Here is a 60948-nt window from a genome sequence, read left to right as displayed (position 1 = left end):
AGTGTTGTAGTTCAGCCTATAGTCAGAGAAAGAGACCAAAAATATTACACGATTTGGGGGACTACACGGAATTGCAAGAGAGCGTTCACCCTTGAGGAATCTCTGGTCGTCCTTGTAAGCTACCCATCGCACAACGTCCCTCCCTGCTTTCTATTACATTCCCCATTCAACTACAACGCCCGCCCCTCTCCCCTCTCCCCACCAGCGTCCTCCCATCCGCCTGCAGATACACTGCTGACCGTATTGGAGAGATGGAGCGCGTGCGGCTACTCGCTGCAGTGCATGTGTAATCTATGCCGTTTGACTGATCCATGTGGGCTGCTCCACTCAGGAGCGGAGCTGATAGCGTGCTGAGAGGGAGACGCTTAAAGGTTGAAGAATTAACTGATTTGAAATAAAATCAAACAAGGTGATTAATCTATCTTTATTATCGTTTGCAGGATTATTTTCTAATTCCGCGCTGTAATTTATATAACACCACAAGGTGCGAAATTATTCCGGTCACGTTGTGCGCTGACAGCCGGCTGTCCTGTAGCCCGTTGGAGTGAATCTGTGCTGCGTGCACGCGGGAGATAGCGCAGCGCGCGGACACCTGCAATAGAATGTAGCGGGAATTCCCCTCGTAAACCGGTGGGAGGAGGTAAGTTAAAACCATGTCACCCAATTCATAATTTTTCATCTTGACTGCTAATTTAACTCCGGAATATTAATTCGTTTTTTTGCATGGATTTTACAGAGTGAAGTAAGAATAAATTAAATGTATTTAAAACATGTTGAATTATGCAACATTGCCACACATGTTGCAGTAAAAGCCATATGGCATGAACACAGCATGTTATCCGAGTCAATAGCCTAGAAGTGTGCGCTTGGACGGTCATCGTGATATGATGCTGGGATGTCTCTGTGATGGGATGCTACCAAAACCTGTCCTGCTGAGGAATCTGTCTGTCGACTGTTAGATTTTTTTTATTTTAACAAGGCTATGGAACGAAAGAAACTGTAAACAGATACATATTCTAACTGGGCCAAGTGCATTGTTTTTACTATGGGCGTTACGCGGTTAGGCAAACCTTGTCTTGGAGAGCCATATACAAAAGAATTTAACAGGCCTGGAAACCCAGGTGTGTAAAATGTAGGTTATAATTTTAATTAACGTGGGGGTGTGGGGGGTGGTTGCCTTGTTGGGACAATATTTTGCACCCCCTGCTGCTCACTAGGAACAGGGTTGCCTACCCTTGCTCTAGCAGGACACGGTCTAATAGATTTGCACTGCATATGCTGTATGTGGGAGGGGGCCTAGGTGTTACTACTGTAAGTCCACTATCATTGCAAACCCCATTGAATGTGTCATTTGGCAGGGCTATATCTGTAGAATGTGGCATGAACATGATGATGTTGTCACTGGTGTAGTTAAAGGCTCTTCATTACGTGATGGCATTTTATTAATTTTAGTTTGTCCCAGAGATGCGTGAGACCGAATAGCCCTGTTACACCATACACACAATGGAATAGTTAATTCCAAGCTTATTTTCAGAACTAAGCAATGGATCACCAGGGGTGTCTTCACACACGATACAGAGTGTTATTAATGAGGGTGTGTAGTCATTTAGCAAGTTAGTCTGAAACATCTGTGTATTTTGTGGTCAGTTGTGTGTTAAGAGTTGCTTTTATTGCTGTGAAACCAAAAGAGATTGTTTCGGTAAAACCTGTGTGTGTGTGTGTGTGTTTGTGTGTGTGTGAAAGAGATAGATTGCGAAAGTGTGCTTGCCTATCTGCATGAGTGTGTGCTTATTAGTGTGTTTTCTGTGTGTTTTACTGTGCATGATGTGATGCATGGGAGTGTGTATTTATGGAGGCTTTGATGGTGGAGCTGGTCGGGGAATATAGTTCTATAAAGTGTGTCACTCTACAGCTATCTGGTGCTGCAGTAATCGAGGGAAGCTGTCATATTTTATTTCTCTATGAGGAGCAGTGGATTGGTCTGTCCTACAGTTGTTCTGTAACGCACTTAATGTTCTGATTAGGCTCGCGCTTTCCGAAAATTTCATCTGCTTGGAAGTCTATATAGCGGCTTCAGAAATAATAAAAGCTAAAACGTTCATCTAAGGGCCGCGTTCGTCCACTCGAGGGCCATTTGTTATTTTAAATATGTTTAGACAGTATGTCTTCAACTGAGTCGGAATATCTAATGAGCTTTTGTTTTGTAAATTGGAAGGCTTATACAGACTCACTGCACAGAAATATTCCTTCTGTCCTAAAACCACCAGCAGGCTATCACTCTGAATGACTGAACATTTAAATGCATGCATGAACCAGAGGGTTCCATGCACCTCCAAAGCCATCTCTAATGGGGTTTCTGTTGTACTCAGGGGGTCTCAACAGGGTTGGATGAATGAAGATGATTATGAAGTGGGTTCCGGTTGGGGTAGTTCCGCTGTGCAGCCTTTCCCTCTGAGTAACACAGTGAGGTGAGTGTGTACAATTAAAGGCACATTGCAATTCATTCACTGATCCAAGATAATAGATTAAGATAGTGAGCTAGATGTGGTTTGATCCAAAGCCCAGATAGGATAAAAAGAGAGGGGGTGGGAGGAGAAGCAGACAACATGGAGAGATGGAAAGATAAATCACCAGTTAGGTGGAGGAAGGCACTTGGGTAGATACAGAGTGCCATGTGTGCACGTGTTTGTGAACGTTGGTATGTGGGTGTGTGTCCATGTGTGCTTGTGTGCATCTGTGCGTGTGTTCATGCGTGTACACGCGGGATGTGTGTGTGTTGTGACCAAGGCCACATGGTTAGATTCTGGTTTCCCTTTACCTGTTTATTGAGGTCTGTCACTGCAGTGTGATAACCTAGCACGGCGCAGGAAGACCGGATGACTGTAGTGACCCTTCCCTCTTACTCAAATGGCGCCCTGCCTGAAGTAGATTAATACGATTAATTGAGCTCTGTTATCTGGAGAGGCATAACTTCTCTTTAACCCCGCTTAGGTGCCTGGTCTCTCTGCCTCTCTCTCTCGCTCGCCCTTTCCCTCACACTTGGCTTCTTCACTGAAGTGTCAGGCAGATGTTAAACTCTGATGTTACAATTGAACGGGCGTCTGGTGACATTCACTCACACAAACACTGGCTTGGTTGCATGACAGTTACAGTATCTCAAGGTGAGCAACGGTTGGAGACAGAAGGAGTAATGCTTGGCTAGAGGGGGAGAAACAAAAAGATAACTACACCTACCTCATAGGCAACACCAGCAGCCTTCTCATATGGGACGGTGCTTGCGAATTCATAGATTAAAAAAAAGGGGAAAATACACCTGTGTTTCAAATATTTGTGAATACTGGCTCAATAAATCAAAAGACAGTTGAAAAAAATACTGCCAACATACTCATTTAGCACTCAATGCAGACTGAAGCAGATGCCTGAATCCATTTTTAAGGTATGAATATACTTTATATATCTACTCATTCTTGACGTATATAAATGCCTCATGAGTTAAACGAACTGTTGTAACCTATCAGTGGTCAAAATATCGGCGTGTTTCAATCAAATATTTGGAAATAAGCCTGAAAGCATGTTTCAGGCTATATGTTTGATGTTATGGATGGTCTGGCTCCACAGCACTGGCTAGGGAATCTGTGTTACATCCAGCCCTTTCTCTCAGCTTCCTCACACATTATTCAACTGCTGATTCCTGCATTAAAGTATTGGAAAAATCGTTCAGTTAATTAAAACCATAGTCTGAAGAAAATACACAGGATTTGAATATTCATCTTAGACAGAAGTGCCATTTCTGTGAAGCTGTTTGACACAGGACACACCCACCTTTTTTAACTAAAATGGCCACTTGTGCCTCAGATGGCCCCCAGGGAATCCATTAACTCCTGATGACAGAAAGGTGGCCACAAACCAACACCACCGTTGCTTAGCACCGCTTCTAACATAAAACCCCTCATGTAGCCTAATTTGAGAGTAATTACTGAAATAATATGAACAATATTATAATCCACTGTTATTGTTCAACAGCCCTACATATCAAGTTGCGCTAGAATACACCACCGACCGTACCAGTATCATGCCTCTCCTCAGGGCCTACAATGCTTAAACCCTTTCCATCATTGCTTGATTATACAGTGACTCAGTGGTGCTTGATTTGGATTCGTTCTCTGTAAAGAGGCTTGATTGCACTGCAGTCTTGATTGGCTTTATTGAGGGGCCGCTACTTGTTATGGCTAAATGACAGGCTTGAGCTCTAAGGGCTGGGGAGAATAATGTGACGTGGGGTTTTATAACAGATGCGAGAGCAACTTGCACTGACAACAATCTGATAAACTGTCACATGATAATGATGACACTGCTCCAGTGGAGATCAAGGTCTTCACATCTACAGCTGTCCTCAGGGCATTCCTTGTGGCCTGTATGCTTCACTGCGGTGGTTCTCCAACCCGTTCGTTATGCCGTACGGGGACCCCTGTTTTCTGCCTACCTTTTGGAAACATGACATGGTTAAAAAATCTTCTGATGTCCTGTAATTATACACACTCCCTCATGAGGCAGAGAGAAAACGTAAGTAAATTACAATCAATGTATGTTACAGAAATAAAAATAATTGCCACGGACCCTGTACAATCCTGATCCCTATTTGAGAACCACTGCCTTACTGTACATTTTGGAAAGGATTCAGTTTCACCTCAGGCATGTGGATGTGTTGCTGTGTGGATGTGTTGCTGTGTGGATGTGTTGTTGTGTGGATGTGTTGCTGTGTAGATGGGTTGCTGTGTGGATGGGTTGCTGTGTGGATGTGTTGTGGGCTGTTTTGTGAAGGTGTTAGGCCATCTGTGTCCAATTAAATTTGTGTAAGACAGAGAGAAGAAGAGGGAGAGCAAGAACAAGTGCATTCACTTGTTGGTATTTATACGGAAAACACCTTGATGATAGAAAAAAAGCTTTAAAATGGAAGTATCACAATTTTCATGGGAGACCATATGGTGTCTGTTTAGTGCCAAAGAGTGGAGGCATAGAGTGGCTCACGCGACAAAGATTGCAGAAGTAAGCAGAAAACTCGACTTGCAAGCAGACATTTATTGACATAATCTACAGCACGCACAGCCAGTTGGGCACGGAAATAACACTCTGTTCTCACACATATTTACACTTAGAGATCAAGTAAAATTACAGGATACAAACAATTGCAATCCACAAATATATCAGTGGAACTGAGTCACCTGAAAGGATTTCCTGACAATTGCATTTTCAAATATAGCAATATAAATATCAGTTTACATTTAAGTACTGTGTATTGTTATTTACAGCAAATTATCTATATAGGTATGCTAGACCTATGTAATTCATGTTAGGGAAATATTTGGTTGTGTCCTGCTAATATGTCTAAATAGAACCAAATGAACACATTTAAACAATAATACTCAGCTCAGCATTAATTAACACTTAATGACATTCTAATCTTAATTCAAACAGTGTTACTAAATTGTTTTAGTAGTAAATGTCTCTCTTTTTTACCCCTAACTCTGCCATTGAAATCTCTAATGTAGAGGCACCTTTAAAAGGGGCTTTACTCTCATCTCAAGGAGGGGTTAACTCTCTGCTGAATTGTATTGCCTCAGGACATGCACATTTGGCTGTGGGAGTAGAAGAGGTATGGTGGCATGGAAGCAAAGTTAGTAGTTATATTCCCTTCGGCAACATGTGAAAACATTTCCGACACATTTTAGCATATACAACTATTCCAAAAAAGGTTGAGACGCTGTGTAAAATGTAAATATAAACAGAATGCGATGATGTGCAAATCATTAAACTCTATATTCTATAGAAAATAGTACAACATATCAAATGTTGAAACTGAGAAATGTTATTGTTACTTGTAAAATATATGCCCACTTTGAGTTTGATACCAGCAACACTTTTCAAAAAGTTGCGACAGAGGCAACAAAAGATTGGAAAAGTTGTGTAAAGCAAAAAAACTAAACCTGTTGGAATATCACACAACTAATTAGGTCAATTGGCAAAAAGTCAGTAACTTGATTGGGTATTAAAAGATCATTCCAGAGAGAATGGGTTTGTCAGAAGAGAGGATGGGGAGGGTTCACCACTCTGTGAAAGACAATTTATAAATCACGTTTCTTGACGTAAAATTGCAAGCGGTTTGGGGATCTCATCATCTACAGTATATAATATTATTAGAAGATTGAGAAAATCTGGAGTAATCTCTTTATGCAAGTGACAAAGGCAAAAACCAATATCGGATGGCTGTGATCTTCAGTGCCCCCAGGGGGCACTGCGTTAAAAACAGACACGATTCTGTAGTGGACATCACTGCATGGGCTTAGGAACACTTCAGAAAACCATTGTCAGTGAAGGCAGTATGTCGCTGCATCCACAAATACAAGTTAAAACTCTACCATGCAAAGAAAAAAACATATTAAACAAGATCCAGAACCACCGCTGTCTTCTCTGGGACTGAGCTCAGTTAAGATGAACTGATGCCTATTGGAAAACTGTCCTGTGGTCTGACTAATCAAAATGTTTAATTCTTTTTGGGAATCATGGAGGTTGTGAAGAGAGGGACTAAGGGGGATTAAGAAAAGAAAAATACGATTAACTCTTGAGCAGCTGAACGCTTAAGCAGCTGATATCATATATCAAGCAAGAACGGGAAAGCGTTTCAAAACTACAGCATTTGGTCTCCTCAGTTCTCAAATGCTTACAGAGTGTTGTTAAAAGAAGAGGTGATGCAACACAGTGGTAAACATGCACCTGTCCAAACATTTTTGAAATGTGCTGCTGGCATCAAATTCAAATTCACTATGTGCATGTGTTTTTCCAACAACAATAACATTTCTGTTTCAACATTTGATATGTTTTCTTTTTACTGTTTTCAGTTAAATATAGGGATAAATGTTTTGCACATCATTGCATTCTGTTTTCATTTGCATTTAACTCAGCATCCCAACTTTTTTGGAGACAGGTTGTACATTTGATCAAAACAGAGACAATTACCACGGCACACATATATCTGTGAAGCATTTACTTAGCTGCATTTTTTTTTTAAATGCAATGTGTTTATACAACATACTCTCTAATTTAAAAATTATTATTTTATACATTTTGATATGTATTTTGATACTTAAACTTGTCCCTGACTCACAATATTACCTGCCCCCAGACACAACTTTTTTTATGTGAAGGGTTGTGGCAATGCTGAATTTGGATTGAGAGTTGCCCTTTAAAGATGTGAATATTTATTTTATCAGTAGACCCTGAGAAAATATGGTGAAAGAATCTAGCAAGAGTTGGCGGAGGCATTATGTTTGAAAAAGACGACTGAAGACAGGGAGTGTTCAAATGAGAGACTGATGGTGTGAACTGGGCACAGACATTCCCCTTCAGCCATTATACAACTCAGTCTCCACCTGTCCCTCTATAGGTTTACCTGCATACCTCCTCCTCAGTTAGCACTTCCCTGTTCATCTCTCCCTTCGTCACTTTCTCTTTAATTTGCTCTCTTTCTCCCTCACATGTATGGGGTGATTGGGATCCAGCAGTCTCTTAAACATACAAGATGTCATCTTATCTCTGATAGTTACCTCAGATACTTAATAATCTCCATCTCTATCTGCCTAGGGCACCTGGTAGAGGAAGTGTGTGGGTTGGTGGTGTGCTGTGGGTTACATTATGTGTCCCTGTGTTGTGTGGGGGGCGGGACGAGGTAAGAAGTGTGTTTTTTTATGTGTGTATATGCATGCGTGCGTGTGCGTGTGTGGGTGTGTGTTTGTTATTATACACTATAGGGCATACAGTGTGTGAGTGAATGTGTGTTTAGTCTATACCTTTGTCCGAGTATGGCGAGGGTATACAATCATTTTAGCGGCAGGTCCACATTGGGATATCAACATTATTTTCTAAATGCATGGATGCAATGGACCCAGAAAAGGGGCAGTTTTTAGAAAATGTCCAGTTAAATTCATTGATACAGTACATTCTTTCTAGAATGACCTTTTTTTTTAATGTATCTATCTATAATGCCCCATGAATGCCTGGACCTAGGGTGTCCCTCCACTGGTTTGTCGTCTTCCCGCAGTGCCATCACTTCTCCAGGTAAACGGCTCATACGTACATGGCCGTCAGTGTAATGTAAATGGCACTAATCAGACCAGACGACCTTCTTCCACTGCTCCAAGGTCCATTGTAGGTGCTTTCAACAGTTACAGGAGTCATCCTGGCCACTCTGACAGGTCTGCAGCTACACATCCCCACATGCAGCAGGGTGCGATGCACCGTGTGTTGGGACACATTCCTCCCGTAACCATCATTACAATGTCCTGTGACTTGGGCCACAGTGGACCTTCTGTCTGTTCGGACCAGACAGGATAGCCTTCATTGCCCTCATGCATTGATGAGCCTTGGGCGCCCCACACCCTGTTGTTGGTTTTGTGGTTTTTCCCTCCTCGGACCAATGTCAGTTGATACTCACCACTGCTGACCCCACAAGCTTTGCCATTTCAGAGATACTCTTACCCAATCGTGGCCATAACAATATGGGCCTTATCAAGGTCGGTCAGTTCTTTATTCCTGCCCATTTCTCCTGCATCCAACATGTTGACTGTGAGAACTGATTTTTCACTTACCATCTAATCTACCCAGACCTTGACATGTGCCCTTGTTAGGAGATGATCAATGTTATTTGCATCACCTGTGAGTTACCATAATGTTTTGGCTCATCAGTGTATATGTTTATACACGCAGTATGTCGTTTTTGCAAAATAATCTTTCCGGTTGTGTTTTGCCCACATCGTGTACAGTATGGGTTGAGTGTTGGGGGATTGAGTTGTGTGATCTGGGATGAGAAGGTGGAGGGTATTCTGTTATTTCACTGACACATTTCAAAAACCATATTCCTGTCGTGCTTATCAAAATATCTGTAGTAAAGTATGTATTTCTGTTTTCTACTGATGACTATTCAAAGAAAATCTAGTGAAATGGGCTGCCACATTTTAGTTCTCATTTGGCTTCTTTGAAGCTGGCGGTAGCCATGTCATGCTCTGTTTGGGGCTTAGACAGGCTGTTTTTACTGCTAGATGCTGGTTGGCTGGAGATGCTAGATGCTGGTTGGCTGCCATGGAGGCTGCTGGCCCAGCAGGTGACTGCTAGCGGTTAGCGCTGCGGGATGAATTGAGTAGGAAAATTAAGCCTTTGATCGATTGCTACACTGCGGAGATTAGAAACACCTAGACAGCCATGAGTCTGCAGTATTTCCGCCCTCTTGCCATCTCTCTCATCGTCGTATTGTCTTTCTCTATTTCTCACACTCTCTCCTTATATTCCTGCCCCTTTGGCTCTCTCGGTCAGTGTACCAGTATTTTTACTCTAATTTACTGGTGACTTCTCTCCTTTCACAATCACACCATTTTGTGGACTTGTTGGGAACTCCAGGGTATACTGCTGTTTGTTTATATATACAACTCTGGAAAAAAATAAGAGATCACTGCACCTTTTTCTTTCCTTTCCAAAAAGGCGAAAAGAAAGGTTTTGAGTTAGGAAAAGAAGGGTTAAAATTAAGAGACCACTGCAAATTTAACGCTTTGGTTCCTCACTCAAAACTTTCATTTTACATTTTTTTGGATAGGAAAGAAAAAGGTGCAGTGGTCTCTTAATTTCCAGAGCTGTATGTGTGTGTGTGTGTGTACACAAAAAATAACCTGTAAAAGAGACAGTCAAGTATTTTTATAGATTTGCCATATGTGATAGTCTAACTATAGGAATCTGACTAGCTGTTACTCAACTATCACTTATGTAATGACAAAAAAGTCTACAACTGCAGAAGACAGTGAAGTGTTCCCTCTCCAGTCAGAGTGACAAGTCTTAAATTAGGACTGTTAATCTGAGAATCATCCTATACTAGACTACTCGCTGCAAGTCAGAGAAAATACATAATGCTGTGTGTGTTTAGATTGAAAAATCTGGTAGTGCATTAGCAGTTGTCCACTTATGTCAGTTACTGACATTCCCTCAGTTAACCCAACTGGGCTGTCCACACTGTAGTATTAGACTGTTCATGCTCTTTACTGCCACCAAGTGGCAGAATACATTTAATTATATCAACTAACTTCCAGTCAGAATGTGACCAAATCTCGTTTAAAGGCCTCAAAAAGCACTTCCTATAAATATGTTCAACTCAGTCAGCACTCAAGTAACATTCTGTTTTTACATTCTCATTTAAGTGTTAAAATGTTTAAACGGCAGGAGGTCCTTGATGTTACGAAAATAATAACCGTAACCAAAAAACATTGCTGTAACATTGTTGTAACAAAGTGCTTGTACAGTTACCTAGCCTAAAACCCCAAAGAGTAAGAAACAACAATAAATGGATGCATGGTGGCTAGGAAAATCTCCCCAGTAAAGTTGGAACCTAGAAAGTAGCCAGGTCAGGTAATCCTGAGGCGTGGTCCAAAGACTTTTAACAGGACAGCAGAGAAATTAGAGGGAGCGTCCTTTAGATCCAAAAGGACACCTTAGCATTACATTTAGACTGACCCAAGTCTCCTGACACATGTAGTGGCTCTCAAAACTATTCAATCACCTCAGACTTTTTCAGATTTGATTGGGAATTAAAATCAAAATGTATTTAATAGTTTATGCTACTAATCAACACAAATATTTAGATAACATCAAATTGATAAGTAATATCTACAAATTGTTCTAGGTTAATTACAAATACATGACAGAAAATAATTGATTGCTTAAGTATTCACCACTTTTTTTTGGTAGAGGCACCTTTGGTAGTAGTTACAGCCATTATTCTACTCGGAAAAGTCTCTACCAGCTTTGCACTGGATGCAGCAATTTTTGCCCATTCTTTGCAAAATTGCTCTAGCGCCATCAAGTTGGATGGGGACCTTTGGTGAAGAGCAATTTTCAATTCGTTCCACATATTCTCAATTGGATTGAGGTCCAGGCTTGGACTGGACCACTGCAGGACATTGACCTTTAGTTTTTAAGCCACTGCAGTGTGGCTTTAAGGGTATGTTTTGAGTTATTATCCTGCTGGAAGATTATCTTCTCAAGGACCTATTGTAGGTCTCTTACAGAATTACAGATGAGTCTTGGTGTGAGTTTTTTACCTTCTCAACTAATAAGAATGTGTTTTTGGCATATCTATCAGGTAAAATAGTGATGTAATAGGTGAGGGCATAACTGCATTCTTAAAACATAAAGACCTAAGCCTCAACTTAATGTACTGTCAAAGTATACACTCTAATGAAATTACTGAAATAATCATTATGGCATAGACCAATATGGTTTTCCAATTTCTCCAAAAGAAGGTTGTGATCAGAGGAAGACAGAAATAAAGTCAGGAAGAACTAAACACAGAGCCTTGGTCTGACACCATTAACTGGTATTTTACCACATTAACAGGTCCCGATCATCATCAAGAAATATATTTTTAAAAACCTAATGCAACAGTGCAGTAACATTAGTAGGAGGAGGGGAAAAAAAACTGTTAGCAGCTAATTAGCAGAAGCTGCAAATCATGAGAAGCAGTGCTCAAGTTGGCAACGGCAAAGGGGCCCAGTAGTTCCCCCTAATTAGATAAATCTCAACACCCCTGTAATAGCAATCCTAAATTAGCTTAGATGTAATCAATCACAATTCAGAATTATACACCAAGTTAATTGGCTTCAACCTGTGTTAACCTGTTACCGCAGTGAGCTGAATAACAGTGTTTTTCTCTACCCTGGGGTGACTATTCTGAAATGATCAGTGGGTCAATAGTCCCCTCTAGTGATTGTCCAACATCTTGTCAACATGGAACCAAAAAGATAGCGGATATCTTACACCAGTCTGTCCATAGAAATGAACCACCTTTATTAAACATGTCTAATAAACCATCAGTGTGTGCTGTTTTTCCATCATGTTTCTGTCTCTAAAGACTGATATGGATGGGACAACTCTGACCTGTATGATGGTGGGGAGAGACTGATGTGGATGAGACAACTCTGAACTCCATGGTGGTGGGGAAAGACTGGTGTGGATGAGACCACTCTGAACTCCATGGTGGTGGGGAGAGACTGGTGTGGATGAGACCACTCTGACCTCCATGGTGGTGGGGAGAGACTGATGTGGATGAGACCACTCTGACCTCCATGGTGGTGGGGAGAGACTGATGTGGATGAGACCACTCTGACCTCCATGGTGGTGGGGAGAGACAGATGTGGATGAGACCACTCTGACTTCCATGGTGGTGGGGAGAGATGGATGTGGATGAGACAACTCTGACCTCCATGGTGGTGGGGAGAGACTGATGTGGATGAGACAACTCTGACCTGTATGGTGGTGGGGAGAGACAGATGTGGATGAGACAACTCTGACCTCCATGGTGGTGGGGAGAGATGGATGTGGATGAGACAACTCTGACCTCCATGGTGGTGGGGAGAGATGGATGTGGATGAGACAACTCTGACCTCCATGGTGGTGGGGAGAGACTGATGTGGATGAGACAACTCTGACCTCCATGGTGGTGGGGAGAGACTGATGTGGATGAGACCATTCTGACCTGTATGATGGTGGGGAGAGACAGATGTGGATGAGACCACTCTGACCTCCATGGTGGTGGGGAGAGACTGATGTGGATGAGACAACTCTGACCTGTGTGATGGTGGGGAGAGACGGATGTGGATGAGACAACTCTGACCTGTGTGATGGTGGGGAGAGAAAGAAGACAGTATTCAATAAAGCCCAGCTTGAATCCGATTTTAAGTCTGGAAAAAAAAAACAGGATAATGAAGAATAAATCACTTTTACCTGTTTGCTTTCTTCCCTTCCCAGTCCCTTCACAGCATTAGAGTAGTAGCAGCACAGTTTAGACAATTTGCATTGTGATGTAATGTGGAATAGTATGACTTTTCTAATGGTTGAAATTTGTTTAGGCAGTTTAATTATTTGTTTAGTTTTTTCACACCCCTGAAACCAGCCCACTTGTACAAAACATAGTGTGTGTATGTGTGTGTGTATGTGCACACGCGTGTGTGGAACTGTACAAATACATACAGTATAAACACACTGTATTTTAGCTTCATGACAGTAAATCATTTGTACCTGTCACACATTGATCTGAACAGTCAAACTAATTAAGAAGACACAAAGGAACACAAAAGGCTCAGATGTCAACCTCCTGAGTCCAAGGAAGCATCTTGTTACAGTAGGTAATGAGGGGTTCTTACTGGTTCCTTACTTGTAAAACCATTGGATTGGTTGCTTGTATTTTTTGTTCCTGCTTGGGGAGATGTGCTGGATCTGTAATCAAGTTTTAATGACCTCGGGGACTTCCATTTTCCCCCAGTGTTTCCTCTATTTGGGCTGTTGTTAAATAGAACATGAGGCTGGTTGTGACTTCATCTCTCCCCTGTCCACTCCATCTGTGTCTGCCCTGTCAATCACATGTCTGTAGAGCGTCACCTTGCTTCCAGCTATATTGTTGGCTGCACACTGCCTGAGGGCTGGCTATGTCACACACACATACAGTCCTCTATGTATGCACATGCATGAATAGTTCTACACATGCATACACACACAAAACGTGCATACGCAGTGAATTGGGATACTGATAAAAAAATGTCACTGCATATTACTTAATTTGTACCAAAATATCAATTCAGTAATTTTATTCAATTTGATATTCAGGCTGCTGTACTTTACATCTATGATTAGGCGACTAGCATTGGGATGGAGGTCTCTAATTGTTTTTATGGCTTATTGTAGAGAACATTCAGGTTTTTCTTGAGTTGATTTAGCTTTTATAATCTTACATTTCTGTAAGTGTTGTGTGCGTTGGCATGCCAGATTTCAATGTAGCTAATAATGAGTTTGTCAAACAGCTCCAATCATTCTTGCTGTTGTACAAGTCTTGAACTGTGTATGGTGGTATATTGTGCCTTTCTTCAGAAGAAAATCGTCAGGTTTATAGAGGGATGAATGAGGCGAAAATCAATTTTCCTACTTCTAGTAAAGGTTTAATGATGTTTAGATCTGGTGATTGGGGAGTCCATGGAAGGTGTGTGATGTCATCCTAGTGTCCATAAAACCACTCTTGAATTCAATCAGCAGAGGGTTTGGGGGCATTATCATCCTGGAATACTGGAATATCAAGGAAACTGCGTTTGGTCAATCGAGTGCACTCCTTCCTGTGAAATGGCCTCATATTCCTTCGCCTTTATATGACCAATAAGAGCAATTATCGGACCCAATGACTCCCACAAGATGGCTGCCCATACCATTACAGATTCCCCACCATGTTTAACATTTGGCAGCAGACATTGTGGGCTGAAGGTATGCTCTGGCTTTCTCTAAACATAAACCTGTCTGGCTGTCGGAAATCTTTTTTTCAGTTGCTAAGGGGTCCAGGTTTCGTGCTTCGAATGGCAGCCCTACCATAAGTTCCCGCTTTGTGAAGCTCATAATATACAGTTTTTGTTGAAACTGGGTCACAGAGGTGCTGATGAAATTCTGTGATAATTTTTGAGGCTGTACTTTTGTGGCATTGAGCAACTATCCTGCTAAGCATCTACCCATGTCAGTAAGCTTCAATTTGCAACCACTGTTCGTCTTTGCTGTTGAAATCTGTCACTTTTTTGGACAACATTTGGCATTGTTTCCCCTGACATATTGGGTCATTTTGCAGTTTTTGTGACCAATCCTCCTACAATTTGGGCAACAACTATTTGGCCTCTTTGGAAATCTTTTAGTTGATGTTACTAATGTGACTTCTGCAGCTACATTTGTAATGTTGATTTAGTTTCTTCAAAATAACTCTCGGGCAGACCGAGATAAGCATTGTCTCAACCCAGTGAACATCCATGTTTCAGGACTGCGTAGCCTTGCAGTCTATGTCAGTGTAAAAACAGCATTATTACAACTGATGGGCAGACCGAGATAAGCATTGTCTCAACCCGGTGAACATTCATGTTACAGGACTGCGTAGCCATGCAGTCTATGTCAGTGTAAAAACAGCATTATTACAACTGATGGGCAGACCGAGATAAGCATTGTCTCAACCCGGTGAACATTCATGTTACAGGACTGCGTAGCCATGCAGTCTATGTCAGTGTAAAAACAGCATTATTACAACTGATGGGCAGACCGAGATAAGCATTGTCTCAAATGAGTGTTTTTCTCGCAATTCCGTGATTAAGGCCCTTCATCATTGTAGTGACCTCCTGTGGACTGGAGACAGGTTTCTAGGTTTCTTCTGAGTCAGCTTGCTTTCTGATCTAGAAAACAATATCCCAATTCTTTTGGCCTGTGGTTGACTGGAGAGTGAGCCAGATCTGCATGGAAACTATAGATGGTTAGATTAGATTTGGTTCAACTTTAAGTACAAATACAGTACAACGGAATGCAGTATGGTTCCTACTAAATGCAGATGGTTACTAAACTAGAATACGTAAACACAAATTGTTGATCATGACAACAGTTTTCTGTTGAACAGCCTGACACAGAACATACTGCTTGTGTGGTAGAGAACTTATGTCATTATTCTTTTAACTAATTTGACTTATTTCACATTAATACTCCACCTGATAGGAAATAGGAGGATAATCTCAAGTTAGCACACATGTAGCACACACATCCAGTCCATCCCCAGAGGACGGCAACTGGATCGACATGCTGAGCTAAGGCTTGATAAGCACATTGTGTGTACATGATTAGAGTCAGAGTGAGAGCTTGGAGAGCTTGGAGGTGGCAAAGAGACCATTCATTTTGAGTTTGAACCTTTCGTTTAGTCGTGCCTGTTTAGAGTTTCTGTGGGTAATGTGGTTACATAAATACCCTTGGTCACATAGTCAGATTTCTCATATACATTGCACATCGTTTTCGTTCAGGTTTTAGACCATATAGTCCTAAGCTTGCCAGATGTAAAGGGACAGATTATTTTGTAGTCTACTCTAAACTAAGAACTCATGCGCAATGAGATATTGCGTCTGCGATGTCGGGCCAAAGAGTTCAGCAAAGTACAGTATCTAGGCTAGTCAGAGGTGTTAACGTGTGTATCCTCTGGTGGGCCAGAGGGTGGTGGTCCAGGTGTTTTTTAACTGGAGGGGTTCAGTTGTGTGGTTCTTATTTATTTTGTTGATGAACATAAGTAGCAGATGTTTCTGTCTTCTGCATGCTTGTAGTGTTGGCTAAATTGCTAGTCCGTGTTTGAGTTGGCTAGTTACCTGGATATATTATGTTTCGGTCAGTATACATTTTGTGTGTGACTGCACCTGGAAGGATAGTAAATTGTTTACAGCTGTTAATTGTAAACTAATATGCAGCAGATTGGTGTTTTGCTTGTTTGAATAAATATTTTTTGGCTACCTATAGTTTTTGTTGGTTTTATAACTGTTGAGAACATATATTTACTTAAAATTACTTTCTAAATATTTATTTGGGTAATTTTGTATTTAGCCAACATTTGAGTTGGCAAAAAAAAATTTATGTACATTTCCTTCAACATACACCAATTTGCATCAATTTGATGAGTAAACTTTCAAAGCTGTATGGTTCATTTGCAATGAATGATTCAGACACACTCATGATTATTTAAGCATTATGCACATGCAATTCCTGACTGTCAACTGTTTGATTAATTGGCCCTTTTTCAACCAACATTGTAGAAGCTGAGTAATCAGCACTACAGTATATTTTTCTTTCTGATTCACATCTATATCAGTGGACTTGTGTTTTCAGGAAAAACATACAAGTCATATTTGTTTTGAGAAACGTTCAAAAAAAGCCTCCCTGTTTATTTATTCTGGTTATATCTGATCAGATATTTTGTGTGTTGTGTGTTGGCGTGTGACATTAATGGAAATGTCAGAAGTGGAACGGCAGAAAATGGGTTGGGTATCTTTATATTGACTTCTCTGAATACAATTCTATACACATTTAATTTCTAATATATAATTATTTAGTGCCCATAGACATAATGAATGCAGCCAACTCAATAACAACTGCCATACTTCAACACTATCTAAGTTACTCTGTTTGCCCTCTCGCCTCTTGTCAAAATGAATAACGTGAGTTTTCCTCTCCTTAGGTCGTAGTCACAGCTGCTCCTCTAAAAAGAGAAGGTTATTAGATTTTGGCCTCCCCTCAAACCACTCATTGTCCCCATACCACACACTGTGTGTGGCAGTTCAGGCTGAAAGCATTATTAGAAAATATGTCAGTGCTTTCCTTCTGATTTTGATGTTTACTGTCCGATCTTTCAGAGGTATCTCACTGCCATAGATCTATTATTAAGACCATGAAGTAACTATAGAAAGTGAGATGCTCAAAATGTCAAATCAATCCCCCTGAATGAAAGAAATGCAGAACTTAACAGATGGTGACTGAGGTGGTGGTGGGCTAACAAAGTGTGACCAGTGAAGCACGTAACTACGTACTACTAAAATAACATATTAGCAAGAAATCCCAGCGCGTAGAGTATGCAGGTCAACCTCAGGAGGATGGTCAGAATGTAGGATAAACTACTTGCCTTAAATGTCTGAAATAAGAAATTGTGCATCCTACCAAAGGCCCCTGCAGAGCTGTATAGAGCACTCCCATATGTAGCTGGCAAACCACTGGAGCTACATCAACGAAAAAGTCCAGTGAGTCCTCGATCCAATGGAGAGCGTCAGCAGGAAGGCTAAACAAACATTCCTCCACTTTGCGACCTCCAAATTCACAGCCTTAGATGACAGCCTCTGGTCGATTCCCTCCGAGTTCAGTGAACTATTTCTCCAGGTCACTGACTCAAGCTGAAGCTGTATTCTGTTGTCTTTTTGAGGTCAGCTACCTCGCTGGTTGTGTGAGGCAGACGTATTAGTGAGGGCCTCCATGTCAGAGTTTACCCCAGCGGTAACAATCCTGAATTCCGCTTCGAGTGCAGATTTCCAAGGGTAACAGGTAGATTGGCTGCTGTTAACATGCTCAACATGTGGCTCCACCAACATGGGGGTAACAAGATACGTTATGAATTCAGAATGAGAGTGAGAAAAAATAAGCTTAGAAAAGAATACAGAATTCATGCCTTATTGTAGTGGGGCTCCCTTTAGTGGATATGTATTCAGTGAATTATGCGGTGGTACGCGGTGTAAAAAGTTGGAGAACCACCGATCTAGTGGTTTTCAGTGTTTCCTCTGTAGTTCTGCAGGTGAAATTTTCTGCAGATGGTATAATTTTGTTAATGAACAAATTGATTCAGAAATGAATAATTAATAACAGTCATTATAAAGTGAAATCAACCATTTCACCGAAGGTCAACACGATAATTAACATTTATTTGGGAAAAGATATGCACAGAATAATCAATCTGGCATAGTGGCTATCTGGCAGGCCCAAATAATACACATGATAAATCAAGGGCAATATGTCCTATTCTTATATATTCTATTGTTGTCACAATTTATAGGTGAAAAACTTTTGTTCTTACTATGTTTTCTGAGTGGATACTTTTTTACTCTTTCTTATGAGAGCTAATGAGAGTACATTTCAGTCTTAGTACATTTATGTAAAGGGGCGGTTCAACTATTGCAATCCTCTTAAAGGTTTTAAATTGTTGTTCTTTGATAGGTACTAGCATTTCTCCCTAATTTTAAGTGGGATTAAAACATGTATCTTCCTATGTAGATCAGTTTACCTCACTAGTTAAAATGTTTTGCTAATGAAATTATCCAGCAAATGCAAAAAAATATATAATTGCATTATGCCACTAATTCAGTTGACATATATCTTACCGGTGGCTAAGCCTCTGGCAATGTTTCTTTATTCAGCTTTCCAGAAAACACAGACAGGTAAAAAGGTATTACGTTTGTAAAGTGCCATGTCAAGCATTAAAAACTTTACATCGAGGAGCACTGACGATTTCTCTCCAGACAGTTTTACCCATTTTAACTAGCTAGCCATTGGATTAGTCAGATTGACCCTTGTCTAACTATCTCTTCAACAGGATCCACAGGTCAGCATAGCTTGATTGCACATGTGAGTAGTTTGTGCTAATCTCAAAACTAGTGTAGGTTTATCCATATCTTTGTCTTTTTGCATTGCTGACAAATTGTAGTTTGTATTGGAGTCGCTAAGCGCCAGCTAGTTAAATTTACAGCTTTTTGTACAAGCATTAGCTACAAATGTACCTGCCTATGCAATCACACACTACATTGGCTGGATGAAGTCTGACAGTGGGAAAAGGTTACTTAACATTATGCTACGTTTTGCACTACACATGGATGCACTGTTTTGACACAGAGACAGATTCTGGTATTTTTGGCCACTGCTTGTGAAAGCTGTCCAATCAAAATGGGTCCCAGAAAATTGTGTAAAGTTACCCACGTCATAAACAAACACTCACATACTAACTTGGAATTTCATGGCTAGCTGAGCTATGATAATGATTATACATATAGATTATGCACATATAAGATATTATATCCAGCCCAAAACGTTCGGTGTCAATACAATTATTTTATTTGCAACTGTCCCGGAATACTGTACATAACATTACATTACTCTAAATTAAACCGAAGGCCCGATATTATGTATTGTTTTTTATATTGCAATAAAATGTCATTATCTTTACTATCCGTACACAACCTTTTTGTTCCATGTCCTTTCCAACAAAAGGTGTCTACATATTGAGGCAACTTTTATAGGTGGCAATAAATCTCCTCCCAGAGAGACACAGTGAGAGGATGTATCACCACAGAGCAGATTTATTCCAGGTTTGTCAATGTATGTGTTCTCTTTTGGCTTGGGCCGGTTAAATTGGCAGATCGATGATGCCTTACATTGGTGTTCCAGACCCACTTTAAAACACCATGGATTCCATTATTGGATTAAGAGAAACAAGGTTCCACAGAAAAGCTATTGTCCTCTGCTTGGCTGCAGCCTGGAGACTTGGAGGAGAGTAGAAACTAGTGGATAGAGGGAGAGATGAAGAGATTGAGGAGACATTATCTATAAGAGGCATGCAGGAGAGAGGTAAAAACAACACTACACTGAAGTGTCCAATAGGGAATTCTGTCTTATCTGACCAGAACGCTTTTAGCCACCGATTGTGTCTTCAGATATAGTTTGACCATTTCTCAGTCCAGCAGGGAATAGAAGGTCTGTGTCTAAAACATATGTCCCTGCCTGCTTAACGTTCTTCCTGTGGTGCTAAGGAAGCCTAGTGGTCAAGAGAGTTGAGCCATTAAATGAAAGGTTGCTAGTTCTAATCCCCAAACTGACAAGTTGATAAAACTATTGTTCCATTCTGAGCAACAATGAAAGCCTTTCCACCCTTCCTCCCTGCCAGTAGCCATTTGTACTGCTGTCCTCATTTATAATCAACTCTAGTCCAGCTTCAGTACCCTGACAAAGGGTTTCTTAAAGGCAAGGGCCAGCTGAGATCCCGCCACGTCTCAGAGGTTCTGAACTACTAAAAGGGGTAAAGAACTGTACGTTTTTCAGATCCCTACTGGAGTGTCAGCATAAGATCTAGCCTGACTTCCTCCACCCACTGCAAGGCAAGCAGTAAAGCCATAAGCTCTGCTGTAAACACTGCCAGAAAGTCTGAACCACCACTAGTCTATCTGGCTCTGCAAATGCTTACCCATTGTAGCAGTCACTAGATCCTCTGAACAGTACATATCGGTAGAAATGCACTATAAATTTAGGAAGAAACCTAGAGAGGAATCAGCCCCGGAGGGGTGACCAGTCCTCTTCTGGCTGTGCTGGGTAAAGATTTTAAGAGTACAAATTGTAGTAATTAATAAATGCATGTGGGCTGTGTCCAGAGCCTATAAAACCTAATCCAGGAGCATGACCAGGTGGACAAGGACAGAGACAAACCGGGAGGGGGGGGGTGGGGGGACGATGACGACAGCCAAGACCTCATGTCCTCCTAAGTAAAAACGGAGCAGGAGACAGGGAACATTTTGAAAATGCATTCCTTAGATTTACAAGGATTTACAATGTAGAAGGAGAACTGACCCTACTCCCCCCGGCACAATAATATAGCAGCGTTAAAACCTTGGGGCTGAGACGAGGGGGGTCCAGTGACACTGTGGCCCTATCCAAGGGAGGCCCTAGACAGGGCCCAACAGGCAGGAAGTCAATCCACCCACAGTTCAGCCATAATTACTACTACATAGGAAAGCTAATGTGGTTCTGAGCACTCACCACATGTTGCTTAGAATCGTAAGCCAATGAAATAATAAAACTTGAAAGGCAATATTGTATGTGACGACTCAAGCAACATAAGGGAGGTGGTGGAGGCAGTGCTTTGAAGTAACAGGTCGATGATGAAGAGACGGTGCTGGGGGGTGGGGGGTGCTGCAGGTCCATCCATCCCTGTTTGTTTATGTGCCACTGTCTGTGGATCATTGACCCATTCATCTTCATTACGCACCCCTCTGAAAACGATTAAGTGATGCCACACTCAGCTGGGCCCGGGCTCTGTTTCAGGCCCTGAACACACCCACACACCTCGATGAGGAACCCTAGAAACTGCTCTCCTCACATGAGCTGTTAGTGGTTTTACACAGGTTGTGAAATTAGTTGAAAGAAAACGTGGCATTAAATAAATGTTTACAGGGTGTTAAATGATTTAGTAAAAACGGTCCAGTTGTGTTTCTCCATCTCAGTCATCTGTGGACAGAGAAAGACTGGTTGGAGTCACGTAGACTGACCGTCACCGGTATCAATGGAAATGTCTCTGTATGCCGGAACAGCTCTAGCATGTGTCTAACATCTGAAGATTTTAAATAAAAACTGTATGTTCTATAATGTATGCATGTTATCTGACCTAGTTATTGTTATGTAAGGATGTACCGCCTCCCCCCGCCCACTGAGTGGTGCAGTGAGATGTGCAGCTCCTTCCTACTGATGCAGGTATAAAGGCAGGCAACACACATTTCAGGAGAAAGGGAGGCCAATATGTCCCTCATGACTCGTTAAAACATGTGGTCTGTGTGGCACATGCATCTACTTACCCCTCACTGTACAATACACATTCACTCACAGGTACCGGTTTTGGCTTGATTGTGAATGGAGGTACGTTGTTAAATCCACTTAACTGTTAACAGCCACATTTCACAGGAAGGAGAATTCAAATGTAATTTGAAATAAAGGCAGTATTATTTAATTGTTCTGTATTTACCAGAGCCATATTTATTTTGACCTTGTGTATGGTTACCAATATTAATCATTAAATTTTTTTATTTAAACTTTATTCAATCAAAACAAATGTGCATTGATCTAATTTCCTTAATCATAAGGTTGAAAGATTTCATTTAGAAATGTATTACTTATTATATTTTCTGCAATTGTCTATAATAATTCCTAATCTTTAATTTGCAGAATGCATAAAATCAAACACTGTAGTAGGACAATGGAGCGGAACAATCTAACATCTAAATATGAAATAAAAGTGGTTTCAACTAATATTTGAAATGGTATGTGTATATACACATTTTAAAAAGAAAAACATTTGGTTTGGATTGTGCTTCTTGGATTGTGCTTCTAAGAAACATTTTTTTTTATTCACCCTAAACCATGTTTGAAAGCACACACACATTTGTTTTCATGACTTCGAGCCCAAAAATCAAGGTTTGTACTTTCTCTAGGGGTACCAGCAACACAATGCTGCCCATGACCGCTGTGACAGAGCATTACCTCTCTATCTGCTTTGACTTTGACTTACGTAGGCCTGCCCTTAGAAGGGCAAACACTGTCAGCCTCTAAACATGGCCCAGACTCCAGAATATCAATACAGTGAGTTTGCAGTAATAACCAAGGTTATTCAGGCTTATAATTAAGCTGCTTGTCAGTCAATGCCTGAACCATGTAGCAGTCAAATTAGCAGGCTTCTGCCTTGTGGCCTCCTTTCAACAACAACAACAACAGGTGATATTCACAACACCGGAGAACGTGTCAGCAGAATATTTTCTTTTTTTTCTTTATATGAAATTGATCACAGAGTTTGACATCTCTCTGCACCATATTTAATGAACAATAACACTTTTCTTACACATTTGTTGTTGAGGGTTTAGGATGTGCTGTTTTTGAATGCCGGTGATAACAGATAAACTGAGCTATTCACCATTCCTCTGTCTCTTTTTCCACAGGACTTCAGAGAGCTGTTGACTGTTTACTGCGACCATCAGAACTAGCGGAAAGGAAGAGGGTGGGGCATGGTCTGGTGTGGCCGTTGCTATGTATGAGCGAGTACAGTGGTGTCCATGGAGACCGAGCACCACAGCGACCTCCTGGAGACCAGCGATGGGCAGGGGGCAGGGCTTCTGGAGGGAGAGAGCGGGCCGGGGGCTGAGGGGGACTGGAGTGCCCCCTTACCCCTGGGCTTCCAGGTGTCCCTCACCAGTGTGCTGATGCTGGAGCTGGTCCTGGGCTTCAGCAGTAACCTGACTGTGTTGGTGCTCTACTGCGCCCAGTCCAACCTGGTCGACTCGGTCAGCAACATGGTCACGGTGAGCCTGCATGTGCTGGACATCTTGGTTTGTGTCCTGTGTCTGCCACTCACCGTGGCGGTCATCCTGCTCCCAGCGGAAGGTAGTGGAGGGGACATCCTGGCCACGCTGTGCTGCTTCCACGAGGCCTGTGTCACCTTCACCAGTGTGGCTACAGCCATCAACGTGCTGGTCATCAGCCTGGACCGCTATGACATCTCCGTCCGGCCGGCCACGAGGCTGTTGACCCCGAAGCGTGCTGCACTCCTTCTGGCCACCGTATGGTCCGTGTCTCTGGCTGTCTTCTTCCTGCCGTTCCTTGAGGGGGACTTCTTCTCCTCTGGGGAGGACAGCCAAGTGGGGGAGATAGAGGTGGGAGTGTTGACCACCGGCCCTGAGTCTGACGCCCCTGCCGGGCTGACCCCCACCGGGCTGACCCCCACCGGGCTGACCCCCACTGGGCTGACCCCCACCCCCCCCTCGCCCTCTATTCCCTACCACCACCTGCCACCAGTGTGGCAGAACCGGACCCTACTGTGTGTTGGGGGGCAGGGCTACCACACTGGGCTGGCCATGTACTACCACCTCCTGTTACAGGTGCCCTGCTTCTTCCTGGCCGTGGTCGTCATGCTCTTCACCTACTCCCGCATCCTGCAGGCCCTCAACATCCGCATCGGGACCCACATCAAGAGGGGCCCACGCGCCTCCAACAAGGACACCGGCTGCGGGATCCGTAGGCGGAGACGGAGGAGGAAGGGGCTGACTCTGACCACAGGAGGAGGGGCCTCCTCCAGCCAGAACCAGCACCTCACCCAGCCACCCCTCATTCCCTCCTCCACCCCGACCTCCCCTCCGCCCCTCTCCTCCGTGCCCCTGGTCACCTCTGACAGCGGGGCCACAGGGGTCACCAACACCGCCACCACCACACCCATCGCCACCACCCCGGCTACCCCGGCCCCCCAGGCCCTTGTCCCGATTGACGCCACCACCTTGGCGCCAGCGGGGGGGGAGCGCCCGGGCGTCCAGGCATCCGTCTCAGCCATCATTGCCCTCAGGCGGGCCGTGAGGCGCCACCGCGACCGGCGGGAGCGCCAGCGCAGAGTCTTCAAGATGTCCCTGATCATCATCTCCACCTTCCTGGGCTGCTGGGCTCCTCTGTCCATGGTCAACGTGTTGATCCTCTGTCTGGGTCCCAGCGACAGCCTGGTACGTGTGAGGCTCTGCTTCCTGGCCATGGCCTATGGCACCACTATCTTCCACCCTCTGCTCTATGCCTTCACCCGACAGAAGCTGCGTAAAGCCCTGAAGACCCGTGTCAAGAAGAGGGTGGTGTCGCTGCTGCAGGTGGACCCAGCTCCTAGTGGGGGAACTGTTATTCACAACTCCTGGGTGGAAGGAGGAGGACAGAGGAAGGGACGCAAGCCCCGGCAGGAGGGCAGTGATGCCACCAGTAACTGTCTGACAGTGGCTGTGAGAGAATGAGACTTGTGCGGGTTTGTGTGGGTTTGTTTGTGTGTGTATGTCGTGTTTGTTTGTACGTACGTGCATGTAAATGTTAGTCAACAAAGGTCATTAAACATCAGCAGCATCTTCCTCCGTCCAGGTGTGATGTTGGCAGGTGGGCCCAAAGCTCTAACATCAGACTTGCACTTTGATCTTTGTACACAGCTCCTCATTATCTCCCCCCAGGGAACCACAAGATGGCCACTCGGTTTCCTTGGAAACAGCAAGTTACAAAGCAATATGTAAGATAGTCTTCGTCATCGCAACTGTAGTTACTTCAGATATCCCAGCATCTCTTCCCCTTATTTTAGTGATAGTCAGTACCCAGTGATGTAAAGAGTTTCATTATTCATGCTTTAAAACTAGACTCGGTAAATGCTAAATAACAGGACTAGTTTGGGTACACTCAAATTATACAAATTTACTCAAATACAGAAATATTCAGTGCTTTTGATTTTACAAGGCTGCAAATGAGCTATTTTCGCTTTTTGTGACCAAGTAAATCATGTTAAAGTCATGGTTGTGACATTTTATGACTGGCTAAATTGTTTTGAACATCAGTTGCAAGAAAACTGAACAAAATTTTTTTTGCTCCCATTTACCATCAGCTGAACTCAAAGATCTAAGACTTTCTCTATGTAAACAAAAGGCCTATTTCTCTTAAAAGAAATTCACAAATCTGTCCAAATCTGTGTTAGTGAGCACTAATCCATCCACCTCACAGGTGTGGCATATCAAGATGCTTATTAGACAGCATGATTATTGCACAGGTGTGCCTTAGGCTGGCCACAATAAAAGGCCACTCTAAAATGTGCAGTTTCACTGTATTGGTGGGGTCCGGGGGGGATCCGAAAACCAGTCAGTATCTGGTGTGACCACCATTTGCCTCATGCAGTGCAACACATCTCCTACGCATAGAGTTGATCAGGTTGTTGATTGTGGCCTGTTGAATGTTGGTAAACTCCTCTTCAATGGCTGTGCAAAGTTGCTGGATATTGGCAGGACCTGGAACACGCTGTTGTATAAGCCAATCCAGAGCATCCCAAACATCCTCAATGGGTGACAGGTCCTGTGAGTATGCTGGCCATGCAAGAACTGGGATGTTTTCAGCTTCCAGGAATTGTGTACAGATCCTTGCAACATGGGGCCGTGCATTATCATGCTGCAACATGAGGTGATGGTCGTGGATAAATGGCACAACAATGGTCCTCAGTATCTTGTCATGGTATCTCTGTGCATTCAAAATGCCATCAATAAAATGCACCTGTGTTCGTTGTCCATAACACACGCCTGCCCATACCATAACCCCACCGCCACCATGGGCCACTTGATCCACAACGTTGACATCAGCAAACCGCTCACCCACACGACGCCATACACGCTGTCTGCCATCTGCCCTGTACAGTGAAAACTGGGATTCATCCGTGAAGAGAACACCTCTCCAAAGTGCCAGACGCCATCGAATGTGAGAATTTGCCAACTCAAGTCGGTTACGACGAAGAACTGCAGTCAGGTCGAGAACCCGATGAGGATGACGAGCATGCAGATGAGCTTCCCTGAGACGGTTTCTGACAGTTTGTGCAGAAATTCTTTGGTTATGCAAACCGATTGTTGCAGCAGCTGTCTCAGGCTGGTCTCGAGGTGAAGATGCTGGATGTGGAGGTCCTGGGCTGGTGTGGTCTGTTGTTGTGAGGCTGGTTGGATGTACTGCCAAATTCTCTGAAACACCTTTGGAGATGGCTTATGGTATAGAAATTAACATTCAATTCACGGGCAACAGCTCTGGTGGACATTCCTGGAGTCAGCACGCCAATTGCACGCTCCCTCAAAACTTGCGACATCTGTGACATTGTGCTGTGTGATGGAACTGAACATTTTAGAGTGGCCTTTTATTGTGGCCAGCCTAAAGCATACCTGTGCAATAATCATGCTGTCTAAGCATCTTGATATGCCACACCTGTGAGGTGGATGGGTTATCTGGGCAAAGAAGAAATGCTCACTAACACAGATTTAGACAGATTTGTGAACAATATTTGAGAGAAATAGGCCTTTTGTGTACACTGAGAAAGTCTTAGATCTTTGAGTTCAGCTCATGATAAATGGGGGCAAGTATTGCGTTTATAATTTTGTTCAGTATATTTGGGACGTTTGACACGAAAGCTAGCATAATGTGCTTAACTTGGCTAGCATGATAGTTAAGCTAGCAACACAACCATAGCTACATAGCTGTACTTACATATTAAACAAAAGGGACTGTGCTAACAATCATTGCACATACGAAGATACATAGATTATAGCAAAGCTAGCTAGCAACTGTTTATAACTTAGTACAGAATTATTAGTTAGAATTATTAGACAGTAGACTCGTGTGTCAGTTGCTGCTGATTGATAGCACAGTATGTATATGTTAATCTACAGACTGATTTATATTCTAGTTTTTGGGGCATCATGTTTAAAATGTTAAAATATTTGACAAGTTATACAAACTGTTCATGTCAGACAATGTAGAGTTACCTAGCTAGGTCTCATTAGTAGCTAGTTTGGTCAGTATCCTAATTGACTTCAGATAGATAGATCTCGCTATAGAGGCCTACGAAGCTTGCTAGTTGTGAGATATATTTTACAGGTAGCTGTTGTCGCAAGAAAAATGTTTCATTGATACCCTCGCTGTGTACATCTGACAAAACCACATTCCGTGTTTTTTTTTTTCACCTTCATAACAAAATTATTAATTCGAAAAAAATGAGGTAGCTTATTCTGAACTGACACTTACTGGGACTGGCTTTAATTCAGTTCTCACTTGATTCTTGAGGTGCTGAAAGTTTTACTGCATGTCTCTTTACAAGAATGCTGAGTGTGTGTGTTCGCATGTGTGTGTGTGACGTTGTTTGTATGAGATAGTGTATATGCGTTGTGTGTGTATAAATATGTGCAATAAATCATCAGCAGGTATTGAGCCTCCCTGAAGATATCAACAAAGCATTGGGTAATTGCCTCAAGGGTGGGACTACAGAAGAAGGAGGGATTTCAGCTGTTGATTGATGGCATTGTCCTGCTGTGATGGTGATATGGGTAGAGCACCTATATGGTAGCGGCGAAGAATAACTGTAACAATGTGAATAGGACAGTGTATTTATTTACTAGTGAAACATCATCACTCACATTTTATAGAGGACTATAAGGAATGAAAGGGCAATATTTGTTAACTCCCTCAACTGTTTACCAATGGGACAAGTTAACAGAGTGAGTAACCACTCTGAACCACCAGAGTAAGAATGTCCTGGAGCCGCTTTTGGAGGTTGTTTTCTATCTGTGTATCCCTCCTCCTCAGGGCTTTGTATCTCTCCCTCTTTAGCATGTTCGACATATTGTATAACATACATAGATGCACCAGCCCGCCCTTATTCACTTATTGTAATAGGTATTAGCCTAGTTATAACTATGGTGTAGGTAGGCTACATTAAACAGTTTGAGTATAATATGTATAGTTCTCAAGAGTGAAGGAGCTTTTTCAGGCTCTTTTGTGGGCTACTATAGGTCCTCTTTTCTTTCTTCCTGTTCCCTCCTACTTCATTTTGGAGCAAGACGTGAGGAATTAATTCCTGTGTATTTATTATGTACATGTTCAGGGATGTAAATACTATAATATCTAGCTCTTAGGGAATTGAGTGGAAGGATTGTTTGGGGCTGCAGCAGTCGTCAGCTGGCCAAAACATGAGCCATGGTGACTGAGAGGGTAAGAAGTGTGGAAGAAAACAAACTACTGTAAATGTATTTGTGTTTCTGTGTGTACTGTACTAAACATGTATGTCCATGTAAATAGAGATATGATAGTATTGTATTATTTTTATTGTGTTACTATATTGTATTTCTTATTAGAACAGAACAAAGTATGTATTAAAGAAATTGACTATTTATGTTTTTTTCCCCCAATAATTTGACAAAAGAAGAATGTTATGCATTGGTGTCACTCCAAAACATGCTGCTTTCAAATAAGTATTGTATGTACTGGCGCAGGAGTTGTTTTTTCAACTAAATTCGGCTGAATACTATTGCTTACACAAATATACACACTAATCACAAACTCAATAACTTCCTCATTGTCCTGTACAGGTTACTTTATAGTATTGGTTGTCCATGTAGCTCAGCCTCACCACTGTTCTTGAGCTGCCACACAAATGACAACATGCATGCACACTTTCACATTAATATAGCAAGTAACTTGCTGAAAGAGGGTGAGCATGTGAGTGTGCACTCCCAGTCACATGCACCTTGTCTTCCCGCACTCATTCATTGTTTTGTAGGTTTGCCCTCTTCAATTAATAATGTTAGCCGCTCAGTTAACCTTGATGGTGGCACTAAGAATTGGAGTTGTTCAGTAGTTATGAAGTTGTGAATAGCTCACATAGGACCTAAAGGAAATCAGTATGTTTGATGAGGAAGTAAAACAATTAATATTGATCACATTTTCTTTAAGACCAATTACAATGACCATTTCATAAAAGCTATATGAACTCTGAAAAAAATTATTACTCCAATTAGTCAGCCTACCTTTTGGCAACATAGGCAAAGAAAATGAATCATTAAAAGCTATTGAAATGTACAAGTATTTGTAGATATTACAGTGATTTCAACACAATCTAATTTATTATCAATAGACTGAAAGTGTAAAAGGTTTAAACAGAACAATGTGTTGTGTTCTAATCATAAACAGCATAACATTTAGAAAAAAATTGAATATGCTTTAAAATATGAATTACGTGTCTAAAGTAGACCGCAAGTTTTGCCAGAATTGTCCCAGATGTTGTGTACATTTAGCAGACAGAAGTGAGGCTCCCAGGCTTATGAGGTAGCCCTTTTTGTGCATTCAAAATCTTTGTTACTCTTCCATAATGGACAACACAGGTTTTTCCCACAGGAGACACCATGTCAGTGTAAAACCAATATAACTCTCAGTCTAAGGATCAGAATGTTGGTTGCTCCCATAAAACACACTTTCAACAAGTATTATATAAGGGGAACTTGAGTGAACCGATAACACAACATTTGTGTATTTATTTAATGAAAAAGGTTACACAACATCCAATGGCACCAGGTGGCAATATTGTGGCCCAGTTACACTCAGTCATTTGTTGAATTTTGGCCCACTCTTCCAAGCACTTGCATTAACTCATTGATATTATACATGAACTGCTTTCATACAGTAGGTCCTGCCATCAAATCCCAACCTAAACATAGGCTAGGCCACTCCAATGAGACTCGCGTGATGTATAGTTGCTTGTGTTTTTTAGGATCGTGACCCAGGTGCACTTTAGCTTTATCTCACAGATGGATGACCTGACTTTGTACTTAACAATTTTATTATATGGTCCATTTAATGACCAGGTATGAAGCAACAAATATCCTCAAACCATCACCACCATCCTTGGCCATTGATACAGGGTGAACATTAAGGAGTGAAGGAAGTGTAGACATTTTCCATTTTTGCACAATTACTTATTACCTATTACTTAGGTTCTGTTTATTTAACATCAGATTTTGTATGAAGGTCTAAAAACAAATAATGGAGGTGCTGACTATCGAATAGTAAAATGTAAAAATCTAAGAAAGTTACGCACTTTATCAGTGATTTGAACCGTAAAACTATCAGTTTCACCATCAACATTTCTTTTTCATGCCTGAAGCATTGATGTTTTAATAATGTGCCATCACTTGGAGCTGAAAAATGTTATAACATCTCAATTGGGACAAACACTTTTTCACAACACAGAACTGTATACATACCATATGGCTTGGTCTCATCGGTTCAGCATAGTTTATTCATTAGACAGACCTGTCAGGTCTGCTCAGCCTAGGGCAGACTTTATAATAATCCATTCCCCTTATCCCCCAACTGTCCAAATGGATGTTTTTTTCTTTCTCCCTGTCTCCCCCCATTCTCCATCCCTGCCACCCCTCTCTCTCTCTCTCTCTCCCTCTCTCTGATCCCTAAATTTAGCAGCTCTGTCCCAGATTCGAACAGTATTTACTGCTGACTGCAGCCACTATGCTCTTCTTAAATAACTATGTATTTGTCATTCCTCCGTCTCCAATGCTAGAAAGCTAATGAACACGAATGCAGGTAAAGCTGAACACCTTTGACACCAGGTGAACTTGAACACCTTATTAAGGCAGATTGTTAACATCCAGCATGTTGTGCTTTTTTTGTGTGTGTCTGCATACTGACATGTTTACAGTACAAATAAGCAATAAACAGTATATTCCTCCTCTGTTTATCATCTTATTTCCCTTCTGCTCACTGTCCTTCTCCTTCCCTTCCCACCCCCAGTCTTTGTTCACCATCTCTCTCATCTCTTTTCCACACTCAGTCTTACAGAACAAAGGAACACATCTGCAATGCCTGTGAAGGAAGGAAAGTCACCTTGGGGAGAGAAAGAGAGACCGTCAAGAATAGGAGAAGGAGAGAGAGAGAGTGGGGAGCACGGATGGGAAAAAACGGAGGAGAGAGGGGATTAGTGGAAAAGGCAAGGAGACGAGCAGGAAGGAGGAGGATGGAAGGAGAGATGGGAACAGGACACGTTGAATAACAGAGAAAAAGCACCGCATCGCCCCGTCCATTAGAAACATAAGTCTCTGCTTGAACGTATTTAGAGATATAGAATGTCAGAATAAACACAGATGGTTGGAGTCAACCCTGGATGAGAATGTAGAAGCATGCACCACCCCCACAACTGTTACGGCACATAGCCTGGCCCTGGCAAGCTCCTACGCACCATGGGCTGTGGGAAAACTAGAAATCTAGACTGTCAGCCAGGATATTTTCATTTGCATGTGGAAAATGTAGCCTGGAAAAGTAGTTCAGATGTGCCATTTGCATCTAGCTATGTGGTTTACAGTATGTTGTTCTATTTACACCCAAGTTAAACGAACAGTAAAATTACAAATTTAGACAACTAGGACGCACACAGTAAAATAACATATACATCACCAATAATTAAGTATCATTTACAGAACACACACACACACAATGCAATAACATATACACAACACACACAGCAAAATAAGATTACACACAAACGTGTTCCATACTAGGCCATAGGGTTGAAACCACCAACACCTCAACCAATAATAATACACAGTAACCTATAGTCTAACAGCACTCTAAACACATGCCAGGCAACTAATAAGACGTTTTACAAAAGCTTTTTACAATTCCAGTTGATCTTATTGAACGTTTGGTATTATACATATTACATCTTGCAAAAACCACAAAAAGTACTGAAATGCCAATGTGGAGTTGCTGAATAAAATGTTTTGTTCAGTGTCTTAAGTTCAAATACTGTTCTTGCTGAGGTGTGCAGCGCAGCACTGTGACATTTGTGACGCAGCTTGCTGCCTGTCAGATAAGCGTTTTGTCTTTGACCCCAGGAGGTGTTCATGGGATGGTGCTGAATTATTCATCAGAATCCTTGTGGATCTGATTAAGTGCTGAATTAAATTGATTACAAAAAAAATATTAGCTGCCTGCGCCATCAGAATAATGAGCTGGGCATTCTGGAGGGATTCAGTGTGGCAGGCAGCGGTAGTAGTCCTAACCTTGGCCTAAAGTACATTTGTTTCTGTAAATTTCCCCCAGTTTAATAAGATGAATATATTGGGTTAACATTTGAATAAATATTGCAACCTAGAGTCGTCTGGCGGTTAAGACACTGCTTCCAGCCCACTGCTATATAATTAAACATACTCCACTGTTTTTACAGCTTTCTATCAATAAAAGTATCAAACAATAAATATGCAAAAACTTTACATTTGCGGAATCAAATAAATATATGCATATACACTCACCTAAAGGATTATTAGGAACACCATACTAATATTGTGTTTGACCCCCTTTCGCCTTCAGAACTGCTTTAATTCAACGTGGCATTGATTCAACAAGGTGCTGAAAGCATTCTTTAGAAATGTTGGCCCATATTAATAGGATAGCATCTTGCAGTTGATTTGTGGGATGCACATCCAGGGCACGAAGCTCCCGTTCCACCACATCCCAAAGATGCTCTATTGGGTTGAGATCTGGTGACTGTGGGGGGCATTTCAGTACAGTGAACTCATTGTCATGTTCAAGAAACCAATTTGAAATGATTTGAGCTTTGTGACATGGTGCATTATTCTGCTGGAAGTAGCCATCAGAGGATAAAGGGATGGACATGGTCAGAAACAATGCTCAGGAAGGCCGTGGCATTTAAACAATGCCCAATTGGCACTAAGGGGCCTAAAGTGTGCCAAAAAAACATCCCCCACACCATTACACCACCACCAGCCTGAACAGTGGTAACAAGGCATGATGGATCCATGTTCTCATTCTGTTTACGCCAAATTCTGACTCTACCATCTGAATGTCTCAACAGAAATTGAGACTCATCAGACCAGGCAACATTCTTCCAGTCTTCAACTGTCCAATTTTGGTGAGCTTGTGCAAATTGTAGCCTCTTTTTTCTATTTGTAGTGGAGATGAGTGGTACCCGGTGGGGTCTTCTGCAGTTGTAGCCCATCCGCCACAAGGTTGTGCGTGTTGTGGCTTCACAAATGCTTTGCTGCATACCTCGGTTGTAACGAGTGGTTATTTCAGTCAAAGTTGCTCTTCTATCAGCTTGAATCAGTCGGCCCATTCTCCTCTGACCTCTAGCATCAACAAGGCATTTTCGCCCACAGGACTGCCGCATACTGGATGTTTTTCCCTTTTCACACCATTCTTTGTAAACCCTAGAAATGGTTGTGCGTGAAAATCCCAGTAACTGAGCAGATTGTGAAATACTCCGTCTGGCACCAACAATCATGCCACGCTCAAAATTGCTTAAATCACCTTTCTTTCCCATTCTGACATTCAGTTTGGAGTTCAGGAGATTGTCTTGACCAGGACCACACCCCTAAATGCATTGAAGCAACTGCCATGTGATTGGTTGATTAGATAATTGCATTAATGAGAAATTGAACAGGAGTTCCTAATAATCCTTTAGATGAGTGTATATTGATAAAAAAAATCATAATAATTGGTAAGATTAAAAAATCTTATCTTCTCAGCCACAAAGTGTATTTAGAAGTGTTTATACCTTCTAGGTGTTAGGTCATGTTAAAACAAGACAATGGTGTTGGTCATGGCCTGTGGAGGGGTCAGTCTGGAAATAACCAGAGCTCCAGGAAGACCCAGTGTTTCCAGAGGACAAACAGAATAAGGAGCAGTATGACAGTCGCAGCCCCCCGAGTTTGGGTCTTTAAGAGCGGGGTGATGAAGTTGGCAGGTGTAGAGACGAACACCAGCACTACGGCCATGACAGCCAGGACAACATTGATGAGTTTGCCCAGCAGGGCACGGGCGTAGGGGTTATCCACCCGCTCTGACTGCTGATGCTGCTGTTGTAGCTCTAACTTTGTGATGCGGTTCATGCATGACTCCACCGCCTCCTGTACAGACACACATCTTAATATATTTACGGAGACACAGCTGAAGGGGTATGACAGTATAGACTAATTTTGCATACATAACAGCGAGTCATGCTGCATATATTTTCACTGCATTTCTCCACAAAAGGCGGGTAAACGTTTGCCCAAAAGAAAAGGTGATTGATCAGCGCAATTACAGTGTGGATTTAGGATCCGTCAAACTGTTAATTAACGTGATATATTCTGGTTCCTCTTCTGTACCTGAGACTCTCTGGATCGCTCATCAGACTGGTAGGCTACTTTCTCCTCCGTGCTGGCCAGCTCCTGTATGAAACTGGACATCTCATTCTGGTGGAGCTCTGTAAGGTCATTCAACTGTCCTTCCAGTAGGTCATACCTGGATCTTTCCTCCTGAAGACAGTGCAACACGTAGATGTATTCACTCTGCATCTGACTCCTCAAGTCCTCGATGGCGTCCTCCATGTGGGCCTGGCTGGCCTTGGTCTCCTGCAGGCCTTCCAACAGGGCGTCCCAGGAGCTGTGGTGGCGGTGCCCATGTAGCCTGTCCAGCCCCAACGTTTCCCCTCCTGCCTCGGACCCGGCGCAGTTACTGTCCGACGCACAGTCACTAGAGTATTCGTCATCAGTCCCGTCCTTGAGGCTGGAGGCCACAGCGACGGAGGCCCTGTGGGGTGGGTCAGCTGAATTCCCCTCCATACCCTCCTCAAATGTGTCTGCACTGCCGAGTTTGTTGCTAATCAAGCTTGCCACGTCCTTTGGCTTAGACGCCGCGGCGTCATGGGTGAGTTCTGATAACCCCTGTCTGACCCCGTCAACCACGCTTCCACCAAAGCCACTGATGCCTGCGCGTACGTTGGCACCCACATCCTTCAGCCCCTGCTGCACGTCCACCACCACATCCTTCACCCCCTGCTGTACATCCTTAGGCTGGCCACCCAGACCATGCTGTAGGAAGAGGAAGGTCATGTGACAGGGACAAAGAAAAAAAAAAGAAAAAAACTTTGAGACGTGCATGACATCTCTCTCGCTCACACGCGGTCTCTGTGGCGAAATGAATCCCAATTCACATATGAAATCCTGAGGTAAGTTTTAATCTAACCCCCGATATGAGAAAAACATCCTTTTTGCTAGTGAGGACTAGCTCAAAAACACTGAGGGGACCAATATGTCAGTTTTTTTAGATTTTTGTTGGGGACATTTTCTTCCCACAGATACTGTTAGACTTGAATCATACACACCTGCTGTATCTCTTTGAATGTTTTGTGGTAGTCTTCAGTCTTCTTGTGCAGGTGGGCGATGGTCTGTGCTGACTTCTGGTTCTTCTTCTCGAACACATGTTTGATACGGAAAGTCTGTTGCTTGTTGGCATTATGAGCCAGTCTCAAGTACTCAGCTACATTATCATCCTGTGCCTCCTGCTCTACCCGGATCTGCTCAGTGATCATCAGGATCTTCTGCTGTAGCTTCTCCATTGCAGCGCATGTCCTCTGGGCCTCAGCGGGCCCGGACCCTTCAGCCCCTCTGGCTACAGCTCGTACACTGGCCACAGTCCCTCCCTCTTCTACACTGATGTCACAGTCCATGGCATCAGAGACTCCGTAGCTGACTGTGGGTGGCAGGGCCCACGTTGTCTCCTCGCTGTTATCCAGCTAGGAGGGCCGCGGGTGGGGAAGGCATGTTGACAGAGAGCAGGAAAAAAGACAGAGTGGAGTAAGCATGAGGGTGGCATAGGAGGGTAACATTTATCTTAAAAGCAGAAAAATCACAATGACAGATCTGTTGCCTTTTTTTCATTTAACAAAACCTCAGCCCCGAAGCCTCAGGTCTTCAACATTGCTCCATATAAAGTAGGTTCCTGACAGAGCAGGCTTTCCACATGACTGTGTTCAATAAATACCACTTTCACTGAGCACAAACTAGTTAATCATGATGTACAAAAATGTGGGTATCCTGTCCTACCTTTAAAAAAGGAAAAGACCCTGCATAGCTCAAATTGCCATAGTTTCAAATTGTGTTGTAAACCGGTTATGACATCACCAGATTACAGAATATTAATTTTATGGAATAGAATGAAATACAATGTGGCACCAGGAAAAATGTGGTGCATTTGCTAGCTGGTGTTAATTGTTTTAAAAGGGGTTATGGTTTCTGCAGAAGAATTAATAGTACAGTAACAAAACTATGTGAATAAAAAGATTGATTTGAACATGTACATTTTGATGAGTTATCATTCATATCTCTTATAAGTGCATTTACATAATTACTGTTCATACCGCTATGAGCATTCATAGTTAAAATGTTTACCCTTGTATTCTTACATTATGTTTTATGCTTTTTAGTACTTATTGTATGCCATGAGAAAACCCTTCTACTTATTTTGGAACAGCCCCTTTCAGACACAATCCAAGTATGCAGTAACCCATGACTCTAAATAAAAGATGAAAGAGAGGTGAAGCGAAAGGTTTTCCTCAGCCCATATTAAGCAGATCATTAATTATTAAGCATGTGCAAGGTTTTGTATGGGGGGCAATGAGCGTTTAGAATTTAGTCAAGATAAAAAATAATTGCTATTTTGAACATGAAGCTTATTTGACCTAAGTTTCATAATGCTTCCGATTTTAGAAGTATATTGATGTAAATGTGACGCATGTGACATCCAAGCAAGTGTGAAATAAAAATATTTGAAAAATGATTTGGAATTCAAGATGGTCTATGCATATTCATAAGGCTAGCATAGTATCTCTCTCCCCATTGAAGACAGGCAGTTTGACTTCAAAAACCCTCATAGAATATTCAAAATGTATTTAAAAAAACAAAATCTATCCACCTATTCAAAGACAATAATGTGGTCAACTACTCACTTGGTTAGGGAATAGGGACTAGCATCTGTCAATTGAATCTAGTATCTATGATAAAACCTACTCGACAAGGCTCAAGCCACGTTCCCCTGAGAAACTGGTTCTGTTCAGCTTTGAAACTGCATACTCACAAAACATGATGAAATCTCACCATTAACAGAAACTGTAAAGACAGCATGGCTTGGGGTACAATGTTTGACCCATCTGTAACTTTGTCATTCATCATTATTCATGATTTATTTAGGATTATCCTTAATCATGGTTACCTTCAGATGAAGGTTCAAGAGTTTATAAACAAAATAAAAGTGACTCCAAAATTACGGAAATAGATTATCTCCTAATCATTTATTTTGGGCATACAATAATCTCAAACACAACCAAATCAAACAATAAATATGCAACAGGTTTCACAAGCTTGATGTAGTCAGGGAAATTAATGTAATCAAGCGCTAGTTAAATGCAAACAAATTGGCACTCCTAAAACATTTTTTGGCTAGAGTAACAAACAATATGCCTTTTATCAATGGCTGAAGATTTTATCTTCCATTTGGAGATGGCAAAGTACTACCGGTTAAACAAAATCTGTTGAACAATTACATTTTATGGATAAAATAATAGCTCAGTTTTAGATTTTTACTAAATCTTTTGGGAGATTATTATTTTAAATTGTTGTTTTATTTTTGTTACAATCAAAGGACCATACATGTGGTTTAAAACATTGGTGTGTATCATCTCAAAAAAGAGCAGTGAGATATATGCTAGTGAATTGAACTTGAAGTGAAATGTCCATTGCGTTGATTTGTGTCCCTCATTACGCACGGAGGTTCTATAATAATGTTCAATATTTTAAGGATATTACAAATCTTCTCTACTCCATTATGCAACTTTTATATGTTTCTGAAATGTAAAATAAATGTAAGACAAAAATGTAGTGTAACTGTAAATGGTCTGAAGTTGAAAAGGAAAGTTAACATGAGCATGCCGATAAAACATTAGTGTACAGTACACATGCTTAATACCAGAGGTGGGGGACTCGAGTCACATGACTTGACTCGAGTCTGACTCGAGTCACAATTTTCAGGACTTGTGACTTGCTTGATTAAAGTATGAAAATGACTTGACTTGACTTTGACTTGAGAACAAGTTACTTGAGACTTGACTTGACTTGAAGTGGAAGACTCGACAATGACTTGAACTTATAATAAACAAACAGCAATACAATTATTTTATATGTTGTGACATCAGCACCACTAATCAGCGTATGTGTCTTTAACGCTGCACAATTCAAACCGCGCCAAACATGGCAGACAGTAACGTTAGTCGAGCTCCACAAATAGTATCGTTTGGATACAAGGACTTTGAACTGGACCGTGTGAATACAAAAAGATTTGCCAGATGCAAAATATGCAACAACGTCAAATTTCATTCGTCATTTTAAGAACCACAAGGGAAGGTAAGAAAGTAATCTCTTTATATTCAGTTTCACTAAGATCTATAACGATTAAGTTACTAATGTAATGAATTAATCTTTTGTTTGTCATAATTTGGCCTTGGTTGCATATTATGGGTTTTTTATTTTTTACTTCTTGTTAGAAATGTGACCATTATCATTACTGAATATGTCTGATAAATAGATGTAAGGGCATTTGACTATAACAGTGGCATAGCCTGAATTTTAATGTTGATAGGCATCTTAAAATGAGCGGGCATGTATATTATTACATGTAGGCTATAATGTCTGTATTAAATGTGCGCATTTTCAAGTGTTTGTGGACTGCGTGTGGAAACTAAAAAGCATTGTGCTTACACCATAACAGTTAACATTACTGCATGAAAGGCTAACATTTTTTTTTTTACTCATACAGACAAGAATAATTACAGCGTAATTACATATTAGGCATTTTTCAGTCACAATAATTAGTTTATAAGGTTGTTATTATTAGCCCTTATTACATGGATTGGCTGAATTCCAGTGCAGAATGCGTGTTATTTCTTGATAACAGACCGTTGCCTTGAAAAACAGCGCGTTGCAATTGACGCAGCAGGATTCTAACCAGAGACGGAACGGACTATTTTCTTTAGAGGAAGCAATACAATCGTTTTTAAATCAATAAATTCCTTTTGAAATCAATATTTTGTGTCAAATTAAAGATTTATTTGGTAGGTAGCCATGTAATAAGCGGGATAAGGTATAGCGAGGCGGTTGTTATAGCGAATACAACCCCTTCAGGCTGATTCAAGATCCCTCCGCTTTGTCCCCCCAAAAAATTGTACCACGGTGGAGAAAAATATTTGATTTTGAAATCGAGCTTCGCACCGAGCGCACGTCAGAAACAGAGGACAGTGTGTGTGTTCATCTCTTTAGTACTGTGACTTGACTTGAAACTTATAAGGACTCGACTTGACTTGCTTAGGGTGAACCCTTGACTTGACTTGACTTGCTTGATTTATCTGAACTGTGACTTGAGACTTGACTCGAGACTTGATGGTTAAGACTTGAGACTTGCTTGGACTTGACCATGTGTGACTTGTCCCCATCTCTGCTTAATACACCCATGCACTAAAAAGGTTTTTCTAGCGCATAGTATCTTTGACCTACTACAGTGTAGGTTTATTATATTTTGTACAATGTGTTGGAAGACTGCTAATGATTCAAACCTTCTCAAACTGCCCAATTCATACTCTAAGAGCATGTGCCCCCACAGAAATGGAATTTGTGCTGCATGCAAGACAAAGTATTACTGTGTCAACTTTTGTATTTATACTGTATGTCGATATCCATGGGTGAACATTGAAGGCTGTAGAATTAAGTCTGATCTGTAACCACATTTTGGAAGCTTGTAGAATAGTCCTTGCTAGCCCACTTTTGCAAGTTTGTAAGTTTATGTTATCAATATTATATTTTCTGAATAACAACAAGAGCAGTCATGGCAACAAATGTTCCACTGTGAATCCTGTAAGACGAATGTGCAGGTGCTTGTCTCTGCACTCTCAGACTCTTCACAGGTTTACTGCATGGAGAGGTATTGTATTTTAAGTGTTGTAGGTAGGTAAAAGTCTACTCCGCTGGATGGGGCGGGACCTTTACTCCTAACTAATCAGTTACCTGGGCATTGCTATAACCAGGTGCACGTTTCACAATGTTGTGGCACCAATGAAAGCTCAGTTTAGGGGCCCCTCCAACTCTGGCAAGATCATATTAATATTACCCCCCACACCACTGTCTGCTAAAATCTTCTGTTATTATAAATGTGAGAAACACACAGTATCGTCAGTTTACTTAAACTAAAGTGATCATTTGTATTTAAAATAAGAGAGTGAAGGACATTTTCTTTCCTTTAGTTCTTGCTGCAATCAAAATCTAACCATAATCGCTTTGGCTTCAGCAAAAGCTTTGAAGTAAGGACCTCCAGATCCTGCACAATACAGATCATTGTTAAACGATTTAGTCTTTCCTGGGATATGGTTGACTGCAAGTTGTTTAAATAGGTTTCAAGCAGGAGAAACGTTCACATGAAGCAACAGTGGGAGATAAATTCAAATGTAAACGCGGCAGGGCAATGCTGAAATCGCTATACAGCCACCAGAGATTCTTCCTGTAGAATTAATCATGCAGCAAAAACAAAACACAGAATCACAGACGTATCGATTAAACTAAAATATTAATGTAAATGTGTATTTTCTCAAAATGTGTTTCATTTCCTTTGGGATTTCTAATCAGTAAAAAAAAATAGAACTTTCATTGTTTGGAGGTTAGTCAAAATACTTCATTTTAACTGGCCGCCATTAGATCAGCTGACATTATCATGGTTGTTAACCTTGTCTAGCCAAAGCGTACGATCACCTGAGAGAATGACAGTTTCACTGACCACTGTATCTTCAAATTGCAATTCTACATGTAATGCATGCTATTAGGCAGCAAGGGGCCGCAGGCGAGAGAATGCCCCAGGCTTGTCTGGTTCAACTTGGTGAACAACTGGACAACTTGGTGGGCTCTGCCGTGGTCCTGGACAACTTGGTGGGCTCTGCCAGGGCTTTGGACAACTTGGTGGGCTCTGCCAGGGCTTTGGACAACTTGGTGGGCTCTGCCAGGGCTTTGGACAACTTGGTGGGCTCTGCCGGGGCTTTGGACAACTTGGTGGGCTCTGCCGGGGCTTTGGACAACTTGGTGGGCTCTGCCGTGGTCCTGGACAACTTGGTGGGCTCAGCCGGGGCTTTGGACAACCTTATGGGTACTAAGCCTCTCATCATTTACAGCAGGGAGTTGTACCTCCAGTTGGGCCGGCAAGGGGTGCTGGGCCACTTCAGATGTTCACGATGTCCCCCCATCTGTAAGCGGGGCCAATAACAATACACCTTATTGGCATCTGACCTAAACCAGCCAATAGCTATACAGGAACATTACGGTTGGTTATGTTGTAAAAAGGTATGTCCATTACTGTTCACTCTCTACATAAACAAAATCGGTTATGAGATAAGAAAGAGTAAAATGTATCTATACACTGACGACACTGTCATGTACCCTACCGCATTGACGGCAGACTGGGCATTACTGCAGTTGGAGACGGACTAAGATACAACATGGGCCTTTTTTACAACTCGTTTTAAATGCAAAGAAAACAAATTGTCATCTCATCTCATCTTCATCCGCTTATCCGGTATCGGGTCGCGGGGGCAGCAGCTCCAGCAGGGGACCCCAAACTTCCCTTTCCTGAGCCACATTTGCCAGCTCTGACTGCGGGATCCTGAGGCGTTCCCAGGCCAGTGTCGAAATATAATCTCTCCACCCAGTCCTGGGCCTACCCCGAGGTCTCCTCCCACCTGGCCTTGCCTGGAACACCTCCCTAGGGAGACGTCCTGGGAGCATCCTTACCAGATGCCCGAACCACCTCAACTGGCTCCTTTCGACGCAAAGGAGCAGCAGCTCTACTCCGAGTTCCTCACGGATGGCTGAGCTTCTCACCCTATCCCTAAGGGAGAAGCCAACCACCCTTCTGAGAAAACCCATTTCAGCCGCTTGTACTCGCGATCTTGTTCTTTCGGTCATGACCCAGCCTTCATGACCACAGGGTGAGGGTAGGAACGAAAATTGATCGGTATATCGAGAGCTTTGCCTTCCGGCTCAGCTCTCTTTTCGTCACAACGGTGCGGTAAAACGAATGCGATTCTCCGGCCAATCTCCCACTCCATTGTCCCCTCACTCGCAAACAAGACCCAGAGATACTTGAAAACAAATGGTATGATTTTTAATACTGTAGGTCTAAAAACCTGGATGAAAACACAATTGCACTCACATGCTTAGATGGCTCTCGAGTGAATCAAGTCTCTGCATACAAATACATAGGGATATGGCTGGATGATTAACTGTCTTTTAAAATACATGTTGATGAACTCTGTAAAAAGGCTAAAGATTAAGCTAGGCTTCCTCTATAGAAACAGAATTGTTTGCCACCCACAAACATTACGTTAATGTCGGTTATAGATTATGGGGATATTATCTACATGAATGCTACAGCATCCACACATAAATCGCTGGATGCTACTAATCCACTGCGCACTTGGTTTATTACGGGTGCTAGCTACAGACCTCACCATTGTAATTTGTATCAAAGTGTGGGCTGGACTTTGCTATCCTTGAGACCAAAACAACATGCTCTCGTATTTGTCTATAAAGTACTTCAAAATAAACTACCTACTTATTTATCATCATATATCAACATTAGAAATATAACTTGATAACTAGAACTCAAGCCTGGATTACACTTGAGGCCCCTGCAATCTCCACAGAATTGGGTATGACTACCTTTTCCTGTTACACTCCCTGTTTATGGAATAGCCTGCAGGCCAAACTTAAACTTGGGACTCTTGTCTCCCTTGCCAGTTTTAAACATTTATTGGAGGAGGTTTGATTCTGTGTTGCTTGTAACTGTTTTAAGTAATGCAAGTTCTTGTGTTATCAGGGGAATAAACTCTGTTTGAATGTAACAACCTGCTGCTGTCTTTGTGTTAACTGTGATCGTTTTTACCATATACTGATTTTTACTTTTGTAAGCTTTTGTTTTCTGTGCACTGACAAAGGTATGAGACTTAAAACAAGCTACACAGATTTTTAAATATAAAACATTTCTAAAAGTGTTTTTCTCCCAAAACACTACATTTTCTAAATATGCCCGGAACACCCTCATTCCAATGTCCTTCCATTTGAGTTAGAGTTCAGGTTAAAACGCATATGATTCTTTTCAGCGGAATCTCAGGAAAACAGCGAAGTAAACCAATTCTCGCTCTCATAAGCTGTTTTAAAGATATTTCATATTTCGTGGATTCGGGACATGCATGACCCGATCGGCGCCCAAGGGTTAAAATGAGAAATTATGTAACTATTTGAAACTGGGTATCTGGTGTATGTAATCCTCCAGAGTGGTACATCAGGCATGCTCTAATTGTTCATGACTTGTATGTAAACCTCAAGAAAATTACATGTTTTGTATTTTCAGAGGTATTACATTTATTTGCGAGAGAGATATATATGTATGCTTCATAGACTGTTTCCACTGTGTGAGGACAAGTGACCTGCATTTGTTTATTTTATTACAAGACTCATTGCAGACCTCACCAGGCCAAATATCCACTAAAAAACGCCACTGAAGGAATAATACTGGTGATTAATGTTTACTTCGTCTTGTGCTATCTTTGAATGTTTTGGTTTGTTTGTTCTCAGTGGTTTTTGTTGTTGTTTTTCTCTGTCCTCTGATTATTATTTTTTCTGTTGGTTTTTAATCATTGAACCTAAACTGTATGTGCAACCACGTATACGCCGGACCCAGCTGTAAAAGAGACCTTGGTCTAATTCTGTGTACCTTGTTGAAATAAAGGTTTATTATGTTCCAACTTCTAACTACGCAGATGTGTATCATGCTGATTTGCATAAAGTTTGTCGTAGGTTTTGATGTAGGCAGCCAGCTGTGTTTTGTGGAAATGTCAGTCTTTTTGAGGAGAGCTAGCTAACCTTTGTAATCAGGCGTTGGAAAAAGCGTACCTTTCATTATAATGTTGGAGCAAATACATTCTAGCGTTGAATATAGTGTGAGGACGTGGAATCAACAGATCCTTGAAAAACTCGAACTTAATGATCAGAATAAAAATGTAGTGACTCTCGTGTATACCAGGGTCTCGTTTTGTTTGAATCAGATGTCTAGAATTTTAGCGGAATTCACCATTTGACTGTTTCGGCCATGTCAAAAGTCTAGTTTTTGGTAGTGTTAACTGTTTGGGATCAGGAGCAGCGTGGTGTGTTGAGGAGTGTGTTTGTTGAATTGTGAATTATATATACATTATTAGTGTCATATTTCGGCATATGCAATGTAGTATACAGATTTTAATTTAACATTGAACTCCAACCCCTCTCGCTCTAATTTGCATCCACTCAAATGGGAAATAATTATATCCTGGGGACGTTGTTATTCTTATAATAAGCAACTGAATTACGCTTTTACTTAGAACTTGAGCGACATCATGTGGAAGTGAGCCAGTAGTGTTAGTTTTATGTGTTTTAAGTGTTACTTGACTGCTCATCATCAGCGTGCCGAAATAGCTCAGTTGGGAGAGCGTTAGACTGAAGATCTAAAGGTCCCTGGTTCGATCCCGGGTTTCGGCAGACGTTGGATGTATCCTTTTTGGCGTGTCGAATTTTCCTTCGTGGGTATACATTGGCAACATAGTTACATTATTAATTTATAGTAGTGTGACGATACACTTAGTTCATGAGACGAAACTATACATGGTAAAGGATTCATGAGAATTAGACGATATTTTAACACTATTTTTAGAAATCTTCAATGACAATATATGCGACCGGAAAACAGTATTTTATTTGACTGAATGTCACAAAATGAACTTGCATTTTTTAAGAATCATCTTGTAATGTCACTTCTGCTCTACTTTCTGAGTATAAGTTATCATATGCAGTAAAAGACAGAAAAATATGCAAGCACTGTAAAACGTTTCGCCACAAACTTAACTGACCAGCTTCTCTCCTGTAGGATTTCACGAGAAAACGCTGATGTCTCTCCTTATTGCCATGGCTCTAGCTAGAGACTGGAATTTCAGACGCAAAGCCATTTGTCAGCGTTGTATGGCCTTTCAGTGTTTTCTTCACAGAGGCGGGTGATTTATGTATTGTCTGCCACTCTTTCGCCATGTATCACTTGATACTATGGATGGGCAGAGATAGTCGAATATTAGAACACCCGAAGTTAATTTAGTATCACAATGACATTTGAAAAAAGTATACATTCTTAAGTTATTTTCATAACATGCGCAGCTTCACATGTTTGTTGTTTACAATCGTCAATCAAAGCGGTAGTGTGGTGGGGTCCAGTCAGAATGCGACAGAATGACACAAATGTTAGCAAGAAAATGGAAGTTATGATGGAATATATTTAGGCCTACTGAATAAATGTTACCAACGGAAAAATATTCAGCCACAAAACGCTACGTAAAGTTCGGCTGTGAAATCGAAAGGTGTTTAAGAGTGCAGAAAATGGTGACAGCTGCTGTAATGGCATATAACGGTGCAAATAGCATAGAGCTGGCTGGCATAGCCAACTAGCTTCCCTTAGAGTCTCTTCCATCCAATAAACACAATGTTATATGTTGAGAAATATTGTTTAGTTCTGTAGCCGAGTTTCGCGTGTCAACCACACAGCTTCCTCCATACACGCGGTCGCTCTTACCTCACACGAACAGTCATTTAGTCCATGGGCCCAGGTCACAATTTTCACTAATTGGTACCACCCAAGGTGACAAATTCTAGTTAGATTTTTTTTGTTTGTCCATATCTCTAGATGATATTTCAACATGATAACCTTTTGTAAGTGGTAGCTTTGACACAAAAATTTGCCTTCAATGACACTAACCGTTGAGCCAAAAAAAATGAAAAAAACGTGTAACTTTATTTGAACAGAAAATGTCATACAAAGAAAAACTTAATATATACACCTTGTTCATGAACTTATTTGGTCATTGCAAACTGTTTCTGTTTATTCATCATCATCATCATCTTCGTCATCATCATCATCATATTCAACCAGTTTCATGACATCAGTATTCTCCTCCTCCTCCTCCTCCCTCTGATTGCTGCAGGTTTGTAGCTTGCACATTTCTGTGCACTTTAATTTATTGACAAGACAGGAACAGTCAGGAAGCTTGCAGGTCCGTGAACACTTGCAGGCCATAAGCTCCAGAACAGCCATTGGTGCTGGGGGTCCCCGCATCCAGTCTAACATCAGCATACCTGTACAAAGAAGTGGGAGATATTTCTCATCCATTTCAGTGAGGTCCAAATGTCAAGAAATTACCTATAGATATTTATACTACTGTATTATTAGTTATTAGAAAATTTTATTATAAGCATACCTTTGTCATCAGTTGTCCATCCATGTCCTTTTGGTTCGGGTATGTCTGGCTGTCCTTCCAGACAGTGCCTCCAGACAGCTGTCTGGTAATTGGCACGCTGTATATGCAGCTTTAAGCAGTCCCTGCAAGGGGGAAGTAGGCTGGACTCCACTTCAGGATGTACCACTGTAGGATGTTCAATCAGTCCTTCCCTTACCATACCATACCATACCATCTTCTTCCGCTTATCCGGGGCCGGGTCGCGGGGGCAGCAGTCTAAGCAGGGATGCCCAGACTTCCCTCTCCCCAGACACTTCCTCTAGCTCTTCCGGGGGGACACCGAGGCGTTCCCAGGCCAGCCGGGAGACATAGTCCCTCCAGCGAGTCCTAGGTCTTCCCCGGGGTCTCCTCCCGGTGGGACGGGACCGGAACACCTTCCCAGGAAGGCGTTCCGGAGGCATCCGAAAAAGATGCCCAAGCCACCTCAGCTGACCCCTCTCGATGTGGAGGAGCAGGGGCTCTACTCTGAGCTCCTCCCGGGTGACCGAGCTTCTCACCCTATCTCTAAGGGATCGCCCGGCCACCCTGCGGAGAAAGCTCATTTCGGCCGCCTGTATCCGGGATCTTGTCCTTTCGGTCATGACCCAAAGCTCCTTCCCTTATGTATGCAAAAACTTTATAGAGCGCCATTCTCTCTGCTGCTTCATAATGACATTCTGCTTGGTCCAAGTTAATTTCACCTTTGTCTATGTCTGTATTTGGATCCTTTGTGTACACCCTGTAGCATGATCTGTGATAATGACCTTCAGCTGCTACTAGTTCACGATTGACTATGGCTAACATTCTTTTGTCACCTTTCCTGACAGCCGCTCTCCTGATTGTATCATCAGCTCTCAACTCTGTGCATTTTGTTAGGCTCTCTTTTGTCCTTTGACCTTTCAAATACTTGCTACATTTGTCACAAAATATACATTTGGCCTCATACACCCTTGATGCCTGTGAACCTTGTCTAGTGGATTTTCTTATGTCTTCTGCAGATATTTCTGAAGAACTTTCTTTTGCAAGGATGCTGTCAAGAAGTTTCTTCATAGTGAAGATGCTACGACATTTCCTGTGATATAATACTGATGGTATGCTACCTTCAGGTAGGTCTGTAGCAAGATCAAGGATGGGGCTGTAGCCTCTTATTTTAGCTGCTCTGAGTAGTGTGTTCCAAGAATCTATATTCGTAGGTGCCACAAGGTTAGAGTCATCATCGGAACAGTGTATTAAACACTCTGGCTGTGTACCCCTTGCAGTTTGTTCTGCCATACTTCTCTATTCTGAGATGTACCTTGCTCTGAAAATAACAGAAATACCGGTATATCAAGAACAATGAACATTTAAATATGTGGTGCTAAAAATGGCATCAGGACTAGCCGTTTCCAATCATGCTATGCGCTAGTCTGTGCAACAAAGTATTGTGAAGTAATCTGGTTTTGAAATCACAAGAAATTTCAGCTGTCTTAAACTACTTCCCATCAACTGCATCTCCACACACTCATCAATCTTTTTATAATTACTCACAAAGTTGTTATTGTATAAAACAGGTATCAAATGAAAGAGTGGACCTTCTGCTGTGAAGCTAGTAGATTGCTTGTAAAACAAAGATGGTCTGAGTAATCGTGATTTGAAAAATCTAATTAAAATAAAACAAAGTGGCAATCATTGGTCATTTCTTCACTAAATTTCACACAACTGAATCATAGCTAAATAAGATGAGAAGTGCCTGTAGCCTCCAAGGGTATCACATATCAAAATAAACAGCAGGACTCACCTTATCAGATGAACATAGTGGCTTATCTGTACAACGTGGTATGGAGGAGTTTTTTAAGATAGATTTTCAAATATAACAATTTAGTAGATGCAAAAAATAGTTTTCTTTAATATGAAAGCTAATAAAAAAATGTATACCACATATATCATGTCAAATTTGGGCAGATCTAAATAGCCCTGACTGTCCTGAAAAAAATAACATATAACATGTATGGCTACCTCTTATAATAGACTTCATACAAACCTGGGGGGCAGATACTGTAGGACGATAATGGCAAAAATAATGATTGTCCCAAAATATTAGTAAAGCTACTCATTTGAAAAGGTTATCATGCTTCAAAGTACTTATATGGACTCTACAAACAAACTGGTACAGAAGAGATTTTGCCACCTTAGGTGGTACCAAATTCTGGCTCGGCTCATGGACTAATTGATCCAATGTTTCATGAGAACGACTCCATCGCGCATTATGTAGTAGAGCTTATGTTGTATCCGTAGTAAAAAGAAAAAAAAAACATGTATTAGTTTAACCAAATAGCCTACTATTCGGATAGTAAAATATTTTCCAAAGCACATCCCTACCGGGTACCCAGAATTCTGTCACACGTAGGTGTAGAAGTGGCTGGGGGATATTCTATGATAATTTCATCCTCACACTCCGTCATGCTGATATCGTGTGCTAGCTTTTCACCTTGACAATAAATATTTGTAATATCGACACGGTTTAATATCACGAGATATCGTGGCACGATATCTCGTCACACCCCTACTATCAATTTATACACTACAGTTCAAAGGTTTGGGGTCACTTAGAAATATCCATGTTTTCGAAAGAAAAAGCAAATGCTTTGTCCATTAAAAAACGAAAATCAAATTGATCAGAAATACAGTGTAGACACTGTTACTGTTGTAAATGGCCACTGGAGCTGGAAACGGGTGATTTTTAATGGAATATCTACATAGGTGTACAGAGACCCATAATCAACACCCATCCATTTTCCAATGGCACAGTGAGTTTGCTAATCCACGTTTATCATTTTAAAAGGCTAATTGATCATTAGAAAACACTTTTGCAATTATGCTAACACAGCTGAAAACTGTTGTGCTGTTATAAAAAATAAACTAGCATTCTTTAGACTAGTTGAGTATTTGGAGCATCAGCAATTGTGGGTTAGATTACAGACTCAAAATGTCCCAAAACAAAGATCTTTCTTCGGAACCTCGTCAGTCTGTTCTTGTTCTGAGGAATGAAGGCTATTCCATGTGAGAAATTGCCAAGAAACTGAAGATCTCGTACAAAGTTCAGTACTACTCACTTCGCAGAACAGCGCAAACTGGCTCTAACCAGAATAGAAAGAGAAGTGGGAAGCCCCAGTGCACAAATGAGCATGAAGATAAATACATGAAAGTGTCTAGTTTGAGAGACAGACGCCTCACAGGTCCTCAACTGGCAGCTTCATTAAATAATACCAGCAAAACAAAACAAAACACCAGTCTCAAGGTCAACATTGAAGAGGCAATCTTCCTCTGTCCAGTGTCTGTGTTCTCTTGCCCATCTTAATTTTTTCTTTTTATTGACCAGTCTGAGATATATGGCCTCTTCACTTTTGATGTTGAGACTGGTGGTTTGCCTGTTTAGTCCCATCAGCAGCATCAATAGTAATGAAAAAACCACCAGGGGGCGATGTTGATCTAATAGTTTACTGTTGCCCATGTTATTAGTTTCCAGCTAAGCTGTTCTCTGTGGCTGTAGCCTATGTAAAGTCCCCAACAGACCAAGCTCTATTTATACTCTGATTACAACTAAAACAATGTGGATCACAATCAGAATAACCTTTATTTGCAAGACGTATAAGGGCTGTAGTTTTTGGTTGGGACTTCAGTGTGAAATATTTATTAACAACCTATGTTAAAGATATGCTCTCTTAAGTAAATGAAAAGCCTTTGTAATCTTTTTGATTGACAAAACTATTTTACATTTTGAGTGAAATTTGTCCTGAAATCACACTTACTTTAGAATGTCATGTAATTATTTCTTAAATTGTGAGTTGCAAAGTTTTCCATAAACATTATAGAGATATTTGGATATTTAAATGGGATAATTCCCAGCTATATTTTTTTGCCATTATATATATTTTTTTTTTATTTTTTCTGGTAGTTTTACATTTCAAGTTTAAAAAGCTTGTGCTTTTCCCTCCTTGTCAATCAGTTTTGCTCTTAGAACTAACATTCTTAAAGATGGTGCCACAACACTTGTTGTTTTTCAGTATTTCTGAAATACTGAAAAAAAGTCTTAGTTTGTCCAGTGTTTTAGTATGGACATACAAATTCTGCTTTTCCCGGGAAATACTTTAACAATGATTTAGAGCCCAGCCTTTGTTGAAATCATTTATTTTTTCTAATTATTTTTACTAAGCCACTGAGTATTTATGTAATGATACATACATACATTGTAATAATTTATTTCCATTAGCCTCATTTCCTTTAGGCTCAAAACAAGTTTTTTTACCCTCTCTGATCACTGTGTTAAAAATGTTGTATGTATTTATGTTTGTTTCTTTTTTAATAGTGGGCATCCAACAATGACAAAACTTGTTACATAACAGAAACGGCAGATCTCCTAATTCCTTCCCATTCAAATCTATCCAACACAAACATGCCTATGTCCTCTTTGTTCCCTGTGTTGCAAAGTGTGTGTCTTTTTATGGTGCAATATAGTGCTATGAGTTATAGTGAAGGTTTAACTTTTCACGGAGTTCACAGAGTTTGCACATGGCAGTACATCCAACAATGACAACACGTGTTACATAACACCAACTGCAGACGTCCCCACTCCCTCCCATCCCCCTACCATATCATAAACCCTGAGACCACACCCCGCCTTCCTGTAGCTATCCAGCACATCCACAACTCTCTCTATGTCCTGGTTTATGGCCTTTGGCATTTCCTCGTCATTCCTTGGCTCGCTATACATATGCTGTCGCTATACATATGCTGTCGCTATACATATGCTGTCGCTATACATATGCTGTCGCTATACATATGCTGTCGCTATACATATGCTGTCGCTATACATATGCTGTCGCTATACATATGCTGTTCTTTAGCCCACACCCTCAGTCCCGCGAGTCTCCTCTCCGCCTCACTGTGTTTAGTCTGGACAATGGCTACATCATCATCATCATTAGAAAGCTTTCTGGTGAACTCTAGAAAGGCTTTCACATGATGGGTATCGAATGAAGTAAAAAAGAAACAAACAAAGGTATCGAATGAATCACTCTACTGGTATCGGTATCAATTCAAGGGTACTGGTACTGGTATCGGTATCAATTTAAGGGTACTGGTATTGGTACTGGTATTGTATATTTTTAAATGATACCCAGCCCTACTTTTAGGTGGGACTTTTTGACTGACAGCTTCTTTCTTGCCACAGTGTTGTGCAGAGCTTTTGATTTGGTTGACTCGAGCTGCGTTACTAGCACTGTTTGTCTTCTTGTGTAAGCGATGAGTTTTTATGGACAGCTTTTTCTTGGGGGTGCTTGGGTGGTGTGATGCTGATTGTACTCCTTATTTGTGATCCAACTGTGCTCACTGGAATTTCCAAACACTTTATTATGATATTTTGTACCCTTCTTATAAAATGTATTTTTATGACTTTATCTCTGACCTGTGTAGAATTCTCTTGAGTCTTTCTTTATTTTATAATCACAGCCTGAGCGATTACGCTTCAAAAGTGTTGGTTCTATCTACAAAATGTAACGGCAACTTTGGTGGCTCCCAGTAGGAGGCCAATGATGAGGTAATTGTCGGGGCAGTTACCTCAACTGTGTTAACTGGAAGCTTCCACAGCACAGCGTTTTAGCAAGCAACGTGACGACACATCCTGGCACGGCAGGCTGGCTGTGCCAGTGAGACCCAACACTCTCTCCCTCATAAGGAGCAGAGATGCCCTCATCTGTGCTCTGATCACCATCCATGCATACGTTCCTTTTCCCCTCATGTGTCTTGTCTATCATTGTTTGGATTCTGTTCGTTTTGTTAGGTCCTGGCTCTTTTATTGAAGTCCTCTGTTCTCTCTGCGTGTGTCCTGCATCCCTCTGCATTGTTACCCATGGTTCATTGTTTCTTAAAACAATTTCCCATGAAATCAATGTCACCTGACATTAATTGCAATGATGTGTGTGTGTGTTTGTGTGTGCATGCGTGCGTGTTGTCCCTTGAATTCTTTGTTAGGGTGAATCCCTTATGTGTCAGACTTGACCACTGGAGGGCCCAGTTGATAATGTTAATACCTGTTCAGATTCCCATCTGGGAGAGGTGATGACATCACCAGGTGAATACATTCCCAAAGCACTTCTTATAACAATAGGTTGGCCAGTAACGCATCATATAGAGGCGGGGGTCATAGTAGCTAGACTGTACTGCAAAACTCCATTGTTTCACTCGTACCACCATCATCAGAAACACTAGTAATGCCAGCAACCTGCTGAATCAGTGCAGACTCAACTCCTGAGCCACACTGTGGTGGAGCTCCTGTACACATCATGCTGTGGACAGAAAAGGGGCTTAAAGAGATGAGAGGGGATTGACTAATGCTAGGACGCTTTGAATGTGGAAAGGCTGTAATGGTAGGGTTAGCTAGAGGCCTCACCAGCACAGCCTTAAATTTGGTGTCACTTGTCTAAGCTCTGAAGCAGGGCTCACACATACACACACTCTAGACACTCACTGGTAAAATAATTCCCACATAGGTAACTTGACCAGTCTTTGCAGTAATCCCTTTGTATTCAGTAATTCCATAAGAGACCATGACAACATAAAGTTCATGATTTGGGGGCACTAAACCGAATCCATTTTGAAGGAAAGATCGTTGACTTATATTTGACATTTCAATCTAACAGATAACTGAGAAATAACATATTGCATTTTGGCCAATGTGATTTTATATGAAGCTTTATCTCTGTTACATTATTATCATTGTGATCCCTCAAAGTCATGCAATTTCTGTTTTGTATTAAATCATGTTGTTGCTTTATGGAGAATTGATTGGAGATATTGTATTCCATATAATCAAGTACGAGCTTGTAGCATTTCCCTGTATTTGCATGGCCACAGAAGCATTTGTTAAATGTACAATAGTTGAAAGGTGAGTGAAAAAAAATTTCACACATGACTGAATCAGCAAAGCGTGGAGCGAGGACAGGTTTAACCATATGTTTCCTTCAGCAATAGGCCCACTTCCTCATGAACCCTGTCTGAACACACTTCCTCTATCACAGATCTGCTCGAATGAACTTGCTTAGACCCTTTTAGCTAGCAAGGCTAAGCAAACTATCTGCAGTAAAACCAACTGTGTACTTGAGCAACTGAGAAAACAGGATGCATGGTCTGCGTGCTAAGCTTAGAGGCAACCTCTGGTGGGCTGGAGGGATGGAAGTGTTGGAGGGACTTCTGGAGGTCAAATGATTTCAGCTGTATCAGCTAATCATGTTCCTGGTCAGGAGAGCGAAGAAGACACCCAGGAGCAAGAGGAAGAAACACAACTATACACCAACACAGTAATCTCTGTGAGGGGTCTGTCATATATCCCGTTACAGACTTTCCGCATATTTCCTCTGTTGTCACATATTTAGACTAAGAAAATGATGTGATAGTGATATAACTGTTGAAATTTACAAGGCATAGTGGTGGTTGCTCTTGAATAACTTCTTTGTAAATATAACAATCTGCAGCAATATTTGTGTTAAATCATTTCACCTTAACTGATTTTATTGTTTTACCTAAACATATTGTTGATGCAAGTTCGTGGGTTATCAAGGGAATAACCTCTGTGTAAATGTAACAATCTACTGATGTTGTGTAATGCAAATTATTGTGCTGCTGCTGTAATTAATACATTGATACAGAGTATTATCTCACAAAAGGACTGACGAGTTTATCCTGGTGCTGGAGCATGAGGATTGCAATACCAGGGTGTATAGTTCTCCTGTAGGGTGGTTAGAGAACTGTAACAACCAGAATTTTTTTACTTGTTTTGTGCTATCTATGATTGGACCTAAACTGTAGGTCTTGTTTTGTCTGTACTCCGTGTTTTGTTTCTGTTTGTTTTTAGGCATTGAAACTAACCTGTAAATGTAAACGTGTACAAAGACCTTGGTCTCAGTCTGTGTTCCTTGTTATAATAAAGGAATATTAATAATAATAATAACAAAACATTTCGAGTTGTTGTAACTGTGGTTTTCAATTCAATGGTTGTTCAGTCTGAAAACATTGTGGGTCATGTACTTTATTGTTACATTCAAACAAAAACCATTTTCACAACACATATTTCTGGGTAGTATTATCTTTTCCTTAGTGGTTCTCCCTGTGAACCGTCTATTAACATTTCAATGTAACTGTTTACAAACAACATGTGAAAAAGGCCTCAGGGCCTAGTTTAACCTAAGATAAGGGTTTTAGGAAAGCCCTGGTTCGTAGGCCACATCAAGTCTGCCAGTCACATTATGTAGTGAAATTCCCACTGGAATCGAGCCAGGGTTAGGACATCCATCAAGGGGCATTGTTAAATCACCAACAATCTGCATTTAGAATGCCCTGTGCATATTCACGCAACAGCTCACACACACACACACACATCACAAGCTTTTTCCTAGAGCAGTCAGCAATGGCATTCTGCAGCCTGTAAACAGGACCTTCACTGACTCGCTAATGACAAACACAGAGAAGCCAGACGGGCTTCCTGGTGACATAAGAACTTTAACATAGTAAAGCGTTGCACAGTGACCAATTTGAGCCAGAACACAAGATATCAAATAAACCAGGACCAGGTCTAGACACTCATGCTATGACACTCTTCCAGGACCTATAGAGTTTGCATGAAAAAAACATCTAAACAATGTTTATGACAATACGCTGAGCCAGACAGTAAACTATTGAATAATTATTGCATGATATTTTCGAGAAACACAGGTATGTACCCAAAAAACAGGTATGTACACTGCCTGTGAACTCTGTTGAGTTTAACCACCACATTAGCCATTCACATGGCAGATGTACAATATGTACTTTGGATTCCTGGAAGTTCCCTAATCATGCTGTTCTGGCAAGGGTGAGTTGAGGGGAGGGGTGTTGCAGGGTACAAACCAGAATTCTTGACACTGACATCTTTAAGAGTTCATGCTCACAATAAACAGACATATAACAATGCTATATAACATGTGTTATAAGATGAGAGTTTACAAACAGACCTGCACAGTACTCTAGACTTGGTGTGCTCTTGGATATTAAGGCTTTGTTTTGCTAACAGCTGTTCTCAATGCACATTAGGCTACTATGCATATCTTTGTGCTTTGGCCCTAAAATCCGGCACCAAGACAATTTTCCACCAGCAGAAAGAACATAATGTGAGTTATGTGTCATTTTTCTTCATCAGAGAAAAATCATCCCATTGTGTGTTTAAGAACTTATCCATAAAAAGCATATCTGACCTACACACACTCCCACACTTACCCAGTGGGCCACAGAGGTACATTGTCTCATTTTGTTATTCATCAGTAACACACAGTCACAGGGCCCAGTGTAGCTCGGTTGAGCATTAATTATGGGTGTGATTCCACGAAGTGCCAAGAAGATTTTCTTTTTTTATATATATATTCAATCACTACTGTAAGTTGCTCTGTATAAGAACATTTGTTAAATGTAAAATAAGTGGAATATCATTAAACATTTTATTTCCTGTGCTGATCTGTTTTGCATCCATATACAATACAGTATCCATAATGTATCTCCAAGCAATAATGAAATGATAGTGTTTCATCACAACATTTAAACACCAACTATGATTGTCTTGGAGGTAAGGGATCTAACATTAAGCAACATATGACAGCTAGCAGTACAGCCTGCTGCCTGACAACTCAAACTGAAATCCTCCACTACAGTATAATTCAATACATATTTCATGATATAGGAAATTATAAGATGTGACGCTATGTGGCATGACTTGGCGGTTTTAATTCTCATTCAGAGGGACTTACAAAGCATATGTCTACGGACCCTTGTGTTGGAATAACATAGAGAAGAATCCATACTTCCAAGTGTCCCTGAGCACATGAAGATTTAGCAAGGACTATTTAGAAAAATGCTAATGTTGTACTGCTTGCATCTCTGTAGGGCAATATAATGCACAGCATTAAGCTGGAACCAGCAGTATATCATACCTGACATGATGAATATATTTCATATTAACAAAAGTGCTAATACATTTGTTTGTTTGAAGAGCCTAGTGTTAGGGACTTGTATTGTTGATGCTAGTAATGCTCTTGTTTAATTACACACTCTGGTGTTTTCATACAATTTCAACAAGTGGTGGTGCTCATTAGACAAAATGGGCCAGCATGTACCATGTATCACCCATTTTATATATTTTACAAAGCCCATTAGAAACTAGAAAATAAAAATCATAATGGAACTGATGACAGGCGATCTCACCATGAAGTGGATTTGAAGTGGTTTTGGTTAGCAAGCTAGCAGTGACAGGAATGTTAGCCAGCCTGCAAGGCAACTGCTTTTCATATAAAGGACCATAGATATAGTATAGTAAAAGTATTAAGTGTTTCATTATCAATAGAATGAACAACCAATCATTTTATAAAGCAACAATGCAAAAATAACTGTTTGCTGGGTCATGTCGGTGGCAGCCAGATTTTGCAGACTATACCTTCTAGTGAAATATTTAAACATTACATATTTAGTTTTTAAAATAGCATTTTTGGTCAAATGTAAAAGTAATAGCTATCTTAATATGTTTGGTTAAAAAAAAGCCCATATTAAAAAAGACAAGTCATTGAAGTGTCATGAACACAGCCACATGAAATAGGGCTGATTGGCCGCTCACTAGCATGTTGGGCCGAAACACAGGCATTTACCTCTGACTGTGTTTATGATATAGCGCCATATGTGGGCCTTATTGCTTATTGCCCTCATATAGGAATGACAGTTTGTGGTAAAATGTCATTACTGACCACATAAATATTTTGAATATGCAGATATTGATCTTTAGAAAGAAATTGATATTTCCGTAATGTCTAAATGTCAACCACCTGTGTACGTGTATGTGCAAATCAGCAGAAAACACTAACTATTACTTGCCCTCCTAAATATCTGTGGGAAGGGCGTGTATCCGTAGCAACTACTCCATTAGGTCCACTGATGACAGATAATAACTGGTGTTCCAAGAACAAACCGTTACAGTGAGGCACAGGCCATGACAGCTATAGACCTTCTTTAAACAGTTATCCCACATTCAACTACAACTCACCTCAGTAATACACCATGCTGATTCATGGTTTTTCACCGACAGGTGTCATTTCTGAGAAGACTGGCAGGATTACAGCATGTGAACATGTCACAGTAACTGTGAGGTGCCATTTAGTGTGTGTCTAGGCTGCACATGAGAGGTTTGTTAAACAGCAGGTGAGGTGAGCCAGGCAGCCAGCTCTGGTGAGGCCTGCTCATCGTCCTGTGCCCACAGAGTTTATGTAGGCCTATGCTGTGGACTTAGTGGCTCTGGGATGTGTTTATATCAGCTCTTTCAGCCAGGGACACACAGGAGAAACACACACAAGAAAGATAAACAGGAAACAGAAAGTGCAAGAGGGATATGTGTTTTGTGGGTTGTTGGTGCATTTATCTGTTGAGTTGGAAATGGCCCTCTGACAGCTGTGTCCTCTGCTAAAGACACTGATCACCATCAGCGCTGTTGTTCTAATTACCAGGATCCCCAGTCACATTTTCTCTAGAGATCTACTCACGTCTCCCTCGAGAAAACAGATCCTCTTCCCCTGTTCTCTTTCGGTTCTCTCTTTCATCATGTGTTTTTTCCACATTATCTCTCACCCACTCTCAGTAAACATTAATAACCCATGTTTTACTATCACACCCCATTTATATATTGATAGCAAGAAAATATTGTTATTGTTATTAAAATGCATACTATGTTTGTTGTATTGTGTTTTTACATTAACATACTTTGAAAAAGCATGTTCCATCTGTTTTAGCCAAGAAGTGTGTAATTTTTGTATATATATATTTCTACAACCCTTTCCCACATGTCAATTTTTGCTAGGTGTTTTGTTCAGCACTGTTCTCAGACCAGGTTGGACAGATTTTGTATAGGATTGTACAAAATGGCAGAACATGACAAAAGTTCCTAACATGCACTGTTGCAGGTAGATTTCCAGATATTTTAGCTATGTTTATGTACGCATATTGATTTATTGATATTATACTATACAAATCTAATCTGTAAAAAGTTGGAACTTAAGTTCCACAGGAACCACTGAATCCAGTATACACTGTATATATTTCATTGAAGTATGGCGACCAGAGTGCCATTCCCCCGCAAACAATTTTTTTGTCAAACCCACAACTTTGAATACCTCTGCTCTGGTAGTTAGTTGTATGCTGACAACTCTTGTCCATATATAGGGCTGTTTCATCAAAACGTGTTGTATATTGACAAGTGACTTTACGCGTTTCCGCGGGCTGGCCAATACTGATGTTTTTTGCCACGCTTTGGTCTCTTGACATAACATCAGATCTCTTCAAATCAAATCATTCACAGACTATAACAGTAGAGGTGGTTTTATAGCATGAACTACAAAGTCAATCTTTTTGACATATACAGTCTATTTGGTTTGTTTCACATCTGGCATTTTGTTAAAGTGCTGTCAATTCCACTTTCATTTCTGCCATTGGTGTGCAGAGGAATACAGGTGGAAATCTATTTGAGGTTCTCCCAGCTCCAGACAGCTATCGTCACACTGCTTCAGTAAGAAGGGGTTTTCTGGTGTAAGATTCTTTTACCGGAATAGAATGGCATGCCTCACATGCTCTTTTTATACACGCAGAGGAAAAGTTCTGTACGGAAGAATAATCTACATCAAATGTAATCCTCACCCAGTGAGAGTTTAAGAAGTTGCATTGACCCCCATAATAAGCCTGGGTACATGCATTTTTGCTGACCATGTTACTTGACAATGAAAAGCTCTGGAAACAAGGTTTAAAGTTCTTGGCCCTATCTGTAATCTTTAGAGAATCTCAAGAAATGTACGTGATCTGTGGCTTAGCCTACGGCCTTGGTCTTATTAGTGGGCTGTGCAGTCATACTACAACTAGTACAGACAGAACACTTACCTTACTTTCTGATGTAAGGCTTGGGCAAGTCACTGGTATAACTATCAGTGGGCAGAGGGAACCATGGTGAGCATACAGCAAGGGTAGGCAAATAGAACAAGATGCACACAGAACATTCAAGAACATGATGATTTGTAAGACCGTGCAAATTGACTACAACAAATTACAGAGACACATACAAGCTCAGTCTACACACTCAGAAACATACATATGTTATATATTTTTGGGGTCTAGAAAGACTTACATATCAGTAATACATGACTAAATACACAACCTTGGTGTTGTAAGCGCCATCATTTACCAGTGGAACCAGACATGTTTAAACTGTTGTCAGTACTCACAATGCACTATTGTCAGTGCTATGAAGAGGGCCCATTCAGCAAAGCCTCACTAGCTAACTTGGGCTACATAATGTTAGCCAGTGGGTGGTAGTAATCGTCTTATCCAGTGGCTTCTATCACATCTCGATTATAGGAATTGAGCATCTTCTTTGGCAGTCCTTCACAATACCTTTGTAATTGCACTCAAATAGCACTATGCTCAGGGAAGGTTAAAATGTTTTTAGAGAATGGCTATATGCTCCAACAGGCAACCCCACCACACAGATATATTTTAGGGCTTTCAAAATTGTATTTTAATATTTGTCCATAAATAAACATTTGTCCATGAGCAGGGTTTTCATCACATCTTCGTCAGCTCTTGACCTGTAGATCAAAATGTTGTCTGTACATTTTTACAATGTGTGATGAAGTATTAAGGGTGCAGGCTCTATTTCCTTTCATATTATCTTTGTTTGGCCGTGCACCCCAGAAGGTTGTGCATAGTCTCACCTAATCCTAGGAGTTCAAGTATTTACACTTCAGAAGATAATGGCAGATAGATTGGATGAGTGAGAATTTAAAATTCAGAAACATCAAGAGGGTGCAAAACATCAAAACAGAGGGTGCAAAACATCAAAACAGAGGGTGCAAAACATCAAAACCTGGAAATCTAAATGTCAGTTGACTTTTCATAGATGAGTGTTCAAGAGGTTGAGACACAAAAAGCAAGGTGAACAAATGGGCTGTGGCCAGCAACGGCAGGAGTCGTCAGAGAATTCAGATCAGCAAAAAAACAGGTGAACCTTTTTTACAAGGATGTACTTAATACTGTAATGTTATTTAATGTTTTAAATATACAGTGGAACGTAAGCATACAATTAAGAGTGTGTTAAGGACTTTATTGTAAATAGCTAATTGCTA

At 41.2% G+C, this 60948-nt stretch overlaps 2 protein-coding genes and 1 non-coding gene across 5 annotated transcripts; 2 read left to right on the top strand and 1 right to left on the bottom strand.

Annotated features, from left to right (window-relative positions):
• Positions 1–259: 259 nt before the first annotated feature.
• On the top strand, positions 260–25625 carry LOC105017223 (G-protein coupled receptor 22). Of its 3 annotated transcripts, none has more exons than XM_020055284.2 (2): positions 260–409; positions 23145–25625. In XM_020055284.2, exon 2 carries the CDS (start codon positions 23259–23261, stop codon positions 24963–24965), a length of 1707 nt encoding a protein of 568 aa, XP_019910843.1. In that variant the 5' UTR covers positions 260–409; positions 23145–23258; the 3' UTR covers positions 24966–25625. The 3 variants fall into 3 exon arrangements, with proteins under 3 accessions (XP_019910843.1, XP_012993640.2, XP_019910844.1); XM_013138186.3 differs by having other exon boundaries at positions 260–640; XM_020055285.2 differs by lacking the exon at positions 260–409 and adding an exon at positions 2434–2468.
• An 8532-nt stretch (positions 25626–34157) lies between these two features.
• LOC105017224 (transmembrane and coiled-coil domains protein 2-like) lies at positions 34158–36031 on the bottom strand. The gene is made up of 3 exons (XM_029113867.2): positions 35687–36031; positions 34689–35393; positions 34158–34448 (listed from the first exon to the last, which is right to left on the bottom strand). The coding sequence occupies exons 1-3, from the start codon at positions 36029–36031 to the stop codon at positions 34158–34160; spliced, it is 1341 nt and encodes a 446-aa protein (XP_028969700.2).
• An 8856-nt stretch (positions 36032–44887) lies between these two features.
• Positions 44888–44960, top strand: trnaf-gaa. Its single transcript has one exon. It is a non-coding gene; the product is annotated as a tRNA-Phe (tRNA).
• Positions 44961–60948: the final 15988 nt, after the last annotated feature.

This window comes from Esox lucius, chromosome 17, assembly GCF_011004845.1.
Source record: "Esox lucius isolate fEsoLuc1 chromosome 17, fEsoLuc1.pri, whole genome shotgun sequence".
Lineage (NCBI taxonomy): Eukaryota > Metazoa > Chordata > Actinopteri > Esociformes > Esocidae > Esox > Esox lucius.
Note: the sequence above shows the minus strand (reverse complement) of the source record. Positions and strands in the feature narration are given on the sequence as shown.

What these genes read in the sequence shown, in the direction of transcription:
- LOC105017223 (XM_020055284.2), top strand. Translation starts at nt 23,259, where the DNA reads ATGGAGACCGAGCACCACAGCGACCTCCTGGAGACCAGCGATGGGCAG.
- LOC105017224 (XM_029113867.2), bottom strand. Translation starts at nt 36,031, where the DNA reads ATGGACTGTGACATCAGTGTAGAAGAGGGAGGGACTGTGGCCAGTGTA. An exon ending in CATTCAAAGAGATACAGCAG is followed by an intron (nt 35,394 to 35,686) that starts GTGTGTATGATT and finishes CTCTTCCTACAG; the next exon opens with CATGGTCTGGGTGGCCAGCC. An exon ending in AGCGATCCAGAGAGTCTCAG is followed by an intron (nt 34,449 to 34,688) that starts GTACAGAAGAGG and finishes GTGTCTGTACAG; the next exon opens with GAGGCGGTGGAGTCATGCAT.